The sequence below is a fragment of the Prunus dulcis genome, chromosome 1 (assembly GCF_902201215.1).
Source record: "Prunus dulcis chromosome 1, ALMONDv2, whole genome shotgun sequence".
Classification (NCBI taxonomy): domain Eukaryota; kingdom Viridiplantae; phylum Streptophyta; class Magnoliopsida; order Rosales; family Rosaceae; genus Prunus; species Prunus dulcis.
The window spans coordinates 21,063,430-21,132,582 of NC_047650.1; the positions used below are offsets into that span (position 1 = coordinate 21,063,430).

The 69,153-nt window shown below is 38.2% G+C and overlaps 8 protein-coding genes and 3 non-coding genes across 12 annotated transcripts; 7 read left to right on the plus strand and 4 right to left on the minus strand.

Annotated features, from left to right (window-relative positions):
* Nucleotides 1-8,043: 8,043 nt before the first annotated feature.
* Nucleotides 8,044-9,381, minus strand: LOC117616538. Its single transcript, XM_034345880.1, has one exon. The coding sequence runs from the start codon at nt 8,902-8,904 to the stop codon at nt 8,080-8,082; it is 825 nt and encodes a 274-aa protein (XP_034201771.1). The 5' UTR covers nt 8,905-9,381; the 3' UTR covers nt 8,044-8,079.
* A 13,322-nt stretch (nt 9,382-22,703) lies between these two features.
* LOC117623951 (60S ribosomal protein L17-2) lies at nt 22,704-25,461 on the plus strand. The gene is made up of 7 exons (XM_034355015.1): nt 22,704-22,804; nt 22,924-22,960; nt 23,118-23,158; nt 24,496-24,726; nt 24,809-24,911; nt 24,992-25,059; nt 25,169-25,461. The coding sequence occupies exons 1-7, from the start codon at nt 22,802-22,804 to the stop codon at nt 25,235-25,237; spliced, it is 552 nt and encodes a 183-aa protein (XP_034210906.1). The 5' UTR covers nt 22,704-22,801; the 3' UTR covers nt 25,238-25,461.
* On the plus strand, nt 23,760-23,898 carry LOC117616914. The gene has a single exon (XR_004584256.1). It is a non-coding gene; the product is annotated as a small nucleolar RNA snoR74 (small nucleolar RNA).
* LOC117616912 lies at nt 23,937-24,074 on the plus strand. The gene has a single exon (XR_004584254.1). It is a non-coding gene; the product is annotated as a small nucleolar RNA snoR74 (small nucleolar RNA).
* LOC117616913 lies at nt 24,116-24,253 on the plus strand. Its single transcript, XR_004584255.1, has one exon. It is a non-coding gene; the product is annotated as a small nucleolar RNA snoR74 (small nucleolar RNA).
* Nucleotides 25,462-30,621: 5,160 nt separating the features above from the next.
* On the plus strand, nt 30,622-31,820 carry LOC117623966 (probable signal peptidase complex subunit 1). Its single transcript, XM_034355039.1, has 3 exons — nt 30,622-30,733; nt 31,090-31,128; nt 31,357-31,820. The coding sequence occupies exon 3, from the start codon at nt 31,357-31,359 to the stop codon at nt 31,636-31,638; it is 282 nt and encodes a 93-aa protein (XP_034210930.1). The 5' UTR covers nt 30,622-30,733; nt 31,090-31,128; the 3' UTR covers nt 31,639-31,820.
* Nucleotides 31,821-31,899: 79 nt separating this feature from the next.
* On the minus strand, nt 31,900-35,559 carry LOC117623956 (small ribosomal subunit biogenesis GTPase RsgA 1, mitochondrial). The gene is made up of 5 exons (XM_034355027.1): nt 34,419-35,559; nt 33,783-34,004; nt 33,479-33,673; nt 33,161-33,354; nt 31,900-32,399 (listed from the first exon to the last, which is right to left on the minus strand). Exons 1-5 carry the CDS (start codon nt 35,079-35,081, stop codon nt 32,210-32,212), a joined length of 1,464 nt encoding a protein of 487 aa, XP_034210918.1. The 5' UTR covers nt 35,082-35,559; the 3' UTR covers nt 31,900-32,209.
* A 9,750-nt stretch (nt 35,560-45,309) lies between these two features.
* Nucleotides 45,310-48,555, plus strand: LOC117633585 (F-box/kelch-repeat protein At1g67480). The gene is made up of 4 exons (XM_034367245.1): nt 45,310-45,595; nt 46,552-46,624; nt 46,734-47,573; nt 47,686-48,555. Exons 3-4 carry the CDS (start codon nt 47,044-47,046, stop codon nt 48,311-48,313), a joined length of 1,158 nt encoding a protein of 385 aa, XP_034223136.1. The 5' UTR covers nt 45,310-45,595; nt 46,552-46,624; nt 46,734-47,043; the 3' UTR covers nt 48,314-48,555.
* A 1,200-nt stretch (nt 48,556-49,755) lies between these two features.
* Nucleotides 49,756-53,061, plus strand: LOC117633577 (nuclear pore complex protein NUP54). Its single transcript, XM_034367235.1, has 9 exons — nt 49,756-50,358; nt 50,457-50,510; nt 50,781-50,840; nt 50,948-51,058; nt 51,712-51,777; nt 51,857-51,943; nt 52,231-52,332; nt 52,423-52,572; nt 52,757-53,061. The coding sequence occupies exons 1-9, from the start codon at nt 49,939-49,941 to the stop codon at nt 52,877-52,879; spliced, it is 1,173 nt and encodes a 390-aa protein (XP_034223126.1). The 5' UTR covers nt 49,756-49,938; the 3' UTR covers nt 52,880-53,061.
* A 317-nt stretch (nt 53,062-53,378) lies between these two features.
* Nucleotides 53,379-61,166, minus strand: LOC117633557 (mannosyl-oligosaccharide glucosidase GCS1-like). Its single transcript, XM_034367203.1, has 22 exons — nt 60,763-61,166; nt 60,608-60,681; nt 60,027-60,278; nt 59,498-59,672; nt 59,025-59,111; nt 58,840-58,908; nt 58,600-58,696; nt 58,173-58,255; nt 57,494-57,601; nt 56,869-56,990; nt 56,576-56,683; nt 56,412-56,485; nt 56,017-56,142; nt 55,722-55,789; nt 55,369-55,518; nt 55,242-55,292; nt 54,961-55,017; nt 54,440-54,589; nt 54,262-54,353; nt 54,033-54,142; nt 53,851-53,914; nt 53,379-53,750 (listed from the first exon to the last, which is right to left on the minus strand). The coding sequence occupies exons 1-22, from the start codon at nt 61,039-61,041 to the stop codon at nt 53,609-53,611; spliced, it is 2,538 nt and encodes an 845-aa protein (XP_034223094.1). The 5' UTR covers nt 61,042-61,166; the 3' UTR covers nt 53,379-53,608.
* Nucleotides 61,167-62,526: 1,360 nt separating this feature from the next.
* LOC117633563 (mannosyl-oligosaccharide glucosidase GCS1-like) lies at nt 62,527-66,803 on the minus strand. Of its 2 annotated transcripts, none has more exons than XM_034367223.1 (9): nt 66,409-66,803; nt 66,251-66,324; nt 65,814-66,065; nt 65,472-65,646; nt 65,224-65,310; nt 65,040-65,108; nt 64,830-64,926; nt 64,323-64,405; nt 62,527-63,187 (listed from the first exon to the last, which is right to left on the minus strand). In XM_034367223.1, exons 1-9 carry the CDS (start codon nt 66,718-66,720, stop codon nt 62,741-62,743), a joined length of 1,596 nt encoding a protein of 531 aa, XP_034223114.1. In that variant the 5' UTR covers nt 66,721-66,803; the 3' UTR covers nt 62,527-62,740. The 2 variants fall into 2 exon arrangements, with proteins under 2 accessions (XP_034223114.1, XP_034223105.1); XM_034367214.1 differs by having other exon boundaries at nt 65,802-66,065.
* Between the last annotated feature and the right edge of the window lie 2,350 nt (nt 66,804-69,153).

The following is a 69,153-nucleotide window of genomic DNA, read 5'->3' on the forward strand; positions in this document are numbered from 1 at the left end:
CATTTATATATATCATTTTGAACCATTGGATTAATATCCAACGGTGGGTGACCACAATCTCTTGGACTCCTGTGTCCAAGAGATCGGGACTGTTATTATAGATGTGGGCTTCATATATATGCTACATCAACAAACTAATGGAGTTTTAAAAAAATAATTTAAAATTCATAAAATTTAAAAATGAAAAAAATTAAGAGTCTAAGTTCATAAATGGTCCTTAAGATTAAAATCCTTATATAAATGGTTTTTTCATTTATAAATAATTTTAAATTACAAAATAATAAAAAATTCGTAGGGATCATTTGTGATAGGTGTGTGAACCACATGGATATTTTGTGATATATATATATATGACACGTTAGCAAACTAACGGAGTTTTGGACAGAACCTAACGGCAGAGACCATTTGTGATAGCACATACTAACATTTTAGACCACGAGTGACACAAAAAACCATTGAGGATGCAATCTGATAGTTTCGTAAATCTTAGGAACGTTTTGTGATAATAAGCCTTTAAGGTATTTGGATGGATCTATGGGTTGTGCGTTTTTTCTTTTTTTGCCCCTTGGATGTGGCAGCTCATCCCCTTAACTTGTCCCGGTGATGTCGTCTCAGGCGTTGACTGTGGCAGCTCGGCTGAGTTTTGTTTAGGGTTTGTTTTCTATCTTGGCCTTGGTTTGGGCTTGTGTGGGCTTAAGCCTTTTGGGCCTTAAGCTTGTTACTGTTTCTTTTGCATTTTATTTGGGTCTCTTGCCTTTTTGCTTTGTTGCTAAGCTCAGTTGGTTGGGTCTCACTTTTATTTTTTATTGTTGTGCCCTTTTGTGGGTTTCTAATGAAATTTACTTCCAACCAAAAAAAAAAAAAAAAACACTCATAGTTATCATGGGGTTATGAGTTTCCCTCCTTATGTCCCAGACTTCAATTGAGTTCCTTCTTGTGGACAATGCAAATAAACGGCCATTGTTGAATGCAATGTCACTATAGCTGCCATCATAATCCCCGCTGTTTAGGCCATTCCATCTCATTCATACTTGTCTCCATGCTTGCAAAATGATAATCTTGTGTAGTCAAACAACTTTCCGTAAAGTACCACAACCACAAAGTTGTCGCTGCGACACGGCTCGCAAGAAACAACATCTTTAACTACTTGGGTTTTGTAATATGGAAGTTGAATTCTGGATCCATAAATCGGATTGAGAAGATGCATCATGTCATCATCCTCCTTATTCCAAATCACTAGGCACCCATGCCACGATCCCACACAACTTGTTCCGTAGTGAAAGCCTTCGAACGGAGAGCCTCTAAACGCAGCATTCTTGAGCTTGTAAACCTTGTTCCCTGCAAGGCTAAAAAAGCGCAGAGTATCATCCCGTTGTATTTTCCATCTATAGGGATCGCTAGCCATGGAGCATGAGGAAAAGTTGTTGTGTTATTTTTGGTAGCAACAGAAATGTAAGATTTTGCGGCCTTGTTCTAAGATGAACAAACAGCTCTAAAGCTAAGAATGTTAACGAAATTAATTGAAGCAAGCTTTTCGAACATCAGCTCTAACAACTCAGGTTGGAGATCAGACCACTGATTTGTGCAACAACGGAGCAAGTTCAAATAAAACAAAGGTCACAAAGTAAGACATCACAAGAAACACCTACAAAGATTATTTTGCTTCAGATTGGCAACATGGATAATCCTTCATCTAGGAAGCCCCAAAATCACAACTGAACTAATGTGAAACGTAACATATCTTGAACCATACACAAGCGCTCTCCTTTATGCTCCATCACCTCAATTAACGCTTTCTGCTGTGTGTCATGCTCTTCCTCCGGCTCCTCCTATCATCAGAATCAGATTCGGAAGCTGACTCTGTCTAAGAAGATTCAGATGATGAACTGTTCCTTCTCCACCGCCTTCCCATCTTTTGCTTCTTTTTCTTCCTTCTGTGCCTCCTTTCCTCCTCTGAATCAGAAGTTGAACTTGTTGATGCGAAAAAGTGGTTCGGCATGTGGTTCGCCAACTTAGTGATATTGTGCCTTCGGTAGGTATCTGCCCTCGGAAGCGTAAGTACCTGCAAAAAGGACACGTTCGGTAAGACCTTGGGGTACCGGTGTGGTACCGGCCGAAGGCTCTCCGATGCTTTAGTAAGTACGATTTTAGTAATATTAGTTGACAGATCAAGCGGTAGCGTACCGTTGGTTTCTCTCTCTTCCTTTTGAGGATAGGGGTCTTCTTATATAGGCCTTGGGAGGCGTGCACTATGCTCATATTTTCGATGTGGGACTGTAGGAGTGGATTGTGAGCATGACACGTGTCCGGTAGAGCAATGAGTAAAAAGGAAACGATCGATAGGGACCATGCCGAAAGCCATCCATGATCAATAACGATCCTATCCACGTGTTCGGAGGACATAGGTCGTTTATTCCGGGTATAAACAGAACTGTAATCTGAACTACTCTCCTCTGAAGAATAATCAGATCCTGTAATTGATGATGCCCCACTATCAGTGTCAAAAACTGGAGCGATTGAGTTGCTGTCTCGGCTATTATTGTTGTTTCGAACATGTATTTATTTGCGCTCTCTACATGTATTTATTTGCGTTGTTGAGATATACTCCTAGTTTGGATTAGGATAGTGCCTTTTATGGGCTATTTACTTACCATGAATGGAGGAAGTAATGAATAGGTATGGGAAGAATCATTCCCATTAAGCTGTTTACTAATCATATGAAATCGTCACAGGAATAGAAGTTATTGTTTACTAATTCTCATGAATCAGAGCCTAAACTAATTTGATTACTAAGATGCCGTGCACATATAAGATACTGTATAAGGAGTGATAAAAAAAAAACTAGTATATAATAATATAAGGAATATAATAGAAAAACAAAAAACAAATATGACACAATGATAAGAAGCATAACAAGACAAGTAGAGGCTAACAACCAAGGTGATAAGGGAAAATTTTTGCTTTTTTCCAACTGTGATTAATAAACAGCCATTGTTTGTTTTTTTTTTTAAATAAAAAATAAAAAAAGGTTCAAAGTTTGGTTTATTCATTTTATGGGATGGAAGAACATAACAAGTGTCAATAGTTTTTGTTTATGTCCATGTTCCTCCAAATTGTGGTGCTAAACTAACCAATTTCAAATAATATTTGAACGAAATCAAATAATAATAACCTAAGCATAATCTTGATAATATTAAAGTGGTGTGAGTTTTATTTTTTTAGGGTTCGGGGTGTTTTGTCATGATGTTAAAGTGGAAAGGATATTTTTGGAAGGTAGTAACGGAAAAAAGAAATGGGAATTAGATCAACTACCCATCCCTGATATGATTCCTGGTTTTGAGGGGATGTGATTATGGAGTTTGAGGTGGGACCCACGTATTTTTTCATTCCTAATTGCAAATAAATGCGGGAGAAGTTAGGAATGCAAGTTATTACCTTTCTTCCCATACCCATTACTAATACGCAAAAATGCCCTTAGTAGTGTCCCCATATAATTTTTGATTCCATATGCGAGTCATTTAGTAGATTCCCCCACTCAAAATCGGGTTCTTGCATTTGACCCATCAACTAAAAGGCTTAGGGCCAGTTTGGCATTGCTATACTGTGAAAATAATTACTTTGAAATTTACTGTGAGAGAAATCAACTGTAAAGGAAAGTAATTTAGCGTTTGGTAAACTAAATAGTAAAACTGCTGTTAGTACAAAAATCAATTTATGTATGTTTGGTAAAATTTTGTGTATAAGTGTAATGATTTTGTGTAATAACTAAAAAGGACATAATGTTAACAAATTATTTTTTTTCCTTCTAAATTAGTGAAAATAACACTTTCACTTTGACTTGTACAATCTTTTGTTAACTATGTTTCAATTAGAAAGTAATGAAGTCATTTATTTAGATAGCAATATCTCTCTAACATGCATACATTACAGTATCTCCAAATGTCATGACCAAATGCAAAACTGAACATATGTCCATCAGTAATTTTGTTTACCACTATAGTTTATATCTCAATGCCCAACAGTCAATTGCAAATTAATTTTCAATTCCCATCGAGTTCTTTAAGGAGACATTATAGAATAATATGGTATCACTACGTCAGTTAATAATAATTTCACTCAAATATTGTCATGTATATCCTTTTAAAAAATAAAATTTAAATGTTTTTCCAGCTAGACATTGGGTGTAATGACCCAAAACTAAAATTCATATTTAATTAGTAATTTATTATGAGGAAAGACAATTTTGCCATTGGAATATTTTATTAACGAAAAGTTGACTTTTTGACCGAAAAGGAATTTGACAATTCCACTTACGCCGTTGCATAGAGCACGACGAAACGAGTCCGTAGACACGGAGTGGGCTTGAATCGGAGCTTTAACGAAGAAAATACGGTTAAAATACCACGAGGGGCAAAACGGTAATTTGAAAAACCAGATTTTTAAAACCCTTTCTCTCTCTCTTCTCCCTCAATTTTCTTCTCTCTCTCTCCTCTCCCGCTGTTCTCCTGCCCGCCGCCTTCCAAGAGTGGCCGTCGCCGCCACAGAGCACGACCGGCCACGAGACCGGTCTTGTTCGAACCGCCACCGCCTCCTCTTCCTTCTCGGATCATTCTCAGCCCGTGGAACTGCCGGCGCTGGCCAAAAACTGCATAAAATCGATCGGTTTTGTCAAAACTTCAACCCGCTCGTTCTCCTTCAATTCTTCTCCAAATTTGTCGAGTAAGGTATGGATTTCTACATATTTTCCATGCTCTAGCTGATGGTTGGGTAGGTTTGCATCAATTTTGACCGTAGATAGCTCAGTTTTCAAATTGGAATTCGGCCGATTTTCAGCTCCGTGTTCGTCCACTTCCGGTCAGTTATTGGGGTAGATCCAAGAACAAAAGTGGTTCCAAATATGGTGTTATACCTAGGATAGGAGTTTGGAGCCGTGGTTTTGAGATTTTCCGGCGATGCATAATCGCTTTGGACACCCAGCGCTGCCGGCTGGTGTGGCAGTGCGTGGGCCAGGGTAATGCAGTGGCACTGTGTCTTGATGCGATCCTTAGGTTGTCACGAGCGCGTAGGAATTCGCGGATCTCAATTTGGATACCGTTTGAGCCTCGAACGGATTTTCCATATTGTGCGATTTCCGGGTTCAATACTGTTGAGCCGTTGGATCGTACTCAATTTCAGATATGTTATTCTATATAATTCTAGAATCGTGTAGGATTCAACGGATTGTGAATCGGAGTCCCGGATACTCCAATATCGCGAACCCTAGGGCTAGGGTTTAGAAATTACGCGATTACACGATCGTGGTCAATCCGACCGTCCAATTTAGACCAGACTTGTAGGACATGGTTATTTAAATGTGAGGAACCTATAGGAACTCCCAGATTGACAATTGGAGGTCGTGGACCCCACGAGATTCCGTATTGACCAATATGGAAGTTTATCACTTAGTGAAGTCTCAGGTCTCTTAAGACAGTTCTAACCATCTGAAATGCTAAGTGGGAATAAGAATGACTTTAAAGTTAGGGCACGCATTTCTAAGAGCCGGGGGTCAGGGTTTTAATTAAATACTTATACCGAGCAGTTTTATTAATTAAATATTCATGGTGGTTTAATCAGGCACCAGGGGCCAAGCAGACCCGCAAGAGGGACCTTCAGGAGGTCCAGTTAGCTCGGACCAGAAGTGAGTAGACTTTTCTTTTATAAATGATTTTCTACAAATGAATTTCATTATTTGATCTTGAATAAGTTTTATTGATTGTGGTTTTCCTAGCATGTTTTGTTGAAGTTAAATATCATTATTTATATGTTGCCGAGTTAAAATGCTAAAAAGATATGGAAAGTAGAGATTGAGATTTATATCAGATAAAATGGCAGCAGAGTTCTAGATTTAATCAACAATTCAGTTTTTCATCAGACCTTTCAGAAATTTGATATTTTCTTAAGCCACCTTAGGTACCCAGTTACAGAAACAGGTTGCCTTCGGTATATGTTGCCTTCGGATATGACGATGTCCATGGACATCCAGTTTGCCTTCAGTTTGTCAGTGCACTTGACATCTGTCTCACGAGTTTCGGGGACGCCCGGACCGTGAGAGCCAGGAATGCGGATCAGGCTGACTACGGTCCCCTGAATCCTGCCAGTTTGCGGCTTGGGTTGACTTTGTGTCACCGAGACCTGCCAGGGGAATTGACGGATTATCAGGAATTGACGGAATTAAAGAGGTACACCTAGGTGGTAGTTTTAAATTGATTTCAATGCTTTTAAGAGAATTTTAATGACCTTGAGTATGATTGCATATACGTATATGAATATGTGAATGCATTGATTTGAGTACGAATATAATGAAGAGGAAAATCCAGTTTTTGCATAACTGTTTTTACAGTGGGGTTAGTATGTTCATATGCTATTTTCTAGACCTTTATTTTTGTCCACTCACATTTTTGAATGTTTTGAGTCCCCAGGCAGTAGACGTGCACAGGAATCCACCACCGGACCGTTTCCCATCTTCCGCGCCTTTACTTGATGTAGGATTTTTGTTTTGTAAAAAGATTCACTCCTTTGTATATTCTTAGTAGCTGTTATGATATTTTGCCCTAGATTGAGAACTGAACGGTTGGAATGTATATTTACGTATACTGGCAGTTGGTTGTATAAATATACATGCTCGTTTTAATAGGTGAAATTTTGGGATTGAACAAATTACAGGGGAGATTCTGCCGAATTTTCGGTAGAAGTCGAGGCTTTAAGTTTGTACCTAGAAAGGCAAATAGGTCATTTGTGCCCGACATTCGCCAAGTGTCGGACACGCACAGGGTCCGACTCGAATTCCAAAGCAGAATTTGGATCGGGTCCTGTCTGTCATTGGGTCTTAATTTTACCCTTTAGAAAAAAAAATATTAAGAAGAATAAAAAAAGAAAACGACGATGTAGCCAAGGTTTACAGTGAGTCTACCCATTGTTGCCGCCCTCTCTCTCTCTCTCTCTCTCTCTCTCTCTCTCTCTCTCTCTGCATATCAAGAATTTCTTGGGGCTTCTTAGTTAAGTTTTCTTTACAGATCTTTCTGAATATGTGTTTCTTGGATCTTCTCAAAATTGGATAAAGAGAAATTGGATATGGAGGTTTTGAGGGAAATGATGTACAGAATGAAACCTTCATTATAGCAGACAAAGACATCACCCTGATACAAACTAAAAAAACATAATATCACCCAGAAACAACCCAAAAAATAAAGTGTGAATCCTAGAGAAAAATTATGCGGCTCGTCCTTAAATCTGGGTCTCGCTAAAATTATAGAAGAAAAGTAAATTTGTGTTCTTTGAAAATTATAGAAAAGTGTTAAAGAAGATAAGAAGAAGAAAATGAGGGAGGAGAGATCAAAAAACGCATGGGAAAAAGTGAAAAGGAAAATGGAAGTACTATCTACAAATTAAAGAGGATAATTTGGGGATTTTAGGAAAATTTATTAAAATACCACCGATTCCTCACCCGCTTTATGCATAAGCGGAAATATAATCACCCCTTTACTTGCTTCTCCAAATAGCTGTCAGCGACAGCAATTATGCTTGAAAGCCAATTTATTTTTTATTTACCAAACAGTGAGTTGGAAGAAAACTTTCAAAATAAGTGATTTCTGCTCCAAATAAGCAATACCAAATTGGCACTTAATAATTTTAGAAAATGAGTCTTATGTCAAGAAACAATTTCAATATTTGGGAATAATAATGTTGATTAAAGGTGTTAGGTTTTTGTCTTGGCCAAAAAAAAAAAAGGTGTTACTGTTAGGTTTTTGAACTTACTTTTTCATTACCAATTTTTGCTTGTGTTGAACCCAAATTTGGATTTATTTCGTTTCCCTTTTTGCTTGCGTTGAGCTTCAGTTTTTATATATATGCATAAAAACTCCAACCACACACTGAGATTGTTGAGACTTGTATTCAATTTCCATTGCAATATATATATGCTCTTGGACCATAAGCGCAACGGATAAAACTGAAGATTATTGACGGAAGTTCTCATAAGATTCATTCAATGCTTTTTGGCTTACATGTTCAACGGAAACAAAAATATGATTGATACCAACATCACCAAGGACTAGGCACAATCCAAACGGCTGATGAATAACTAAAGTTATGCGCTCCAGTTATACAGTATTGCTTAACAACTTTAGTTTCAAAGTTGAATACTCCTCGAACATGAATATCAATAATATCACCACCATGTGAATACTCGTGATACTCATCTGCGAAATAAATTGAGTTTTCTTTCAATCTTGGCAATTTCTGGGTGGATAATGACATTGCTGGTTGATTTTTGGCCAAAAATAAAGCACAATCACGCAAACATTCCACCTTCTCCCACGTTTTGGCAGCAATGTTTAACTTGTAGACATCAAATTTCTCTGTTCCTCTGATATTGTCCCCCAACCATTCCCGCTCCACAAGCAAAAGCTCACCCATTGACTTCACCAACCATTTTTTATCCCCCATCATGGTTCCGTGAATACCATTCCGAGCCATGGAAGGTCGAAAATGCATGATCTTCGTGGGATTATTATTATTATAGGTGTCTCCGAAGTCCCAAACTTGAATTGAGTAGTCTATGGACAGTGCAAATAAATGACCATTGTTGCGGAGTAGGATATCAAAATAATGATCATGTGAACCCTCTAATTCAGTCCATGGAGTAGTGTTTTCTCCTCCTCTGCCGTGCTGATAGAATGCTAGCCTTGTCGGTACGTTCAAGGTCTCATGAATTACCACAACGACAAAGTTGTTGCGAGAGGGGTCCGAGGAAAGCACAACTTTACGGATTGGAGACCAGAACGGCAAGGGAGGAAGCGTCCTGCTTTTTCTAGAAATTGGATTGAAAAGACGAATTTTGCCCAATGTCCAAGCCCCCTTCCCCATCACCAGCCACCCATGTGATGAACCCAAAAAGGAATCGACTCTAAGAAAGCCTTGAGACGCTTCCGTTTTGTAAACCTTGTTCTCTGCAAGGCTGAAGAAGCATATGCCATTCCGATTCCAACCCTATCGCGTGGAGGGGTACATGAGCCCTGGATATTGAGGCAACGGGGCGGAGGTATACATCTTGCAGCGCCATTCCAAGAAGAACAGACGGCTTTGAAGCGACTGATGTCCATGAAATTAGAAGCTAGCTTTTTCACGATCAACCCCAACAGCTCAGTTGGGAGCTCATCAGCCCACTTATTTGGTGTTGTGCTTGAATATTTTAGCCTCATTTTGGTGGAATAAGCATAAGCCATAGCGGTTGCTGCTGATGATGATAATGCTATTGGGATATGATTCCCAAGTATTTACATGTATTTATAGGTGGCGCTTATGATATAAATCCTATTTGAATTAGGATATAGAGTATAAAGAGATCTTTTCCCCTCCTAATGAGGAATGCTAATTAACCACAGGTGGCTGTAGCTAGCTAGAGTCTCTCACTTTGTATTACTCCACGTGTCCTTTGTGGGATCGAAAGAAAATTGAAATACACCAACCTCATTTTACCGTTTTAACCCTCTCCTTGACTTGACGGACCATGAGCATTAAATGCAATATTTATAATAGATCCTGCGGGGATGGAATAATGCCCCGGTGGTTGCAAAACTAAGCTTGCCGTTTCCTACTTCTAATTATTCATTACGTTTTTTCTCGAGTAAAATATTGATCCAGTACATTTTATAATTAGGGTAAACTACAATAAACCCTCCAACTTATAGGGTTATTTATGAGTTCATACCAGATTTTGGAGATATTTACGAGTACATACTCAACGTTGCGGAAAATCTACAATTTGCCCCTTCCGTTACCGAAATTGTCAGAAAATCCGTAATCTGCCTATGTGGCATTTATGAGACCCATTTTTTAATTGACGTGGACTTACAAGTGGACAACTAAATAATAAAAAATTAGATACATGTTATGTAACACCCCGACCCCAAATTTCCCCATATTTAACCTGTATTTAATTATTTAATTATTTAAGGGTATTTTAGTCATATTTTTAGCCGGAGAGAGTTTGGGACCGTGACTCGTATTTTTGGATAGGTCGTGCTGAGACGAGTTCATAGACACGTAGTGGGCTCGAATCGGAGTTGTAACGAGAGAGATATGGTCAAAAGAAACCCAGTGGCACAACCGTAAATATTTCGAAATGGGATTTTTATAAAAATCTGGTTTTCTCTCTCTCTCTCTCTCTCTCTCTCTCTCTCTCTCTCTCTCTCTCTCCCGCGACTTCTCTCTCTCTCCCGTCGGCTCTCTCTCTCTCTCTCCTCGTATCTCCGGCCACCGTCCGCGGCTGCGGTCGAGACCGGTGCCAAAAGGACCGGCTCGGCCTCGGCGTCACGACCCAGCCCTCCCCCGAGATCGGCCGCCTCTCCAGCCGCCGAAAAATGGTGATTTTCGCCCGAAACTTCGCCGGCTCCGATCTCCCTCCTCCGGCCGCCATTTCTGGCGATCAAGGTATGGAAATTCATCCCCTTTACATGTTCTAGCTGATGGTTGGGTAGGAATTGATCGATTCGTAGCGTAGGCAATCCGATTTTCGAATTGAAAATTGGCCGAACTTCGGCCGCCTTAATCGGCCGTTTCTGGCCACTTTTTGGGGGTTGCCCAAGAACAAAAGTGACTCCAAATGGGGTATTTTACCTAGGGTAGGAGTTTGGAGTCTCGGTTCCAAGATTTTTCGACGGACCGTTATCGCTTTGGACACCCGGTCTGCCCGCGCGTGTGGCGGCGCGTGGGCCAGGGTGGTGGCGTGTCTCTGGGCAGTTTTGAGGTCCTCGTGCCGTCACGAGCGCGTAGGATTTCGCGGATCTCAATTCGGACGTCGTTTGACTATCGAGCGGATATCGCCTATCGGGCGTTATCCGGGTTCGATAGGATGGGACCGTCGGATGGTCCCAAATTTAATATATGTTAATCTGGGTAATTCTAGGATCGTGTAGGAATTCACGGATCGTGAATCGGAGCCCCGGATGTTCCGATTCAATAATTTAAAGTTTATATTTTATATTAACCGTTAGATCGGACGATCGTGAGCGATTCAACCGTCCGATCTGAACCAAACTTGCAGGACAAGTGTCCTATACCTTATAGAACCCATAGGAACTTTCGGATCGGAGTTTGGAGGTCGTGGTCCCCGTGGGCCCGTTTGACCAGGGTTAGGGTAGTTTGACCCTTGGTTGACCGTGAGTCTCCCGGAGTAATCTCACCTTCCCAGGGGGATTATCTGGTGCTAGACTATTCTTGGGGTTTACGCAATATTAGAATAATTGTATATTTATAGAATTAGAATTATACGGTTGTATAAGAATACAACAGAGTCTAGAATGTCAGTGGGAGTGCTATATGCACTACCTCAAGTACCTCCTCGGATTTTGGATTCACTACGTGTACCATTAAGTGAAAGCTAGGTCCCACGTGGCGTAGGTTATCCGGCGTGTGGACAGACCCCATACGTGGCGTTGGTTGTACCGGCGTATGGGGAGATATTGTAGTATTGTGTTGAGGTCGCACGTGGCGTAGGTTATCCGGCGTGTCGACAGGCCCCATACGTGGCGTTGGTTGTACCGGCGTATGGGGAGATTTGTGATATGATGTTGAGGTCCCGCGTGGCGTAGGTTATCCGGCGTTGGGACAGACCCCATACGTGGCGTTGGTTGTACCGGCGTATGGGGAGATTTGTGATATGATGTTGAGGTCCCGCGTGGCGTAGGTTATCCGGCGTTGGGACAGACCCCATACGTGGCGTTGGTTGTACCAGCGTATGGGGAGATATTGTGATATTATGTTGAGGTCGCACGTGGCGTAGGTTATCCGGCGTGTTGACAGGCCCCATACGTGGCGTTGGTTGTACCGGCGTATGGGGAGATTATGTGAATTATAGAGAGATGAAATGAGGTATCGCCTAAGTATAGAACTGGGATGTATGGAAGAACTACGTGTGGCTTGATCCCTCGGTGAGGGTACGTAGGCAGCCTAAGGTTGTTAGGTGCAGCCGCAGACTATTATTAGTCATAAAGGGGTATTTGATTTGTTGGGTAGTTGTTTAAGATTTATTGGAAGGCCGAATGCCATTTGTGTGTATTGCATGAAATTATATTGTGCATGCTGCCAGTTGGGAATATAAATTGTGTTTTTATGCAGGTATAAATTTTGGGGAAATGTCCAATTTATAGGGGAGACTCTACCGAAATTTCGGCAGAAAGTCTCGGTCTTTAGTAAGTGGGCCCGGCATCGGGGTGATGTCAGGAATTCAAAAGGGTTCGTCCCGGATTTTGGAAAAATTTGGGGCGGGTCCTTTCATGTTAAAAATAATTTTTAAATAATATTAAAATCATTAAAAATGAAAAAAAAAATATCAACTCTCTTCTCCTACCCAGCCAACCCTCTCTTCCTCCCGGCTCAACCCCACCTCTCAACCACCCCTCTCCCATTGCCCACCAAAACCCATTAGGAAAAAAAACCATCAGACCCACCCTCGCTCCCTCCCTACCCAATGGTCTGAAATCTCTCAGCCCACCCCAGCCTAACACCACCCCTAAGCCTCTGAGCCCCAACATCCGACATCCAAAATGAATTAAACCCAGAAAAGAAAACATCTAGAAATCAAAGTATCCAAAGCTAAACATCAGATCAAGTGTAGAGAGACAGAGAAAAAAAAGAACTTTAAGAGAAAAAGAGAGAGACAAACATGAAAAAAAATCAAAAAAACCACTTCTGCTCCAGATTGGAGATGTGGAAGACGCAGAAACAAAAGCCAAAAGAAACCAAAAATAAAGCTTCAAATTAATGCCTCAAATCCCCAGCTTCTTTTATTCTTTTTAATCTTCTTGGTACTTGTACACACAGAAAATAAAGCAAAGCAACATTGTTAAAGAACTTTCTCTAATTTGTGCTATTATAAAAATAAATAAATAAATAAAAAACCACTTCTGCTCCAAATTGCTGTTGCTGTGGTACAGAGACTTGAACTGGGAAATGGAGATTCTTCTCTCTCTTGCAATCATCTCTGCTTGGCACCCATCTGGGTTTTCCTCAAAACTCTGAGAATTCACATTGGCATCCATCAGTTGGAGCACAGATCTTACCATGTTCTTTAATAGAGCCACTATTTGAATTCAAACCCTACGGTTGCAAAACACTAAAAAGGCCCAATTTCAAGCTTCGCTCGATCAAAGGAGGATCTTTTTGTGGCTGAGGAGATCGATGACCTTGTGGTGGATTCAGAGTCGGTGCGGGTTTGGGGGTTGTCTGCGAGATGTCTTTGGGAGATTTTGAAGAGGAAGAGGGACACGAAGAAATGGAACACGATCTAGGGTTGAAGAAATCTTTGGGGGGAGGGGGGGAAGAAATCGGGGAGAGAGAGAGAGAATCTGGGTAGAGTTTTTAATTTTTTTAATTTTTAATTTAATATTTTTAATTTTTTAATTCAAAAAGTAAATTTTTTATTATTTTTTGTCCACATGGAATCTCACGTCAATTAAAAAATAGGTCCCACAAATTCCACATAGGCAGATAATAGATTTTCTGACGATCTCGCTAACGGAGGGGGCAAATTGTAGGTTTTCCGCGACGTTGAGTATGTACTCGTAAATGTCCCCAAAATCGGGTATGAATTCGTAAATGACTCTATAATTTATGGGGTTTACTGTAGTTTACCCTTATAATTATGATCGCGTTCTAAAAATACCACTTATTTTATCATTTTGGTTTAACAACGTGTTTGGTAAAGTATATTAAAGCTCCTTATTTTAAAATTAATAGCGTTCTCTCACAACAGCTTTTAAAAGTACTTGCTAAATTTCATTAAAAAAAATTGATTTTTACTTCTTTTTTCCTAAAGTTAGGAAGGGGAGAGGGAACTCACACACACAGATACCATGATGACTAAAACCCAATAAGGCGGCCTTGGCATGGTACAAGTGGCGCCACTGCACAAGGTCTCTGATTTTTTAGGCCCTTGAATTTTTTTTACTTTATATTATATATTCATATTATAAAAACTGTATTTATACTCCATCGTGCAGTATATTGAAACTAAAGTGTATTTAGTGGAGCTAATTTCTACTGTATATCCCTTAATACAAGACCTAGGTTCGAGTATTCGTAGTTTTATTCTTTTTTCCATTATAATTGTAACAATCCGATCCTTAATTAATTCTTAATTACTATTTTATTCAGAAAGGACTAGAATACCCCTTGAATATTTTACTATGTTTAAAGTTGACTTTTTGATCAGGGAGGAATTTGGGAATTTCAGTTGTACCGTTGCGTAGAGCACATCTAGATGAGTCCGTAGACACATAGTGGGCTCAAATCCGAGTTGTAATGAGAGAGATACGGTCAAGTTACAGTGAAGGGAAAAATGGTAATTTGTCAGATCATATTTTTAAAAACCCCTCTCTCCTCCGTGCGACACACTCTCTCTCCTCTCTCTTTCTCCTCTCCTCCGACGCCGTCACTCTCTCTTCGATTCTCTTAGCACCGGCCACGGTAAGGGCCGGCACCAGGCACAATCGAACCGGCTCGACGCCCCGGTCACGACCCACCAGTTTTCCGGACCGAAAAACACGAATCTCAACGGCGGTTTGGTTGGTTTGGGCCAGTTTCTTCCTGCTGTCGTGTTGCTCCGATCGTTAGCCAATTGCGGTGAATCAGGTATGGTTTCTCCTCCTTTTTCCATGATCTAGCTGCCTGTTGGATAGGATTGGAACGATTCTTCGTTTAGAGTATCAATTTTGAAACCTATGTTTTGGCCGGATTTCGGGGTGAAATTCCGGCCACTTTCCGTCCGAATTGGACGTTGCCGTAGTTGAATAAGTTGCTCCACTCGTCGAGTAGTAGCTATAGCCGGAAGGGTGGCCCTCGATTATAAAGTTGTCCGGTCACCGGTATTGCTTAGGGCACCCACGCGCTGCCAGCTCGTGTGGCGGCGCATGGGCACTGTAGCAGAGATATATTGTGTTCCAATGTGATCTCCAAGTTGTCACGAGCGCGTAGATGTGCTCGGATTTCAATTCGGATGTCGTGTGGCTATCGAATGAGTTACGCCTATTGTGCGTTATCTGGGTTCATTATGCTCGGCCGGTTGGATCGAGTCCAAATTAAGATATGTTGACCCAGGTAATTTTAGGATCATATAGGATTTGACGGATCGTAAAGTGGAATCTCGGATACTCTAGAAACGCCAACCCTAGAGCTGGGTTTATAGTAAACGAGTTCGGATCGACAGGAGTTATCCAAATCTTGTCACGGGATGAATAGATAGGTTGCGGCCCGGATGTAAGCGGTATCTCCGAGGCCTGCAAAGATAGTTAGTTAGTTATAGGTTGCGGCCCGGATGGAAGCAGTATCTCCGAGGCATGCGAGGATTGCGGCCCGGCCTGCGAGGAGGGTATTAACAGTATTAATGGAGTTCAATGTATGGCGTATTAGATTCAGTATATGACTTATACGAGTATAGGAAAGAACTATGTGTGGCTTGATCCCTCAGTAAGGGTACGTAAGCAGCCTAGTATTACAAGGTGCAGCCACGAAGTTAGGTAGTAAAAGGTAGTCTAGTTAAGTGTTATGAAATCTAACACTGTTCCGAAGATGTTCTAAGAATGTGATTTGAATGTTGTTAAAAGAGTGTTTTATTCAATTTATTGAGGCCTGAGGCCAGAATGAGATGATGCTTGATTATTTGTTATAATTTGTTACATGCTGGTAGTTGGGTTGTATTTGTATATGCTTGTTTAAGAGGTGGAAGTTTTGTGTAAATGTTCATTTTATAGGGGAGACTCTGCCGAATTTTCGGTAGAAGTCGAGCTTGGAATTCTTTGGATTTGGTTTAGAAGGGTTTTTTGGTCATTTGTGCCCGGCACCCGCCAGGTGTCGGACACGCACAGGGTTTGGCTCGGATTCCAAAGTGGAATTTGGGCCGGGGCATTTCAATAATAACAAAATTTAAATCATTTTACATTCGTAGTATATATCACACCCATATGCTTTCTCCTAAAAACAAAAAACAAAAAGTACTTTCTTCCACTCAAAACAAAACCAATTTTTTTTTCATACCATCTTCTTTCTCTTGAACTCTTATATTTTTTTATATACCAAACACACTAATGTTTAACTTTATCAAATGAAAACATTAAAAAAATTATGAAATTGATTTGTGATTGTTATGACATTCTAATTAATAATGAATTTTAGTTATAAAAAAAATTGTTTTATGACATTAAGTCATGGCAAAAAAAAAAAATTTAATATTTTCATGTTAGATTATGTGAGGGCTCTAATTTAAGTTTCACACATGGCCCTCAAAATCTCAAGAGACCAACTTTGACTTTCACACTAAAACCCTGTTAGCAAAAGAATTAGATGCAACACAAGGGCTTCCCAGGAGGTTACCCATCCTAGTACTACTATCGCCCCCAAACTTTCTTAGCAAGTTGGATTTATTAAAACTAAGTACTATCCTAATATTGAGTTTTTTGTAAAATAAAAAAGTACTATCCTAATATGGTTTCTAATGAGACGTCTAAGCGGTTCCATTTCATTCTATGCTTGTCTCCATAATTGCAAAAGGCAGTAGTTGAATAGCTTTTCATAAAGTACCATGACCACAAAGTACTTGTTGTGAGGATTGCGCTCTACATGTATTTAATTGCATTGTTGTGATAAACTCCTATTGGATTAGAGTCTTTTAGAAGGTTCCTTATATAATTTAGGATTCTAGGTTTTTTCCCTCCAAATCGGATTCTTGCATTGACCCATCCACTAAAAGACTTAATAATTTTAGAAAATAAGTCTTAGGTCAATAGAAATTTCAATATTCGGGAACAAGTCCATCCACAAAGGACCTTAAACTAGTAGAAGAAAACAATTATATATATAAACAAACAAGGTCACATATAAACCATCAGTGAAATATATAACAACTCCAACCACAACAACACGGAGATTGAGGCTTGTATTCAATTTCATAGCCTTAAATCCTCAATAATTCAATCTCCAGTTCAATATATATATAACAACTCCAACCAAAAAATATATTAAACACTAATTTGCTCATAAACTTATTTGTCCTTATTTGTTCATTACCAATTATTGCTTGCGTTGATCTCAAATTTGGATTTATTTTGTTCCACATTTTTACCTTCATTTTTATATAGAACAAGTCCAATCACAGAGTGCTCTAAACTAAGGTAGTTAAGAGTTCAATAAAATATTGCGCTCTCTACATGTATTTATTTGTGTTGTTGAAATAAACTCATAGTTTGGATTAGGATAGAACCTTTTAGTGGTTTCACTATTTAATTTTGGATTCCATTCCCACTCAAAATGAGGTTCTTTGCATTTGACCCATCAACTAAAAGGCTTAATAATTTTAGAAAATGAGTCTTAGGTCAAGAAACAATTTCAACTTCGGAAATAATGTTTTTTTTTTTTTTTTGGGTACAAGCAACGGGATTAGAGCCAGCCACAGCCAAATTTGCAAAAAAACAAAAAACAAAAGAAACAAGAGGAAAGTAGGGGCAAGGAGGGAGGGAGGAGCATAAGAGAAGAGAAGAAAAGAGAAGGAAGGGGGGGATGGGAAGCCACCGACCCCAAAGGGGCGGCAGCTCCCAAGGTTTCTTTGCTTTTTGTTTACCAATACAACCAAGCCTTTTAAAAGGTATTAGGTTTTTTTTTAACTTATTTGTTCATTACCAATTTTTGCTTGCATTGAACTCAAATTTAGATTTATTTCGTTTCCCTTTTTACCTTCACCTTTATATAGAACAAGTAGTCTAAACTAGTAGAAGAAAACAATCGTATAAGGAAACAAGATCACATATAAAAGAACAATGAAATACATGTATGTATGTATGTATAAAAACTCCAACCACATATTGAGATTGAGGCTTGTATTCAATTTTATTTATAGCCTCTCTTTTTTGGGTCAAAGGTAGGAAGGTGAAGGGGATTTACTCACACACATTGGTGCTTAGGGTCTTTACCTGAGACCACTGATCTTAAGCCAAACATATTTTTCCACTATGACATTAGCTCAATTTTATAGCCTTTAACCCAAAATAATTCAACATGTATATATATGATATTGGAACAGAAGTGTTGTTAAGTGATGGACCTACAACAATTTATTGACATTAAGATGCCAATTAACTCATAGGAATACCACAAGACACGCAACTCATACAATGTATAACTCTAGAACTTCTAGAGACTTACTAGTAATTGCAAATTATATCCTATCATAAGCCTACCTATTACATGTTGAACAGAAACAAAAATAGTTGACGCCAACATCACTGGGGACTAGGCACAATCCAAACGGGTTTTGAATAACTAGTGTCCACATGCTCTCGAGATATATAATATGGCTTAACAACTTTAGTTTCTAAGTTGAATTTGAATACTCCTCCAACACGAATCTCACTCCAACCCCTATGCAGCTTCCGCTTATATAGATCACCCTCCTGATACGTTTCTGCATAGTAAATCGAGTTTTCTTCCAATTTTGGCAATTCCCGGGTGGATAATGACATTGCCGATTGATTTCTGACCAAAAATAAAGCACAACATAGCAAGCACTCCACCTTCTCCCACTTTTGGGCAGCAATGTTTAACTTGCAGACATAAAAGTCCACTGTTCCTTTGGTATCAGACCCCAACCACAACCATTGCCGCTCCACAAACAAAATCTCACCCATTGACTCCACCAACCATTTTTTATGGTGCGTCATTGGGCCGTCAAGAACATTTGGATTCATGGAAGGTTGAAAATCCATGATCTTCGTGGGATAATTATTATATGTGTCCCCGAAGTCCCAAACTTGAATTGAGTGGTTGGTGGACAGTGCAAATAATTGGCCATTGTTGTGGAATACAATATCAGAATAGTGATCATGTGAACCCTCTAAGTCAGTCCATGCAGCAGCGTTGCCTCCTCTGCCGTGCTGATAGAATGCTATCCCTGGCGGTCCCAAGGAGATATCATAAATTACCACAACGACAAAGTTGTTGTTGCAAGAAGGGTCCGAGGAAAGCACAACTTTAGCAGTTGAACCCTTTCCCGGCCTCAATGGAAGCCTCAAGCGTTGTCTAGAAATTGGATTGAAAAGATGAACGATTTCTTAGGATAATATCAATACGAAGGGATTTGGGGCACCAACTCCATTTGTCGAGGATGAGGAGGATGAGGAGCATGAGCCATGGATATTGAGGCAACTGGGTGTAATACGGGGCAGAGGTATACAATCTCGTAGCGTGGTTCCAAGAAGAACAGACGGCTTCAAAGCGAATGATGTCGACGACATTCGAAGCGAGCTTTTTCACGATCAACCCTAACAGCTCAGGTGGGAGTTCATCAGCCCATTTTGTTGTTGTTGGTGTTGTGCTTGAATAAGTTAGCCTCCTTCGTTCGGTGGAACAAGCCATAGCCATTGATGATGAGGATATTATTGGGATATGATTAGCTAGATTCCCAATTATTTACATGTATTTATAAGCTGGGCTGAGATTAGGGATATGTTTTCTTTATGCTTATTGTGCTTTCAGAAATTTCCAAGACCCTAATATATATATATATAGTAGATCCTGCGGTGGGATGAAAGAGGGTAATTTTGTACCATTGTTATGTCATCGGCACCAAAATATAAAAGGAGAAAGAAAATAATAGAAATAAGAGCCTTCCTAAACAAATTGAGAGAACATAATTCACAGAATTTTCCTAATTAAGGTTGTGGAATTCATAAAAACTCTATTACTTGCCAACTTTTTTTTTTCTCTTTTTTTTTCTTCTTCCCCAGTTTCCTATATTTTAGATTTCTTTCCTTTTGCCGACTTCCCTCCCACTCCAAAAATTTGTAGCCCGTCTAAAATCGGACATATTAATAGGGCTTTGTGCCAGATTGGGCATGTGTCCTTGTTGCCTGCTGGTCATTCGGGTTATGCTTGTTGGGTTTCCAAAAACTTTTAAGACTCAAATATTTTCATATATAGCTTATGAGATTTATTTAAAAAAAGAGGTAGAAAAAGGAGAGTTCCAAAAAGTATTGCGCTCCACATGTATCTATTTGTATTGTTGTGATGAACTACTAGAGTGCTGCTACGAACACCAAATTTATGCACAAAATTTGTATCCTAAATGATGGGGTATTAATAAAATAGTGACATGTATTTTGCGTATTTTGTTTAATAAAAAAAATTATAAAAAGCAATGTTAAATTAACAAAAAGAAAGTCACCACCGCACAACGTATCCCATCACCGCCACCAGCCTTACTATTGTTCCGCAGCCTGCCGAACCACCTTGGCTAGTGCGTCTGGCTTTCCACATTAATTAGAAGCCCAAGGCTATGAGAGGTATCTCTTAGAGATGTAATTTAAATAACATAACTCAAACTATTTCTTGCTGCAAGTTATTTGGTTGAATTTTGAGACTAATTTGTGCAAAAAAAAAAAAAAAAAAACTTTTGAGTTTTGCCAAATACTATTTCTACGAAAATGCCATATCAGTACAACTCTAAGCACAAAGTGCTCAACCTATTTATAAACACAAACAAAAACAGTTGACTGAGACTAACGTAACCAAGTAAGCACAATCTTTTCTCTTATTGGGCCGAAAGCACTAGGCACAATCCAAACGGGTGGTGAACAACTAGCGTTCTTAGGCACTTGAGTTGTATAATATGGTTCAACAAGTTTAGTTTCTAGGTTGTATACTTCTACACGAATATCAAAATTATAATCACAATCCTTCTGCAGCTTCCACTCATAAATCGATTTTCAACTTCAATAAATTTCACAAGTTGGCATCCAGCAAGTATTCATTTAAACAGAAAGTAGTATAATCAGTATCACTTTGAATGTTTCACATTGATAGAAAGCCGGTAACATTATTATTGGGTAGCACATTAGCAAAATGCTGTTCTTTTTTTCTTTTTTCTTTTTTCTTTTTTCTTTTTTTTTCTGTTGAAAGCAGCAAAATGTCTGATATAGTTCTATGCATATCAAAACTATCTGTCAAGGAAAAAAGTGCATGAAACATCTAAATTTCATTTTCTTTTTACCTTATACTCTATCTGATGTACAAAAAACAGAGCCCCATGAGATTGAACTAAGATACTGAACTAGTATAGCAAAATCAACAATCATCTTTTACCACTTTGTAACTGAGAAGTACTGTTGTGAATTACTGGACCCTCATCCTGAATTGGGTTGACATCTTGTTCTAGCAGCACTTCGTCCCTAAATAAATAAATTGGGGTTAACATTAAAAAAACTAACAATAATTAGCAAGAACCCCCAAATTAAGAATTACTCAATAGAACCCAAATCGAAACTCATCACACAAAAACCCAAAATCAAAATTCCATTAATCAAATTGTGTTTTTTTCGTACTTCATACACATGATATTCCAAAATTTTAAAAAACCATTAAAAATCTAGATGAGTGATCTTCAAACCCATTAAAACCATATCAGAACTCATCCAAATTTTTTTGTACTTCAAACACATGATAGCATACCTCTGTCACATAGATGGCGGGTCTTCTTCTTCAACTAACGATGGTGGGTCTTCTTCTTCAACTGACGATGGTGGGTCTTCTTCTTCAACTGACGATGGTGAGTCTTCTTCTTCAAGTCGTTTGGTCTGCGTGAAAGGTCTCCAAGCGTTGGAAGAAGAAGAAAGATGTTTGGTTTCCCAGCGTACGTCGTTCCCAAGCGTAAGTGAAGTTTGTGGTGGGTGAGGAGTGGAAAAACGGGTTAAAAGATGTAATTCAATCTCAGCCGCACAAGTTCATTAAAACAGATCCAACGGTTGAGGGCCCCATCCCTCAAATAACACTATTTGAAAGATCCCTCAACTGAAGGGGACTATATATTATATATATCAAGATTAAATTTTATGCATGTGCTTTAGTATTTAATGTTGCAAGAGTATGTTGTGAATTTGTATAATAACATTTATATGTGAACAACAAACCTAATATATTGTGTTCATGATTTCGCGCATCTTATAATTCAAATAAGGGTCATGCCAGGGAGATCATGTTAAGAGACCAATTTGTATACTGTATCTCTAATAAAGGTGGGACCTATTGTATTGGTGGGCTCCACCTATATTAGATAGATGGTACACAAGTTGGTCTCTAAAGATGATCTCCCTTCCATTTTCCTTTGAATAAAATCGTGATATTATTGACATGCCACTTATGATATTCACACGATAGTATGTGGGTCCATAATTTTCTTGGAGCGTTAGTATTGATTCATTGAGAACTTTCCACACGACGATGAAGAGTTTGGTTTTGACTTTTGGTAGAAACTCAATTAGGCAGTTGGACTGTTTTACTGTTATCCTTCTATAATGAGGGCCTCATCTAAGGACATCAGAGATAAGATCCTCACTATAAAATGACTCATAGGATCAGTTCGGGGTTTGGAATATTGAGCTAGTTTATGTTATTTTTTTCATTTCATATTTTATGTGGTTCGATTTAGTTTTCAATTTAGCCCTTTACCATTTTGAATTGAGGACAGGCCGTACCGGTATCCAGAGAATTGTTAATAAGAGCCCACTTAAACGAAAACGACGTCGTTTATGATATGGGCCCAGTGCAAACTAAACTTTTACAGCCCAGCCCAAGTGAGAGGGTCCATGAGCATTAGGTCTGGGATTTACCTAGGGTTTCATTTTGCTTTTGTTTATAAAAGCACTAGTCCCAGACGACTCGCCTCCTCTGCTAAATAGCAAACGCAAACCCCTTCTGTGAGGCAGAAGCAGCATCAGCCGCCATGGTACCTATTCTCCTCCACCACTTGAATCTTCTTTCTCTGTCTTCCTCGCATGCGAAAGCTTGTTTAGCTTCTGAATCTCTACCGCTTCAAATGCATTTAACCTTCATCTTTTGTTTCAGGTGAAGTACTCCAGGGAGCCCGACAATATCACCAAGTGTATGTGCTCTTATCACTTTTCATGGTTCTAGATATCGTCGTTTATCTTCTATGCGAATCTGAGCTGAATGGCATTGATTTTGTTTTTCATTTGGGTTTCTCTGGGAAAGCCGTTTTGATCTTATAGTGGCTTGTATTTTTGTTTCGTTTGTTACAGCCTGCAAAGCAAGGGGTTCTGACCTCAGAGTTCATTTCAAGGTATTGTTATTATTTTTGGCTTGCCAGAGTGTCTGATGTTTCGGATTTTAGCTTGTTTGGGTTAAAGCCGGCTTGTTTGTGCTTTGCTGCTTTTACGTTAACTATGTGATGATTTACTGTGAAATGATGGATTAAAATTTGGTTTCATTGTCAAATCTGATAAATAAAAAAAGGCATGGTTTCATTGTGAAATCTGATAAATAAATAAAAAGCATGGTTTCATTGTGAATGGGTTGACGTCACTATAATGTAACATTTTGAATTACTAGTTTTGTGTTGTTTGTTCTAGAAATGAGTTTTTAATGTATTGCAATTTTTTTTTTGGTCCGGTTCAATTTTTTGGTCTGTTGGTTGGTTTCCTAGTTTCACAATTAGGATTCTGGTTGAGAACATTATGTAAACAAGGGAATTATTTTGCTCTTCTGCTGTGAGTTAAGTTTTAAGTTGAGTTATGGTGGTAATCTGTTGCATAATATGTTAGCATCAGATGGTGATTATAAAATGTTCTGAATCCATTTATTTTTCTTCTCACAAATTTTGTCCCAACTCTCGTAGTTCAATGCACACAGTTGCATGTATTTAGTTTTTTGAGTCCTGATGAAAAAAGGCAGGCCTTTGTTTCCCATATGTGAACTGGGCTCTCATAAACTTCAGGTAGATCACTTACATTGTTTTTGGGTGAACCTCTGTACGTGCATCAGTTGCATGTGACTTAAGGTTCAGTAAATGATGGAACATTTGCGCGTATGAAATATTATTAGTTTTTTGAAACCTGATTATAAAAGCAGGGCTTAGTTGCCTTATGTGAACTGAGCTCCCGTAAACTTCAGGGACATTAACTGCATTGTTTTTGGGTGAACCTTTGTACGTGCATCAGTTGCATGTGACTTAAGGTTCAGTAAATGATGGCACATTTGCACATACATGTAAATATTATTAATTTTTTGAAACCTGATGATAAAAGCAGGGCTTAGTTGCCATATGTGAACTAGGCTCCCGTATATTTCAGGAATATAAACTGCATTGTTTTTGGGTGAGCCTCTGTACTTGCATATGTTGCACGTGACTGAAGGTTCAGTAAATAATGGAACATTGGCAAGTGTCTATATATATAAAAAAAAAATTAAAAACCTGATGGATTGTGATCATTTATATTGTTATTGACTTTGCATCTTGCTTGGTAATACCTTGATTTGGTTTCCTTGTCAAAAGGTCTTGCGGTGTAGAATTATCTGTCAGTCACCTCCTGCCAATCTATTAAAATATGCATCGTCATAGTTGCACATTCTCTGTCAAGTACTCATTTAAGTCTGAACTTATGTTTTTATTTTTCACAGAACACGAGGGAAACTGCATTTGCTATCAGAAAGTTGCCCCTAGTCAAGGCAAAGAGGTATTTGGAGGATGTTCTGGCCCACAAGCAGGCCATTCCCTTCCGCCGTTTCTGTCGTGGTGTTGGGCGTACTGCTCAGGCAAAGAACAGGCATTCCAATGGACAGGGACGCTGGCCTGTCAAATCTGCCAAGTTCATATTAGATTTGCTTAAGAATGCTGAGAGCAATGCTGAAGTATGTTTCCATCTGGCTTTTGACTTTGTTGCTGTTGTCTTTATTTGTTCTGAAGACTAATAATTGCTGGACAATCTTTCAGGTGAAGGGTTTGGATGTTGATTCGCTAATCGTATCTCACATCCAAGTCAACCAAGCACAGAAGCAAAGGCGCAGAACCTACAGGGCTCACGGAAGAATCAACCGTATGTTCCAGAGTTTGGCCTTCTTTTATTATTGAAAGTTGTTCTTTTTGTATTGATTTATATTGCTAAACCTTTTGCAGCCTATATGTCATCCCCCTGCCATATTGAGCTGATTTTGGCCGAGAAGGAAGAGCCTGTCAAGAAAGAGGTAATTTGATGACGACACATCTAGAGTATCATGTTGAAAACTTGGGAAGCTAGTGACTGATTAATTTGATTTGCCTTGCCTCTTCTCTGATACTCTGTCTTCATTGCAGCCTGAGAGCCAGTTGGCAACTAGCAAATCTAAGAAGTCTCAAGCTCTTCGAAGCGGTGCTTCCTCTTAAAGTGTCACAAGAAATCGAAGAGGCATTATCGATTCATCGTTTGCATTGATATGGTTTTTGGCTGCTTTTTATATAGTTTGAGATGTTGTGTAGACAATTTTTGGAACTCGTGTTTTAGTTTCAGATTATGTTATGTTTTGTTGGAGAATATGCTTGAAAGTCGATGTTTATCATAATTAGACCCCATCAATATCATGAGCCTTTTATATATTCTTTTGTGCCGATTGGCGTGGTGTGCGACTCCATTTCATTATGTCAAGCAAATTCCCAATCTGAAATCGGAAACCGCCCCTTTTTAATCCTTGATTTGATTTGTCGTAATTTTCCATTGTGAAGCTGTGCCCTAAAGCTAAAACCTTCTTTGTTAATATGGAATAAAGGCGCAACAGTGTTGGATTGTTTTTGAATGTCTAACGAATTTCCCATCTAGAATGTTAATCTTTTCATAACAAAGCTTTCAGTTTAATTAACAGGTAGATAACTTTGCCTATCCTCGTGTTGTGATTAACAAATCATAAAAGAAAAGAAAATGTTAAATCAATTCACAATACCATAAAAGAAAAAAAATATTAAATTAATTTAATTGATATAGTTGTTCACCTCATTTGTCATATAAGATGGTATGTGAATGTAAGATACAAATGTGATATGAGTAGCGTTATTCTATGTCATAATCCAACATTTTCAGTCTATCAATCGCCATTTAGAGATCATCTTTAGAAGAAGAAAAAAAAAAAATCAATGAAATTAAAGATCTGTTGTCGTATCAACTAAATGAACACTTGTGTTAATTGTTACTAAAATTGTTGAATTGGATGACTGAACAATCTCCAATTTAATATTTTTTAGTAATGGAAAATGAATATTTTCAATTATGACATAAGCATTGTGAAAATTATTAAGAAATAACTTAAAATACCATCATTTTCATAATTTTAACTAAATTATTTCATCACAAGGGGGAGTATGCCCAGCCAAACTTGTTAAGAGCGATTCCAACGGGCGGGCCGAGCTCGAGGCGAGGGGGGGAAAAAAAAATTTCGTTCCACTGCCTAGCCCAAGCCCGGGGGGCTTGTGGGACCCACCAACTCGGGCCAGCCCGAAGGCGAGACGAGTCCGAGCTGCAGCCCGCGGGCGCTGACGTCAGCGAGTGCGTTCAAATTTTTTTTACCGTTGGCGCGTGCATTGTAAAAAAAATTTGAACCAGCGCGCGCTGACGTCAGCTCTAACGGGAAGTTGCCACGTGTCGCACCCCCAGCCCTCCGATCAGCATATCCGAATCCAATCCTACGGCTGAGCCTTTTTGGGCAATAAAAATATGAAAAAAAATCGGAAATTTTTTTTAAAAATTCTAAAAAATTCAGATTTTTTTTTTCCTATAAATACCTATCGATACCCTTCACTTTCAACACCAATCCTCATACATTTCATTATACTTCTACTATTATTCACTTTTTACTCAACATTTTCCTCTTTTTCATCTTGTATTTTAATTTCATATTTTTATGGCTTCTTCTATCGAAACCGGAGGGGCTTGGAGCACCATGGAAGATGTTTCCTTGTGTGAGGCTTGGCTCCAAATTTGTCATTGTCCCGTGTCCGGCAATGAGATGAAATTTTTTCATATGTGGAAAAAAAAATTCATGCCGAATTTTGTGAAAAAATTCCGGGGTCTACTCGTACGGAGATGACATTATCCAGTAGGTGGAAAATTCTCAATAAAGAGTTGGGAAAATGGAGAGCTGCCCTAGCAAAAGCGATGGACAACTATAGAAGCGGGGAAAATCGTACTAACGAGGTAAGTATTTTATAATTTTTGTTTTATTAAGTTTAATCTCCTAATATATATATTTTGTTAATATTGCTTGCATTTTCAATATTTTGTTAATATTTCTTGCATTTTAAATATTTTGTTCATATTTCTTGCAATATCAATATGTTGTTAATATTTCTTGCATTTTAAATATTTTGTTCATATTTCTTGCATTATCAATATTTTGTTAATATTTCTTGCATTTTAAATATTTTGTTCATATTTCTTGCATTTTAAATATTTTGTTCATATTTCTTGCATTATCAATATTTTGTTAATATTTCTTGCATTTTAAATATTTTGTTCATATTTCTTGCATTTTCAATATTTTGTTAATATTTCTTGCATTTTCAATATGTTGTTAATATTTCTTGCATTTCCACTTGTTTCTTAATTTTCTTGCACTTCTAATTTATTTGTAAGGTTAATTGCATTTCCATTATTTTTTTTTTTTGTTACTTGCATATCCAATATATTTTAAATATTTATTGCATTTCCATTTTTTTTGTTAAATAGATGATTCAAGCACAAATGTGGTTCGGTGCAACCGGGGGTGGCAAAAAAAGTTTCAACCATCATGAATGTTGGGAGGTGGTGAAATATTGCAAACGCTTCATAATTATTCCGACGGGTCCCGCCGTTGTGTTAAACGAGACGCCACTCCGTGATTCAATGACATCGGATTCACCTCTCGATTCTCCTATGAGTCAAGACTCACCCATCGAAAAGGAGCCGAGGCCCATTGGCCGAAAGGCCGCGAAGGCAAAGAAAGCGGGTAATTCAAGCAATAATAATTCAAAATTTTTGGAGGAAATTGCAAGGCAAAACGGCATAAGAATAGAAATGGAGCAAAAACGCCAAGATAACGAGTTGGCCCTTCAAGCTGAGTATGCACGAGAAAGGGAGTATTTGCGCAAAAAAGATATGGACAAGACGGATCGGGAAACCATGGCGATGGATACAAGTCATATGTCCCCTGAAACAAAACAATTTTGGAAGCTAGAACGAAGGGATGTTATGAGAAGAAGACTTTTTCGGGATGATGGGCCTAGCAACACGGATTGGTTAAATGATGGAAACCATTAAATTAGTTAGCATACCTTTTATGTATTTGTATTTTTCATGTTTTCTATTAAAGTTGTTGTAATTCATGTATTTTATTTTAGTAGTAGTAATTCATAATGACTTGTATTACATTTCGTTATTTAATAAACAAAGCATTCAATAAATTACCTTTTTATTCAACATATTCCATACTTCAAACAAAACATAATAAAAATAAAAAAAAGTACAAACAAGGCACAATAATAATAACCAACCACAACCAAACCATAATAAATAAAAATACAACACAACCTAACCATAACTAAATAAAACATAACCAAAGCATCTATGCTCCATCATTCATCTTCATTGCCTTTCACCGCCCATAGATGCTCCATCAAGTGAACTTGACGCATTTCATGAATATACGAAGATTGCATCTCTGTATATCGATCTATCATTCGGGTCATCAAATGACCATCCCTCACCAACGGTTCCGGCTCAAACGGTTCTCCACTTGGCCCCATGGGCCTTTCATAAATCCGTGTCAAGGCCGTGTTCATTGGATCCGGTTCGTAGACCTCTAAAGCATCATAATCGTACTCATCCTCCACAATCATATTATGGAGGATGATGCAAGTCATCATAATGCTTCTGAGGATCTCCTCATCAAACATACGGGCCGCACCTCGAATAATCAACCACCGAGCTTGAAGGATGCCAAAACACCTTTCGACATCTTTCCTGTATCCCTCTTGATAGGTAGCAAATAATTTTTGCTTCTGGGATCGGGGATTCGGAATGGATTTGACAAAAGTGGTCCACCTCGGGTAGATGCCGTCAGCTAGATAATACCCCGTCTGGTACACTGTATTGTTGACTTGATAGGTGATATTGGGGCCCTGGCCTCTCAATACATCGTTGAAGACCGGGGATTGACCCAGCACGTTGAGGTCATTTTGGGATCCTACAACTCCAAAGAAGGCATGCCAAACCCATGTGTCGAAGCCAGCAACGGCTTCAAGGATGATACTTTTTTGGCCTTTTCTATTTCCGTAATCACCTTGCCAGGCAGTTGGGCAATTCTTCCATTGCCAGTGCATGCAGTCGATGCTACCAATCATTCCTGGAAATCCTCGAGCTTCGGCTTTTTGTAGAAGCCGTTGGAGGTCCCTAGGAGTAGGTCTACGCAGGTAGTCCCTAGTGTACAGAGTTTCAACTGCTTGACAAAATCTTACCAAAGCCTCCAACGTAGTGGACTTCCCCATCCGGGCAATCTCATCCACCTGATCAGCAGATGCTCCATACGCCAACATTCGTATAACAGCTGTAAGCTTTTGCTCCGGAAGAAGCCCCAAAACCCCAGTAGCATCACACTTTTGAACAAAGTATGCATCATAATTGCAAATATCATGCATGACTTTATTGAACAAATGAGGTTGCATTCTAAATCGCCTTCGAAAATCAACATCAGAGTACAAAGAAGTTGGGATAAAATAATCTTCCAAAAGATTCTTACCCCGAGAATGCCTATGTCTTTCCACATTCCGGCGGCGGCCGACTTGTGAACCACGGCGGCGACCTTGGTTCTCTTCATCTTGCAAAGCCACTGCTATGAGAACTTGTTCATCGACTTGTCTCTGCAACTCATTGATTTCATCTGCTCTACGGTTTCTCTCATTTGTTTCTCGCTCTTGCCTCTCCAAGCATCTCCTAAAATCTTCCATTGAGAATGAATGAAGTATGAATTCTAAACTCTGAGAAATGAAAATATAGAAAGATGTGGTGTGAGAGGTATGAGCTGAGCCTCTGGTTTTATAGAAAATTTTGGCAAGATAGACATGCCACGTGGCTTGATTTGATTGGATGAAAATCTTATCTGAAATTTGAAATTCATCCGAAATTTGAACCCTAATTTGTATGAATTTTGAATTTTGAAATTCATCCGAAATTTGAACCCAAATTTATATGAATTTTGAATTTTGAAATTCATTCGAAATTTGAACCCAAAAATTTATATGAAATTTGAATTTTGAAATTCATCCGAAATTTGAATCCAAAAATCTTATCCGGAAATTTTATCCGATTATGAATAGTTTTGACACGTAGGAACCCGAAAATCTTATCTGAAAATATTATCCAAATTAATTATTTTCATTAAAAAAATAGGGGGAAAAATAAAAAAATAAATAGTAATTGCCCTTAGCCATGGCAATGGCTGGAAACACAAAATACTATTTGCAAAGGCAACTACTATTCACGTGAATAGTGGCTGCCCTAGCTCTCCCCTTGCCATGATTAAGGGCAAATAGGTGGAATTGCTCTAAGTGGGTTAGTATTCGATGGTAGTCCAGGGGGTTTATTCTTGGGTTGAAACCGCAGGCTTAGCGGGAGAATTTAATTGGGCTGGCAACCCAGAACTGAATAGGACCCAAAATTTATCAAAGCACCACACGAATCCACGTATGCGCTGAGCTTATCGACCGTTAGATGCAAAATCAACGATTATGATTTCATTCACGGACCGAAGGTGCGTTTAAATTTTTTTTATTCGTCTAATTTTTCCCGTATAGATGCACAAATTCTCACTTTCGCTCAGTTTATCACTCCCGTGCTTTCGTTAGTTGGCCTGTTCGCAGGTACGCTACTCTCTCCTTCTCTTTCTCTCGTGGAATTTCAATCGTTTAGTTGCAGGGAAACTTGAGTGTAACCCAGGTCTAGGGTTTTGGATCCAAACTTGTTCGAATTTCGGCTGCTCCATAATTTTTCCTTTTGCAATTTTGCCATCACTTTACTTGAATTTGGTTCTGTTTTGTTCATCGGCACCCGAAGGATTTCGTATTGCTTAGCAGTCAAATTATTTCCATGATTTATTAGATCTCATTGGTTTTCTTATACGAGTCTCGACTCGACTGAATGGCATTGAATTTTTTGTATTTTTCTCTTTGTTTTTGCTTTCTTATAATGGTTTTCCTCTTTTCTTCTCGTTTTACAGCTTGCAAAGCAAGGGGTTCTCCTCAGAGTTCATTTCAAGGTATTGTTTCTATGGTTTGTTTTAAACGTTGCGAATTTGCTTCATTTTGTTTTAATTAATTTGTTTGGTCTTTAGCTGCTTTTGCGTCATCTGCATGCCATATAGTTGTGGAAAGAGGGATGTAGATTAAATTACATTATGAATGAATCCTGATGAAAAAGCAGGCCCTTGTTTGTTTACCTGAGGAAGATTACTTTGTTTCATTAAGTTTTGTTTGTAAATTTTCAGATGGATTGGCAAGGCCAAAAGCTAGCTGAGCAGTTGATGCAAATACTGCTGTTGGTGTTCGCGGTGGTGGGTTTCCTCACTGGTTACATAACTGGGTCGTTCCAGATGATGGTTCTCACATATGCTGGTGGTGTGGTTCTCACCACATTGGTCACTGTCCCCAACTGGCCTTTCTTCAATCGCAACCCGCTCAAGTGGTTGGACCCGAGCGAAGCCGAGAAGCATCCCAAGCCGCAGCCACAGCAGCCTGTGAGTTCAAAGAAGAAAGCCTCCAAGAAGTAAGAAGTAGGTCACTTTTGACCGATCACAGCAATGGAGTAGCATTTGTAAGTTTCACTGTGTCATTTGTGACACCCAAATACCGTGCTAAAATTTGAATGAGACATTTACATTGTAAGACTTATGTTTTCAGCACTTTATACAATGAATGACTAGAACTAGAAGAGATGTTCTTGGTATCTGCAGCTTTGTGTTTTATGCGTTTCTGATTCAGAAATAGGAAGCCGTTTGCTTTGCTTTTGACAGTTAATAGATGCAAAATAATTTACAAAAGTAACCTGATAACTGTTATATAACTCTTCAAAACATGTGGGGTAGAGTAAAAAGGTTGAAAGCCAAGGAACTAGAATTAAGAAATTACTGAATCAAAGATTTAAGCATGATTAAGTGTGAAGATGTCTGGCATTGGTTTGGCTACAACTAGCAAACTCTGCTTGCATGTTTCACTACAATAGACTCCAGCCATCCGATTACTTTCATGCTGTTATCTGTACAGCCGTGGTCCGTCAGTCTACCTTCTGTAATGAGATCGAGGTTCAAACTCAACTATTTACAGTGTATAGGAAGCAACTTCCTACTGGTTTTCATCCCTCATTGCCTTTAAAAAGGGATCGTTTTCCTCATCTAGTAAGTTGTCGTCATCATCCAGCTCATCTAATTCATCAAGTAGTGATTGGTTCATACTCTTGCGAGATACTCTCCTATGCTTCTTGAGCTCCAACCGTGGTTCTGCTTGCTGAACACCCTTATCTCCCATCTTGTACCTGCAAAGATTATGACACATTTAGGTTCAATAACATAACAAACAAAATATGTAAGGTACTAAAACTATGTACCAGAGATTATGTGAGATACAACTGAACTACATTTGTGTTAGTAATGAGACTAAAACGGAATGTGTAAGTTATGCAAACTATATGATAGAGATACAACTGAACAACATTTTGGGTCCTCATCGAAAGTGAAAACTAAAAGGAATCCAGGGCGAAGTAGCACAATGATGAATGCCATTTGCTGAAATAACACCATTCAGCTGTTGAAACCTGTCCAACAAGCTGTCCATTCAACAAGTATTCATCATTGTGCTCTTTCAGACATAATCATTGAACTACCAAAATGATTATGTCTGAAAGAGCACAAGCTGTCCATTCAACAAGTGGTTATGGCAGAGATTATGTGTGAAATAGCACAATGATGAATACCAGAGCGAAGTTAAGCAGCCAGAAAATGATGATAACAATTATTCTTTCTTTGCTTATCAGTATGAATAATAAATAAAATTTTACAATTTTTTAACATGTAAAGAAAGGATTTCCAAGTGATTTAAGCCATAAAGATGGTGAAACGATAGCCGCCATCACCCAACCACTATGTTTCTGTGCAGCATATCATTTCTCACTTTACACCATAACAACCATGGTATCCGCATTCAAGTAGCAGTTTTCATAAACCGCAGAAATGAACAATTTAGTTCAATAAGCATGCATACAGGGCTAATGACGTGCTATATAGAACTCAAACATACCTTACGTCACCCTCCTTTTTTGTTCCAAAAGTCCTCAACTGAAATTCCTCTCTGATTCTGATCTCATCAAGAAGTTGGAAATAGTATGGATATCTTTCCCAATCAGCTTTAACGATGCACCCTGGTTCACCAAGATGCAGGCAATCATTGAACGAGCATTTTGCAGGCTCACTGTCACTGAGCATCTGGCGGATCTGATCAGGATAAACGAGACAGTACCGATAGAAACCAATAAAAGTTAACATGTGCTATGAATGTGATGCAAAAGGAACTTAAGTACATGAATCAAGTGCAGTTTATAACACAAAGTACACAAACCTCTGGGAATGCTTGTGCCAGAGATTGCTTTGTTACTTTCATTAAACTAGGCTGGTTGAACCCAGGAGTATCAGCAAGATAACCCCCTGCAGACAGTGGAAGCAACGAGACATTCCGAGTAGTATGTTTCCCCCTGCCACTTCTTGTTGAAACCTGTCCAACAAGCTGATCCTCAAACCACTTGCTGCCTAAAATCTGTAATAAGGACATGGAAGAAGAATGGGAAAATGAGTACCATAGTGGTTGCACAAACACAGCATTGGAAAGAAAACGAGAAAAGAAAGAAGAGAGAGATAAAACCTACTGGATCAAACAAATTTTCCCCTTCTGCAGCATCCGAAGCATTGTGGTTGTTCCTCAAAGCATTAATCAGACTAGACTTTCCAACTCCACTTGGACCTACAATCACACTTGTTTGATCTCTCAATATAAAGGCAAGGGAATCAAGTCCATATTTAGATTCAACGCTGCAAAAATTTGGCTTGTAGCCCCACTTGTGTAGCCTAGAATTCCATGCAACCATTGCCTGCGTATTTCATCAAAGACTAGCACGCTTAAGAATCAATACTACCAGAAAGATGGATAAAGATTATATAGCAACTTATAAAAGCAAACCACATTTATCATGCCAAAATCATCCCAATTCGCATTCCAATTCGGTCAAGTGCTAAATTTGGAGATTACACAGAGAAATATGATAGAACCAGAGCTTGCACAAAATGTCATCTATAGCACCAGCACTACATTAGGCACTTTTGTTTTCCTTTTCTTAGAGGCCGCTTACTAAACAGCTTTAACCAAACATTGTGTACTATGAATCTTGCCTCAGAGGCTCAGAGGCTCAGCCAATTAAACACTAGAGATGATTAAATTAGAGCAAATTAAGAAGCCAAACTAATCACCACCATTAACAGAAGTTAGAGAAGAATCGGATTCGAACCTCTTCGTCAACCAGCTCGCACTTGTTCAAAGCGAGTGTGAGTGGAATTCCAGTGGACTCGGCCTCGATCAAGAACCTAGTGAGCGCGAACGGCTCGAGCTTGGGCTGGTCCATGGAGAAGAGCACGAGTAGATGGTCCACATTGGCGACGGGCGGGTCAAGAATCTCGGAGCTCCGCTGGTACACATTCTCGATCATGCCCCGGCGGTCCACCCAATCAATGGACCCCACCAGCACCTTGTCCCCAACTAACACTCTCCTCTTGATCTTCTTCAGCACCGCCTTCACAACACACAGCAACTCCACTTTGCTCTCGTCGAAGCTTCTAGGAGGTTCCACTATGACGCGCATGAAGTTGGCTTGGGCGGCGGCGACGGTGCCGACGCTTTTGGATTCAGAGAGAGGCGGCTTGTCCTGAGGAGAGAGAACCGGGGCGAGGGACGAGTAGTCCTTGACGGTCTGTTTGGCTCTGAGAAGCTTCTTGCTCGGGGGCTGGGATTTCCTGGAGACATTAGGGTTGTGCTGCTGTTTGGCTGCGGCGACGGAGAAGCATCGGAGGGTTGAGATTTGGCGGATGAGCTTGGCGACGGTTGGGAGAGTTGTGGCGGTGGTGGTAGGGATGATGGTGCCGTGGCGGAGGATGGAAATGGAGGCAATCGGCATGGAGGAGGTGGTGTTTGGTTACGGAGATTAATTTGGTTCGGTGAGGGATGGGTTTGGCCTTTGGCGTTGGTAATCTAATTGAAATTTGGTTCAGTTAGAAGAGGGGGAGAGGGGTTATGGAGTTTGGGACTCATTTCTGTTAACAGATGGGAGTGGAAGGAACTGCACAGTCATTTGCCAATCCACAATATTTCCCTCCTTACCCATAAAAAGGAACTCCACCTTCCTTGTCCTTCGCGAATTATCCAGCTCGCAGTATGCTGCTAGCTAACTGACTGCGAAATACAGCTGAAAACGACGTCGTCTTGTGATGCTAATGCGATGGATGGATCAACGTGAACTTCATGGCTTCGCCCGACTCTGGTGCAAACTTGACAACCAGTGATGAAGACCGAAGTCCAATATCAAAAAGGAAAGAAGAGAAATGAGCCCGATAACTGAAGCTTAGGCCCCTTTTCTTGGGCCTTGTAACCTTTAGCCTATTAGATTATAGTTTCAATTTGGTGGTCGAGGATGTGAATTTGTATATGTGGCTTCTTTTTTTCTTTCTTAATACTACCATCTAACACCACCGCCACAATCACCACCCTTTTGTGCATCCTAAAATTTCGATCAAATTTTATTTTAATATTTTAAAGTTAAAGTGGCTCATTTACCATTGATTGTGATTTCGTATTCCACTTTACCTCCCACTGTTATCTGAATTAATAAGCCTATTAGTTTTGATGACGTGGAATGGCTATTTTAGTTTTTTTACTGCAAGTGATGATGTGTTATATGAAAGGCCTACTTTTTTTTTTTTGGGTTAAATTGAATTAAATTTAAAATAATGTAATTACTTGTTTAATTAAAATATATATATAATTAATAAAATAAAAATATTTCTTCTTTATGCTTTAAAAATAAAATAAATTATAAATAAACGCTACCTAGATCCAACTCTCCCCAGCAACACCATCTCAAGCAGCTTCCCCAGCCCCTCTCCACTCCTTTATACTTCTTCCTTCCAATTTCCAAAACATAAAAAACACCATCTCAAGCAGCTTCCCCAGCCCCTCTCCACTCCTTTATACTTCTTCCTTCCAATTTCCGAAACATAAAAAAGAAAATAAAGGATCAATCCCTATCCCCAAAGAATGGCATCATCCTTCCTCCTTTCTCCTCTCTCTGCACCCAACCACCACACCATCATCCATAACCACCCAAACCCACCACCAATCATACCCACCAACAGCCCCCACTAGCCATGCCATCACCACCCTTTTTCTTCAGCAATGTCTGCTCTCTCTTCCACACGTTGACCATTCCGTCTAGCGTCCACCGTTCACATGTACACCAACCCCTCGACGCTAGCGACGACAGAGTTGTCGTAGTGGACGTGGATGGACAAAACGACGTCGGAGTGCTTGATCCATATGGTTTTCTGTCTTTTGTTTTGAATTATTGTTTGAAAAGCTAGTGATTTAGGGTCTGTCCATTTGATTTGGAGTAAAAATGTTTCAATTTAGGTTTAGAATGAGGGAATTTTGGGTTTGAATGTAAGGATTGTATCATGGGCGGCACTATGCACAGGGCAGATTGGGTGTCTGTCCAGCCCTATTTTTTTCAAAGAAACAAATACCTACATGTGTTATAAGCCCAGACCAAAATTTAAAAAATTAAAATTAAAAGCAAACCCTACACACATGCTGCCCATCCAAGTGGTCTCATATCTTTGCTCTCCTTCACTTTTGGCTATGAGACTTCTTTTTTTGGTAAATACCATGAGGTGTCCCCACACCCGAAGGGTGGGATTAATTCCCGTTCGGAGTTCGGCTTGTCCCTGGCTACAAAGTGCTTTCAATGGGTTTCGAACCTCTGCCATTGAGGCACTACGTAGTTCGCCAGCTGAAGGTGGTAGCTTGCCAACCGCACCACACCTTGTGGTTGCTATAAGCCTTCTTGTTTCTCTCTCTTTGCTACCCTACAACATCAACTTGTTTCGCCCTTCTTCTTTTTTGGGTCAAATTCTTCCTCTATTGACTACATCTTCTATTATCTTGGGTGGGCAACTTGGCAACAACATCTTTTCTTCTCCTTTTATTAACCAACATTATTCTCATTCTCTCATTTTCTATATATCTTTAATTCTAATTCTAATTTAAAATTGAGTATTCTAGGGTTTAATTAGGGATGAATTATAATTTTGGGATTTTGTTGAAATTAATTAGGACTTTTGATTAGGGATGAATTAGTCTAGCGCTTTGATTTGGAATTTTGTTAAAATTGAGTATTCTATGGTTTAATTGGGGATGAATTGTAATTTTTGGTTTGGTATTATTGAGATGCTATTATGAAATTTGTTTGATTTTTTGTTGATATGTTTGATTAAAAAAATTTCTACATATTATTCATAGGCTATCTTTTATTATGTCGGATCACAATCGGAATCCCAAGAGAACAAAGAATTTGTTGTCCTTTTTTAAGAAAAAGAATGATGGATCATAATCTAGTACATTGTCTTCTAGCATTTATTTATCTACTCCAATATGTGATAAGCAAAATCTTCCCGAGTCTCCCATTGTTGAGACTTCAGTTGAAAGAGTTGAATCTCAAAGAGTCAATGATGATCATGATTTTAATATCAATTATCTTGAGCGTGATCCAGGATTACGTAATCTAATGTGCAATTATCCGGTGAATGAACAAGATAATGTGCGAAGTGCATATATTCTTTTAGGACCATATCAACCCGAGTCAGAAGATTATCCAAGCCACTTAGAAAGGCGAGACTTTCATCGATTTAATAAAAAGTGGTTTGGCCAATTCACTTGGCTTGAGTATTCAGTTGCTAAGAATAATGTATTTTATTTTTCTTGCTTTCTTTTTGACATGAATCAGTCACACCCAACCTTTATTGTTGATGGGTATAAAAAATGGAAGAGAATTGGTGGGAATCAATGTGCATTTCAGCATCATGTAGGCAAGCTAAATTCACTACATCATCTTGCTATGCAAAAATGGATTAATTTTAAAAAAAGCTCATCTCTTCATATTGAAAAAGATAAGCAATCAAAGCAACAAGTGATGAACAATTGGTTGCGACTTACGACCACACTAGAGGGTATTAAGTATCTAGCAAATCAAGCAATGGCTTTTCGAGGCCACAATGAATCCGTGGACTCATCTAGTAGAGTCCTCGGCAAGAAAATTCTAGAAGTTGAGAAAGTTGTCATAGATAAGCCTTATTTCAATCCATGCCTTCACCCATGTTTACTAATGTTGAGGCCCAAAAAAGTCCTGTAAGCCCAAAGATATTTAAAGCCCAATATAACATATAATGTTAGTCATGCGTTAATCCAAGCTGTATTTTAGAAATTAATTTATTAAATAAATATAGAAATAGTGTGCATGTCATGCCAAGTCAATAGTACATTTTTCCTATGCCAATCACCTACCAAGCTCACATGAACCCAAGTCATGTGGTTTACGGGCTTGCACGAGGGATTGTGGTGTGTAAGGTTACGGAGGTCCACAAGGCCCACGGAAGCTCTTGGATAATAGAGACTTTGGGCTAGCTACTTGGGATCACCAAAGTCCAAGCCCATTGCTTGGAGTTCTCCAATGTGGGTGAACAAATGAGATATTCTTCAAGTACTTTCTTTTACCCATAGGAAATAGTCATTTTTCAATGCATAGCTTTACCTACTGGAAAAAAAAAAAGAAAAAAGTCCCAATGCTCCTTATTACCCGCTGGAAACAAGCCAATTCCAACACATCCTTTTACCCAGTGGAAATAGTCATTTTTCAATGCTTAGCTTTACCTGCTGGAAATAAGAATGTCCTAATGCTCCATTTTATCCGTTGGAAATAGACTAGCTCTAACACTTCCTTTTACCTATTGGAAACCAAAGAGAGCCTTCACCTTCTATAATTTAGGAGGCATTGCCTAGGCAAAACCAACCCCTTTTGGTGGCTACAAGGCTCTTAGCAACTATGAGAACTCACCTCTCTTCAGCTGCTGCAAGCATTCCAGCAGCCATCACAGACATTCTTGAGCCGTCAACCTCCATCCTTTGGCTGCTGCAAGCATTCTAGCGGCCATTCCAGCCATCCTCAGCTATCACAACTATTTTTTCTACTTTCTTAGCCTTGAAATCCTCCATCTTCCCTATAAAGCCTCATCAAGCATAACTCCAAGCTTTTCTTTCCTCCTCATACCCTTCCAAACTATAAACACCATAGCCTTCAAGCCTCAAGCTTTTCCTTACATCCTCCCACCTCTAGAACTCATAAATCTCTCTGGAATCATAGTCACAAACACCATAGCCTTCAAAGTCTTAAGCTTTTCTTAAACACCATAACCTCATTCATTTGACTGCTATAAGCATCCCAACAACCATCACAGCCAAACTATCAAACCACCATAGCCATAGCTTCAAATAATAAATTCTCAACACCCAAACTCAAGTATATCAAACACCACGCCAAGCACAACCATTCTCATTTTCTAAACTTGTGGGTCACTCCAAGCTCTCATGCCAAGCTCATATAATCTCATATCAACACCAGCAAGTCATCTTCAACCATCTAGACCACGACCAAGCAATCGTCAAGCTGTTGAAAATCTACTCAAGCCACCCATCCTTTATCTCTCTCTCTCTCTCTCTCTCTCTCTCTCTCTCTCTTTCTCTCTCTTTTGGGAAGTAAACGCCGACATCGCAAACTCTTCGTCTAGCTGTCGAAAATACCCAAAATCTCAAGCCTTAATCCTTTCTTTATACTCATTTTCTCTTAGCTCCCACGCCACAAGCCTCTCATGCCAAGCCTAGTAGTATCTTAATTCACCAAAGCAAATTCTCATGCCAAGCCTGTGCAACATCAATGCACCATCTCCAACTCTTCGTCTAGCTACTGGAAACATCAGGACAAAATAAGCAACCGTTGGAAGAAGAACAAAGTACTCATCTGAGACTTGCTTCTCCATCGGGATGCTTTGGGCCTAGTTCTCGCTAACTCAGAAAAAGAGGCAAGAAGGCTTGATTCACCACTCTATGGCGGTCCAAGAATCAACAAGCCCGGACGAGCCTTCCGACGGAAAAAGACCCCAACAACTAACATAGAGAAATAATAAAATACACAAGTCTTGCGTTAAAATCTGTGATTTGATACCTTTAAAAATTAGGATTTTTATCAACTAACTAAAGGTAGTCTATCCAAATCCAGTTCTTTATTTCTTCTAAGGTCCCTGATTTCATACTTTTTTCTTTTGGGGCTTTAATGAAGCAGTACTTTTGATTTCATACTTCAAATAAGTAAATATGTCATTAAGGTAAAAATATCAACAATTTGTTATAAAAAATATAATTTTCATTTTCCATAAAGCTAAATACGAAAACATTTATATTATAAATAACTTATAAACAAATTGGAAAGTTTTAAGGTACAATGAAATTTAAGAAAATAAAATAATAGGTAAGTAAAATCAAAATAAATAATAAATAAGAATGCGAGTTTGGTACAGTGAAGCACATCAAAGACGTTGTCCTAAAGCTGTGTAGCCTCCCTACGTGCAGGTACTGATGGTCTACAAGACTCCAAGATATGACCCTTTATACACAAACTCAAGATCTACTATAAGGACATTCATAGACAGATATAGGTATCCAAGTCATAGAACCATTGCCAAAATAATAATATAAAGTAGAGAATATATATAAAAGTAGAAAAGGAGAGAATTAGTTTGTGGTGGTGATTGTGGTGATTGTGGTATGTGATATTCTGATGGTGTATTGTGGTTGTTTCAAATGTGAAGGAGGAATGACCTTTTATAGGCATCCAATAACATGTAACCTTCACCAACCAGAAAAGTTCACCTACTAAAAAATTAAGGCATTCAATATAGAAATAAAACTTGAATATTAAATATTTATAACCCCTACAATAAATAAAATAAAACAACCAAAATAAATTTTTTTTAAAGGGTTAAAATTTTAAAACCTTTTTAAAATTCCAACACAATTGTCCCAAAGCTTTGAACATGATAACTCGTGACTCAAGTTTATATAAGTCAACTACAAATTTGATTTTACTAAACAATCGAGGACGAAAAGTGAATATTTGACCAAAGTTTTTAAATGGATCACATCTAATAAGAATATGTGATTTGTGACTAGCAAAATGAATATTAAGATTGTCATATCTTTCAGCGTGTGTGGTGTGATATTCTTTTTTACTCTGAAGTTTTTCCCATGTGATTTTCTCTGAGAAGATTTTAATAAGGCCACACATAACATGCCCATTATTCCCACTATCTAATAGAATGAAATCTATCTATGCCAAAAAAAAAAAAAAAAAAAAAAGAAAGAAAAGATTATCCCAATGGTGATTATCGTGTACCATATAATATGCTCTCGAGGCATCCGATACTATATCTATTTTATGCAACCTATGAGGTGGAGAGTCAATGGTATTATTTTATCCTGGATAGGAATGACAACACAATCTGATTTCAGACAGTATGAGAGAGAGAGAGAGAGAGAGAGAGAGAGAGAGAGAGAGAGAGAGAGAGAGAGAGAGAGTATGATTTCAAGATAAACATGAAATTCCATGGTTATCATTGAACCATTAAGCAAGACTAATTCAAATCGTCTGCTTAAATAACACCACATTTATGTATATAAGATGCATGCATGCAGGTTTCGTATCTCTTAAGCAGTCTGAAAGGTCAGATTAGCAAAAGTTCGGCTTTAAATTGTGGAACCCGAGTGATGCCTCCCCTCTTTGTCAACAGGCTAGGACTGGCTAAGAGCGATTAGGCGGGCTTTTAGAAATTCTTAGACTTTTTTTCTTTTTCAAAAGTGGAAATATAATCATTTATCATGCCACAAATCTTTGACAAATGATGTGAAATGTATCTAAAATGTTATCGGTTGATTTGATGACACTAGGTGTCGGTTGCTACTTCGAATAACATAACAAAACCTTTCTTTGATTTATTCCCAAACTGGATTTTCAACCCGAGGAGAGAGTAGATGTTTGGTACAGAGACATTTTCGATTACTTGTCTCAATTTAAACATAAGTTGCCACTTTTAAATATAAAGCAAATAATGTGGTTGTCCTCTTAAAAAAAAAAGCTAATTAAGTAAACCCATTGTACTGATTGTTTAGACCCCCCAAAAAACTACAAACTCCTAAAGCCGTTGCAAGCAAGGATAATACCCACTAGGTCAAATATCATCAAAATAATACTATTTTACTATTTTTAACAATTAAACATATCAAAACTTAACAGAACGTGATTAATTAAACATATCAAAACATTGCTATGGCCATTACACAAGTTTTTCTCCAAATATCCATAGCATAGCGTAGCAGCATTTATAGCCACCAAAAATAACGTATTGACATGTTGAGATTCTCCACTAAGCAAAAGCACAAACCGACAAAAGCGTGCCACTCTTTCTTAACGAGCAGCTGTGGCAAGCAAACACCAGCCTTTGAGACGCAATAGCTAGCCTGCATATTGATATTATATTTGTACTAGATTAGATTTTGTAGTTTTGGGCGGCAGGATTGCTATTATGGTAGATAAATGCTATGATATATTGAAGACTTGTGGTATTAGGTGACCCACGCTTCTTTTCTATCTCAATTGATTCTTTGAACTTGGAAGGTTCCCATGACTGGGTTTCTTTGTATCAATTTGTCAATTTGTCATGGCTTTAAGTTATAAACACTCTTTGGTATAGGTAGCTCCATTTACCTGCATAAGGACCACAATTTAATTTCGATTGCACTTATCGAATACATCATAGTTTGGTAATGATGGATCATAAACAAAAAAAAGACATAGAACGTTAGACATATTTGATGTATTATTCAAACGAGTCAAAAATTGAAATTAAAATTTTTCACTGGTAACAGTAAGAAAGCAAAAATACTTCTTCTTTAAGGTTTAACGCGGGATAAACTTATGAAGGTTAGCTTGACCAATATTTTATAAACAAACAATTAGGAAAATATTTAATTGCCCATAAAATGCACACACTTTGTAGATGGGTGGTTGAGGAGAGGATTTTGATTTATTTCCACAAAGTTCGACCTGTGATGTTCAACAAGTTTTGCCGAGTCTGCAAGTCCGGTAGTGAAATAGCTCAAGTGGAATGGCAATGTGAATCCATGATTACATAATAAATTACAGTTTATGCGTGATTTTGTCGACACAAAACAAAACATTATATTATAAAAATAAAATTTGATAATGCGAGACAGTGAGAGAATGTGACGCTAATGCCAAGCAATGGCTCATGATGCATCAATCGATTCCGTACGTCCGCTTCAACGTGGGCCCCCTAATCCAACCAATAGCCTATTCGCCGTCAACTTCGACCCAGACTTCACAGTCTAAAGACTTGACCCACTCAAATATCCCACGACAGCAATAGACAGCGACCTTACGTCAATGCCCAGCAAAATGCCGCAAATCCAAACAGAAATTACGTCAGTGCCCAACAACAGATGGTTTCATACACACAACAAATATGCTGCAGAGGTTGGAACGTTGAGATTATTAATCGTCTGTATCATAAAATGAGGCGGTTTCATACGCAATGCAAATATGCTATAGAGGTTCGAATGCTGAGATTATTAATATGCAAGTTAATGTTATTTTTTATTGAACTAATTCATTGGCACATATGTAATTAAGTAAACGCGAAATTATGAGATAAAATTGAATGAGTTAATATTAGATCTCAATTTGCATTTCATCCCCTATTTTTGAAATTGAATGACAAAGGATGATGGGATTTTAGTTAAGTATTATTAACCTACTAGGTGGCAGATTTTGAGAGTGTGTGATAGATTTATGTTGAAATTGACTGTTTTAATAGAGAAGACCACACATATGTTTGTGTGGCTCTTGAGAGCTGAGAGTTGATGCCCTCAAACACTGAGAATCTGGTCTTGTCCATTTCAAGCTAGATGCTCAAAACCAAGTACCTCTAGTTCTAGTTCTTATCAGATTCATGTGTTTGGAATATGACTAGCATTGCAACAGCTGCCATGTATTTCAGATTCCCTAGAGTTTTCAACCCATCAATTCTGGAGAAACTCATGTCGTTTTTAAAAGAAAAATATCATATATTTTTTGGGGTTTGGATACATATGATTTTTAACTGAAATGATTGTCAAACGGACTCTAATAATATTATTTCACATACGCATGTGCTTGTAATTGAAGGTGAAGGAATGATATCCAAAATTTGATTTCTAAAAGAACAGGACCAGTTTCACCAAACAGAGAACGGTATATTAAGACGGTAACCTTTTAAATTACCAATAGTGCTGTTCTTGACTCACCGGCCAGTGAAAATATCCGTCAACTTGCTTAAATTCAACACGTTGAAGTACATGAACTTGATGAATTATCAACATTTTCCCCACTTTTTATATGACACAGGGTTCACATGTGATGAGATATGACACTTTTTGAATGATATGATATGATATAATGTGGTCATATTATGTGTTGGAAAGATATTATATTTGAATTTGACAAAATTAGCTCAATAATGGATTTGAGTTGATTTAATTTGGAACACTTTTTAATTTTAATTTTAATTTTAGGAAAATTCTGTTATATTATTTATTTATTTATTGGCCAGTGAATCCAAAACCAGTTGATCCTCCTAAACTTTGCACACATCCAAAATGTCATCAATTGGTGAGGTTGAATTTCCCAATGCCCCATCTATCCTCTTGATCTTAACTGTCCAATCTTCCCATTATGTCCCAACTGTACTATCCTCTGCAAAAAAAATTCACCTAAAAGAAAACAAAACAAAAAATATACAGAAAAATTAATTTATGTTAAATCTTACTCGCTTCTTTATTTGTAAGAAAATATTCATTCATTCTGCGAATTATAATTTGATATATATGCAAATTTAATTTATTAAGAATATAAAAGAAAAAATTTATACACACGTATTACACTACTATTAGCATAAATATAAAAACTCTTACTTACCTAATAAAAAGGAAAGTATTACTATTATCCGTTTATAAACTCGTTCATCACTTATCTGACATTCGGAGCAATAGAAGAAGCCCGAGTGCTCCGCAGCCTGAGATCGTGCACACAGAAATCACAGTCCGAGCATATACATATTAGAAATATCCCACTTATCTATTCCCGACAATAAAATTTAAAAAATAATAATAATAATAACACGAGAAATAAAAAACATATTATTTTTCCCTTTATTTCGGGAACACAACCAAGGTCGTCTCTTTCCCTTACCAGTTGTGAGGGAAATCTCATTCTGACGTGGTCGGGGCTTCTTGTCAGTTTTATCCTTCCCTTCCTACTTTTTCCTCCTCCCTTGCATTTCGGGTCCTATAAATCCTCATCTTCCTTTCCCACAACTACCTCACCCTCCCTAATTCCCATTACCCTATTTTTATCCACCTATAAAATTCTCACTCCAAATTCTAACACACCTTTGTGAATAATCTCCTCTTTTTCAGGTAATCTCCATTGTCATCTCTGTTAATCTCAGATTTGGTATGCTTTGCTTTTCTAATTTATAGGCTTTTCTTTCACATGAGATCCTCAACATTTCCTGATCAGGTTCAGCTTCCATTTTCTTTTTTCTTCTGTTTGTCTTGTAATGAACAAGCTCATGAATTTATGCTTTTATTTATGCATGGATTATGCTTGTTTCACTATTAGCAGCTTAGCTTAGCTAACCCAAATGAACATAGATTTGATTCTGATTGGTTCAACATGTTTGGTGATTTGTTTATTCAGATTTCATTCAGAATTTGTTGTTATAAGAGCTGTTTTAGCTGCCATGAGCTGAAATTCTTGCATATGTGCTCACATTTCAAGTTCTCAATTGATGGTTTCTACTTTGACTGGATTAAAATTTTCCATTATGTCACCCCTTGATAATTTAATTGTTATTAGATCTAGTTATCTGAGCTCCATTTTTGTTGTTTCTGGGGAAGGATATTAGATCTGGTGTAGCTACTACCCTTTTTTTCCTATTAAAAAGAGAAAATTTAAGTTAAGAAAAGAAATCAAAGTAGCTAAACAAAGTGGGTGGGTTTCTCCCTTGGCCCTTTCCCAAATAGTTGTGCTGCCGGACCGGTGGTTGATCTTTTCATCACTTGTATGATCGTATCAGCCTGTCATGTTTTTCTCTTTGTTTCTGTGGTGAATGGGTCATTTATAATATATCCTCTCAGAAGTTTAACCCTTTAAAGGTATTTTCTTCTTATTTTTATTCTATAATGGTGTGCACAAATATGTAGGACACTTCCGCCTGAAAGTGATGTTCAAATGGAATTTGAGTATGGTGTGTTTTATTGAATTTCGGTTGCTGCTATCTGGATCAACGCCTTATTTTTTTTTGAAGTGCTAAAATTATGTTATGGTAATCTTTGAATTGAATTTTCGTCTGCATTTATGATTTGTTCAGGTGATTATCAACCGGTCCTGGATACATGGAAGTAACTGGGGGTTAAAACCTGCCAAGTTTATGGCCTTGACTGGTATGATTTCTTCAACCTATCTTACTCCACGACTACAGATGAAACGTTTATTACTTCTTGTTCCTATTCTTGAAAGGAGGCGGCACTAATTTTGCACTGCAATATGCAGATACTTGGGCAATGCGTGGGGGAAGATATAAATTAGGGAGCAACTACTCTGGGAGCAGAACTTTTGTTATGGAATTTGAATACGACTGGACAAAACACAGGAAATTGCCAGCATATACTGCTCATGTGATGCGTTCTGCAACATCCTTTATGCCTTGGTCTTGTAAAATCCCTATAGGTGACGGATATCACGAATTCCTTTAAACAAATGTCTGCTATCATAAAGTATACGCATTTTTGGGTGATACCTAACTTGTCATACCAAGATAACCTGCATCTCTTTTGACATGCATAGTTTCTCAATCTAAAGAATGCCGGGTTTTGTGAGTGAAAATAAGAGATTCAGAGAACCAAACATGTGTTTATCCAATTTGGTCATGCAAGATACACCAATTCGTTCAAAAAGCTATCGTAGTTTGACTCCTCTAGCCGTAGATGATTTTGACAGCCCCATTCTACCGGGACTGCCAGATGACATAGCAAAACATTGCCTTGCTCTTGTTCCTCGTTCCAACTTCCCTGTTATGAGTGGTGTGTGTAAGAAATGGAGGCATTTTATTCAAAGCAAAGAACTTATCACTGTGCGACAACTAGCTGGGGTTCTTGAGGAGTGGCTCTATGTGTTAACAACAGATTCTCAAGGAAATCCAAGCCACTGGGAGGTTTTAGATTGCCTCGGACGCAAGCACCATATTCTTCCTTCAATGCCTGGTCCAATGAGATCTGGGTTTGGGGTGGTAGTTCTCAGTGGAAAGCTTCTTGTCATTGGTGGATATTCTGTGACCAGCGGGACCAGTGTTGCATCAGAAGATGTTTACCAATATGATTCTTGCCTCAACAGGTATTTTTCTCTGTGATTTGCTCATTCAGCTTAAGCTCATAATAATCCAATCTTTTCTTAATCACCTTTCTGCCATTTTTGTTTTTGTTGACATATATGATTGTAATTGTAGGTGGGGAAAATTAGCAAGCCTGAATGTGGCTCGACATGACTTTGCTTGTGCAGAAGTGGGTGGAATGATCTACGCAGTTGGAGGATTTGGTATAGATGGGAGCAGTCTCTCTAGTGCCGAGGTGTACAATCCTGACACTGATACTTGGACCCTGATTGAGAGTCTTCGCCGCCCACGATATGGTTGCTTTGCCTGTGGATTTGAAGGAAAGCTGTATGTTATGGGCGGAAGGTCAAGCTTCACTATTGGAAATTCAAAGTTTGTTGATATCTATGACCCAGAGAAGCACACTTGGTGTGAGATGAAGAATGGTTGTGTCATGGTCACTGCTCACGCTGTGCTGGAAAAGAAGCTTTTCTGTTTGGAGTGGAAGAACCAGCGGAAGCTTTCAATTTACAATCCAGAGGACAATTCATGGGAGATGGTACAGATCCCATTGACTGGAAGCACAAGTATAAAGTTCCGGTTTGGGATACTAGGTGAGAAACTTCTGCTATTTTCACTTGAGGAGGAACCTGGTTACCGTACTTTGTTGTATGATCCAACTGCAACCCCAGGATCAGAGTGGCAGACTTCTGAGGTAAAGCCGTCTGGTCCATGCTTCTGCTGTGTTACGATCAAGGTGTGAAATGTGTGCCCGAAAGTTAGAGAACCTTTGTAAGAGACTAGAAAAAAAAGTTGGTGAACTTCTTGCATTGATTGGATTTGGATTTTAAATAATTACTGATAATTGTGCTTGTTCTGTTTGCCTGGATTAGGACTAGCAATAACAATTAGTGTTCGTTCAGAACTTCTTGCATTGCCTAAAAGTCAGTCAAGTCTGGTTTGGGACTGCTCTCTTTTATCAATTAACTTCCTTGCATTTGTTTATGTTCGTCTGGGATTTATCTTCTTTGCACGTATACAGTGCCTGCCTGCTTCCAGTTTGCTAAAATATGTGGTTGCATAAAAATTCTTATTCATCATAAATCAATAAGTTATTTTATTTTTTTTCGATTAAAGGCCAAAGGTAATGACTTTATTCATCAATAGAATGTAAAGAATGAAAATCATCCTGAAGGTAAGAGTGAAGCCAGCTAGATAAAGCAAATTTGGCTAATTGGTGAGACAAAATTACATGTACGAGGTTGGTGTTGTAAGGATACGAATACGTAACGACAGAGTAACTCTTTCAATTCCTCTATCAACTCTTCTTCCATGCTCGTGTCAAACTCAGTTCAGTTTATGAATGCATTACGAATTATTAGCAGGCGTGATTCCATTTGAATTTGTCCTAAAATTGTTTGGAATCTTTGCGACATCAAAACTCGATGCTTCAAACCATTGATATAACTTGTAAGTTGGCTCTTTGGCCTACGTTAAAAATTGTCCCCTGTTTACCAACTAACTTTTAATTTACTAATCTTCTTCCCAACAGTGAAAGCTTACAAGTTACTGTTCAAAGTCTCTCCCCATTTTATTTTCTTTATTTTAAATAAAATAAAATAAAAAAACTCCGAGAAGCCATTTGAAATATTTGTAATAAGAGAAATTTTTAGTAATACCCATGAACTTTCAATTTTCGTTTTGGTTCTCTCTTAATCTTTTAATATGTATCAATTTGACCTGTATTTTTCAAATTATGAGTTATTTTCTGATAATAGGGTCTAATCTAATAAAAAAGGGCTTGACTTGCAGATTAGAGATCTCATATTCAAATTCTCATGGCATCATAGTTGTGTGTGTGAGAAATCTCTATCCCTTGTAGTTTAAACTATAACTTGTACTTTAAAAAAAAAAAGATAAGAAAATTAACTAAAAATTTGATGATTAAGAATAAATTAACACTTTGACAATTAAAAAAAAAAAGAATTAATTAAAGGATTAGGGCCAAATTGAAAATAAAAAAGACAAATCAGAAGATGGTGATAAGCTCATGTAGCATTGCTAAATTTCTGCTAGTAATAATTGTCCTAACTCACTTAAACTGGTGCCTCAAAATTATTTTAACAGAAACAAAAACCATCAAAATTATGAATTTATTATTTTCACATTCACGCGAAAAAATAAATGTTCTTTCTTGTAATGGGAAGGAGGGGAAAAAAAAGGGGCCGCACACTGTTTATTGCGTGCTCGCGCTCTCAACATACCCAAACAAAAACGCTAGCAAAACGTCGAACAGCTGAGCTGCATCTAACAATTCACAAATCCACAGTCCACACTCTCTAGTCTCTCTCTGCGTTCAACCACGAGAGTAGAATTTCAGCAGCGACAATGTTCGGAGCTCAAGCTTCCTCTTCTCCTTTCGGCCTGTCATCGTCAACCTCAGTCTTCGGAACGCCATCGTCAACCCCGGCCTTCGGGACGCCGTCGTCAACCCCGGCCTTCGGCACGCCGTCTTCAACCCCAAGCTTCTTCACTCCTTCGACCCCAGCCTTTGGAACTCCGTCGTCGTCTTCATTTTCCACTGTTGGCTTCGGCGGCTCCTTCTTCGCCACTCCATTCTCTTCTCAAACTCAACAGCAACAACAGCAGACGCCGTCGTTTCAACAACCTCAGTCTGCTGGTGGCTTTGGGTTTCAGAGTCCGTTCACTACGCCACAACAGCCGACTCCCTTCCCTAATTCTCAATTGACTACTCAGATGGCTCCTGTTGCTCCTCTCCCCTTCTCTCTCGCCGATCGCGATATTCAAGTAAGGTTTTCCTTTTACCTTTTGTTTTTTCACTTCAAATCCCTAACCCTAGTTCTCTCGATATGTTTTGATTTGACATTTTTTATTTTCTGCGCCAGGCAATTGTTGACGCTTACAAGGATGAGCCTGGAAACCCTAAATATGCTTTTAAGGTTTGTTTTTCTTGTCTTTCTTTATTCAGTTTTTTCGATTTTCGAATGCAGTGGTTTCCCGCCCCTGATCTACATGCTTGTCTGTTTCATTTGTGGGAAAACTGATAAAATAATGAAAGTAAGGTTGTGAAATTATGCTTGTTTTAGAAGGAACTGAATGGTGAAGTTCATGTTTGAGTAAAACCCCAGCTTCTTATCTTCCCATTGGTTTTAAGCAACCTAGATTCGGAGATTCATGTGAGGAATGATTGACTGTCTTGATTTTTGCAGCATTTGCTGTTTAGCGTAACTGATCCGCAGTTCAGGGTGAAGCCTGCTGGTGTATCAGATGTGAGTTTATTGTTTCCATTTTTATTTCCTAATTGTTAGTGCTATTATCTGTTTTTTTGTTGATCTTTTTATTTCGGCTAAGTTTAGAGAATAGTTTGCATTGTCAGATAATGTGGGCAGAGGCTATGGGGAAGCTTGAAGGTCTGGAAAGTACTGACAGGGAACGCCTGTGGCCTCAGCTTGTTCAGGGTTTTAAAGATCTTTCGCAACGCTTGAAGGTTATTGTTGTTAGTTTGAAGCATAGAGATATTCTTAGAAGTATTTTTGCGTGTTGATTTTGTTGTTGATACTTGGAAAGAGAGCTTTTTAGTAATGTTTTGAGTTTTTTAGTAACAAATTCACTGGTTGGTGTTCGTGAATGCCAGTTTTTGTGAAGATGTTACAGTGCTAGGGTTCTGTTATGGCATTTACTGACTGAAATTTCGGATAAAAGTTTAAAAATTTGTTGGTTACCAACCAGAGTTGCTGTCACAAAAAGTTTTCTGTCAAATTACGTGCCTATAGTCGGATCACTTCCATGATGCAAGTATTGAGTTAATATGGTTTGAGTAGAATTTCCTTTCCGAAAAATATATGGTTGGAGTAGAACAAAAACGTTTAGGAATCAATGCGGTTGCAATAATTATGTGTTGATAGCTCATAAGATGGGGAAAAGGCAAATGAAATCTTTAGGTCTTGCATGGCGACACAAACATATATATTTGGAGAACTTAATGATTAAAAGCTATTTGTTTTACTTTGATTGATCAATATTTATTTGCATGAAGAAATTATGATAATAAAATAAAAGTGATCTGTTTTGAGGATTTTGCACCTGTACTCCTTGTCATCATTTACTGAAGTCTGATGTTGTCAAAATGAGCTGATGCAGCTCCAAGATGAAGTCCTTCTTTCAGATGCTGAGAGATTGCAAATGACCCAAAGCAATGTCAAGATGGTATCTTTTTAGCTCATACGTTCATCTACTTTTATCCTATGAATTTGAAAATAGTTTTCACGTCCTCTGTCATTTGCAGCTTCAAAGGCATTTTCAAGCTGACACTCTTCCTTGGATCGAAAGAATGAGACAAAAAGAACAAGGTCTTCAAAGGCGCCTTTTGAGGGTGGGTACAGTTTCTGCTAAATATTTAAGAATGAGTCTGTAAATTAAGGGTGCCACTCATTGTACTTCTTTGTTGTCCCTCTGTTTTTTTTAAGTTGGCTTAGACTAAAATAGCTTCATTGCAATTTGGCCTTGTAACAAACATCTAGTTGTTGTCAGTTGTATGGGTTGGACCCGAAATAGGTGTCTGTTTCGCGGGTTTAAATCATTATTGTGTGGGTAGTTTATGCATTTTGTATCTCAGCAAGTGTTTTGACTTTTTTGAATGTCCTTGTGCTATTCCAAAAGGTGATGAGACTACTGGAGGCACTTGAGGGCAAGGGTTTTCGGCTGCCTTTAATGAAAGGTGAAGCAGAATTGGCTGAGAAGTTAGCTGCAATTAATAGACAGGTTCTTTTTCTCTTGCCCTTTATCCCTTCTATGCATCCTACTCCCCATTTGTCAGTAGGTGAAGATACTAACAAGCAGTTGGATTTCCAGTTGAAAGGATCGGGAGCTGAGTTATCTAGGAGGGTACAAAACCTGGTAACGATATCCCGTGTCCAAGAAAATGCTATTGGTGCTGGTGGTTTAGTCTGTCTTCCGGGATCAACCAAAATACATGAACAGAGTCTTGCTGATATGCAAGAGGTGAGAGTGGACTAGTTTCGAAAACTTCTATTTTATGTCACCTTCTGCGAGTAACCGTCTGTGTAGTTTCCTATTGTTGTAGTTCTGCAATGCTGCCCTTTAGGAATTATTGAAGTACATGTCTTTATTTGACAACTTATGATATGCGAGATTGGTTAACTGAATGTTCAATTTTGTGGGACAGGTCTTACAACAGCAGACAGAAGCCATTGCAAGACTTGGCAATGTTTTGAAGCGCGATATTAGGGACATGGAGATTATTATGGCTGAGGAGACAGAAACAACAGAGAATATGATTATGAGCTAAGGCCGCAAAATGACAGCTGTTTTGTCAACTGTAATTTTTGCGTTTAATTTAGTAACCAGCGGCAGGGTAGTTTTGAGCGGAATTCTGGAAATCAGTTTGGATGAACAGAGAGATGGAACTCATTCATCTACTTGCATCTTTTGCAATGAATATTCACTCTTGTGGATCTACTTGCATTGCCACCAAAGAACTTAATGACCAAAAAAAAAAAAAAAAAATCCAGAAAATTGTGTGCACTATTTACGGGATTGCCCCTGCTTTGGGCCTATATGGTCTTTCGTTGGTCCTATATAAGTCTGCATTAGATCTATAAATGGGCCTGAATTGGTACCTTGAATGACCATGAGTCTGGTTATGGGCCTGGCATGACTAATGGTCCAGTAATGCGCCAACAATTGGGCTCCTTATTGGCCTATATGGGACTGGCATGACCATTGGTCTGAACATGGGCCCAGGGACAATGGCTTCATTTGAAGTCCATTGGTCTTTATATGCCGAATCATTCAAGAGTCCTCTTCGCTTTATTGCACCACCCGGATAATTGACAAAAGAAAAAGGGGATTGTTTTACATTTGCATTCTCTTATAAGAGCATTTTCCTACAATAGAATCTAGAAAATTTCAAATAATACAACGCTTGCAGGTCTGTCTCATTGATAAACTATAACTAGGGCATTTTCCTAAATTTCATTTTCTTTCCCCTACGGATTTTGTCTACGATGTCCTTTAGCTAGCTAGAGTAAGCTTCTGCCATGATTAATAACACAAGAGATGTCCAGCCATTGAATACGCGAGCACCTTTTCCCTTGCCATTCCTCTGATCATATTGTTCCCGGAAGAACCCATTTTTGTGATAATTCTGAACCACATTTCTGGCACGGGAAATGCGTTTAAATCCATCAAATATAATAGACTAAGGATGAGCAAATGCAAATCAATAGGCATCAAATGGGTAGACAATGTCCACAATACCTAATCAAATTGCCTCTCAAGTCTTCGTAGATGGTTCTCGCTTTTTCCCTATATGGCCCATCCACTGGAACAATTCAAACAAAAAGAAAATTCAAGCAATAAGATGGTAATAAAAGAAGGGATAAAGCTTGCAGGACGATTCTTTTTCTATTATCAGTCGGGGGAGGGGTTAGGGTACGCACCTCTAGAATAATGATGGAGTGATGAAAGAATCATGTAATTCATGTTCATCCATATTGGACCCCTCCAATAGGGAGCATCATGTTCTGTATTGTATTTCATGTACAAGGAACTGTCGTATAAAAGATGAAATATTTAGTGCTTTAGACTTCACACGGTCTTTAAAAGTCAGAGAAAATGAATTCTACCAAGAACACCAGTAAATTTAACATTATCTTTTTGCATGATCACCTTGTTTTGGCAAGAGAGCGGAGTCCAAACTTTGTCCATAAGATACTACGGTTCAATATAAGGTCTAGCTGTTTTTCCAAAATCCTTGATTCCTGTGCCATTTATAAACATGAGAAATCTATACTCAAAGGATATAATTGGCAAAATGTTATTTTTGCAACCAGATGACACTACTTACTGCTGGAATAATCCTTGCAATGAAGGGGAAAAGACTAACAGGGCCGATATGAGGAACCAGTCTCAATTTGGGGCTTTCTAATACCTCCCTCACGAGCTCTCGAGTTGCATAATTGTGTCCTACCGTCGTTTCTTTCCAAACTAAACGAACCTAGTATGATCAAATCAACGCCCAATATTAACATGCAAATATTGTAAATATTGAAAAGCAAAAAGGCTAACCACCTGGAAACATTTATGCAATGGACATTAGACCCAGCAGGCTACCAAACCATCTACTGGACGACATAATTTATCTAAACCTATTATGACATGATAGCACATGCTAGGATGCTATAAGAAATTAGTAGTCCCAAAACAAATCATCTTTAATCACTTACGGGGAGTTTTGACTCTTGTTCTTATATCAAGATGTTAACTAGAATCATGAGGAACCCATGTACTATGTGCAATTAATGCTTGTGAAAACATCACAGAAGAGAAGAAAAAAGGGATTATATTGATTACCAGCAAGCAGCTTACCTTTTCCGTATGATTTCCAAAATCAAGATAAGTTCCATATGCATCATCATAGTGCATCTGTTGAAACATTAAAAACAAATATAAGACATAAAAAAAAAAAAAAGAACTAAAATAGTAATTAACCGAGCACATTTACTTATTGAACATGATAATAAATGCCTTCAATCCCCCCCCTCCCCTAACCAAAAAACAAAATGATGGCAGGGAAATGCATATTGCAGTCAAATGTGTCAGGGTGAATATACAACAACAAACTTTAAATATGATAACGAAAAACTAACCTGATTCAGAATTTCAAAATCCGAGAGTAACTTAACTGTATTACCGTATTCCTGCATCATTTTTTAAATATTAAATAACTGGAATATTCCAGTAGTGTTTCCAAATGTACTTGTTTCACTCACATACCTTTCCAGATTTATTTTCCTTCTCAAACAGCTCTGCAATGGAATGCATGCAATCTGCTGCAAGTAGCATCCAGCATCTAAGATCTACATGGCGTTCATCCTCACTCGGGTGAGAAGCACGTGGATAATCATCCAATCCAGAAGTCAGCGTCTGGAGATGCCATAATAAAATCTATGTTTACTAAAAGCGTCTTTAAAAAGGAAGGTTTTCCTAATTTGATCCGAAATTGAGCAACTATGGCATATCATTCCCAAAATAATACCACATTCTTGCTAAGATTTAAAACAAAAGGAGAAACAAATCTTGTTGAATATCAAGTCCTTAACAGAGTAAGAATTTCTATAAAACAGAACCTTCGGGTTTAGTTCCCTAGTTGTTGTGTGGTCTCTCCCATGCCAGTAGTAGCTGCCAACTTCCTTCCCTGTGTTCATAGAATCATACTCCAAATAAATAAAAAGTTCCAATTGTCAAAAGGGAAAATTGACTCTAGTAATGAGTTATAACAGACATACAAGCACATACTCAGTAATGAGTTACCACATATGTGCCCTTTGAGTAGAATAACAGACCATAAACTCATATCTCACAACCCTGCCTATAAAGAAAAATCCATGGCAGAGACTAAAGAGTGACAAAACCCTTATATACCTGACTGGGTAGTGTTGAACCATTGAAACCATGCTTCTAGGCGAACAAAAGCTCGTTCTAGGAATGAAGAGATCGCATCGCTTTCAGCAGCAGTAAACTTGTTTTTCTTTAAGCCATGAACTAGGTCTGTCAGAAGCAAACATTCAGCCAGCCAACTTAATTTTCAAGTAGACAACATACATTCTAAGGGTATGGGTATGGGAAGAAATTAGGTCGTCAAAATTCTAATTCTAACAATGATGTCTCATGTCATATCATTTTCTTGAAAAGTCTCTAAAGTCAAGTATACGGGGACACAGATAACAAAATGATATTTTCTTGGCATAAAAGAGTCACCAAAAACTATATTTCCATGGACAGAAAGTTTAACAGAAGGAAAAAAAAAACTCACTTACCATTTAACGCTAAAAGTAGAGCTGGTGGATTTCCATTTGTTGGAATCTGAACAACATAATCACTGGGGACTTTACTGCAGGTATACCAGAAAAAGCTTACATACTACTTCCATTTACAAAATCTAAGACCTGAACTTATACACATATTTGAACAAGAATATCACCTTAGAGCTTCAGCACCTAAAATTTGCTCACGCGGAATCCATCCATCAACATTCATCAGATCTAACCAGTGTCCTATGATGTCCAAGCAAATATGGATATCCCAACGCCTGCTCAACATTGAAGATACATATATGAATGAGTTGCCATTTTCCAATAGTAGATAGATGGGACACTAACATTAGGTATTTAACTTCATATATTAATATATTTTTTCCAGAAATTGCAGAGGCAGCAGCTGGAATTAGGTCAAAATGGGAGTAACATGCAGACTGAAAAACATGAGGCAACTCACCAGACCAAAAGCTGATGAAAGCCTTCATCCCACAAAAATCCCCTTGGAAAGAAGGGCCGACTTGGAACAGCTGTATAAAGCTCGGCAGGCCAATATAAAATAGAATCATCATGATTTCCCGGCTGCAAGAGGAAATGGCCAACTGTATGATTTTGTCAGATGTCGACATTGATGTGATTAATAAGTATAAAAAATAACTATTCTTTCAAATAAGCACAAAATTTAACTGATGCAGCCAAAGATTCTCACAAATTTGGTCACTGTAAATTAACTGCTCTGTTAAAGCCCAGTCAGATAATACTTATTGTGATCGAACCCCATTGATATCACATCCTATCTTACGAACATCCTGGTTTGTGATTCTTGCACTTTCTCTCATTTGGAAGCAAAAGAGATGGATTTCACTAAGTTAAGCAGGAATCATTAGCATCTGCTTTTGGGTGATCAAGCAACTAGCCATATGACATGCTCTAAGAGATCTTATTTTCCCTAAATTATGAAAACAAAGGAGGAAAATGGAAATTGAAGTCAATTCGTTTGTAAAAAAAAATAAAAAATTGAAAACAGAGGGGAAAAAAAAAGTATTGAAAGGACAGGTAGCCCATCGAAGTAACCAACAACTTACATTCATATTCCCAGATATGGCTATTTTTGACTGTCCGAAGAAGTAGCCAATGCCACCCAACAAGTTTCCTATAGCAGCTTTACCAGCAACAATAGATTCAGAATCAAGCTGAAAGCATAATAACATGAGTTCAGAAGTCATTTGTTGCCAATAATATTTAATCAGTTTAAGTGAAACTCTGATGCACATAACTATCTCAGTTTGGCAAAAAAAATTAAATTCAGTGTTTGTAACCGCATATATAGAACATCAGCTTCAACTGTGATGCTGACATGCAAGACATGGGATTGTCAAAACTAAAATTCAAATCCAGAAATCATTAGAAGTATCATGAAGCTAGAGGATGTGGGAAGGCATCAATGCAATAAAGGTTTTTTTCCTGTGTGGCCAAAATACAGTGAAGACTTCGAAATGTCCCAAACATCACACAGAGAGATTCAACAGAGTATTCAAAATGGTGGACTAGCTCATCAGATTAAAGTACCTAGCTGAATTGGCATATTTTTTTCACCATGTCATCCAAAATCAGAAGAATATCATAGAACAGTACTCATGTAATTTCATGTAACTGTGTGACTTCATATAAATATTTCTCTTTAAACAAGACATTCAAATAGCAAGCCCAATGCATTAGTTTGTAACAAAATGCATTATCCTCGGAAGCTGATTTCCAAAATACCTTGTCAACCAGATTAAAGCTCTTCCCAAATTTTGCGTCAAATTCCCTTTGCTTCTCCTTCAGTTGACTGGTCAGTGAGGTACCTTGATTATAAAGTAACTAACTAAAAGTTAAAGGCACAGACACGGAGATTAAAGAATAGAAGAAAATAAGATTCTAATTTCTGGTCCTTGACAAAACCCAAATTGAAGGAAAGAATAGCTTTAAGCCTTAGCAGAATAACCTTTGGTTCAATAATGATTAAGCCCTAATGATCCCTTAATGGAAGCCTGACTATAGAACTTCATTTCTGGAGCTAGCTTTAATTTCTTTTGAAAGAACGTTCTCTCACATTTTCTGAGTATCTCTTATATACTATTTTTGTACTCAGTGGAACCCCTCTGTGCTTCTATCATTGTTACTTATTAAAATTAAATGGAAAAGGAACCTGTATGGCTGCCAACACGTTCTTCTAGTCTTGCACTTTCCAACCCAGTTCCAGATATGAATGCAACATCTGTCCTGAAAGGAGTCCTAGCAGAAATCTGCATAAGAATGGGAAACCACAGAAGAAGGCAGATGAGAAAGATAAAATGAAGAGTGAAACATAATGACACAATAATTAGTTAAACTACTATGATATTTCCCAAATAATTCTCCAGTACTCTTTACCACCATGAGCATATACCTGAAAAACTAGAATATTTGGAGAATCATCAAACGTGTCAGGTAGCTGCAGTCGACCAAACTTCCTAACCTAGAAACATGGAAGAGAAATCCCAGGCAGTCAAGGCAAGATTTGTGATAGATATTAAAAATCTGAATATTTTGTCTAGATATATAATAAAATGATGTCAAGGAAATCTGACATACTTGTAGTCCAAGATTTTCCTGGACAAGATCAGATAAGTTGTGAATATGAGGCGTCTTAAAACCGGCATAATGAACTTCCAAATCATCCTGGAAAGAAACACAGAGAAGTATGTCAGCGATCAGTACTGGAGGCCTTCAACAATATACATAAACTGAAAACTGATTAAGAATGTGGATTGAACGGAACTGACACTGAATTTTCATACAGACATGAGGTAAAATTTTAGCATAAATACTTGGATGTAAGCGAGCATATGATTTCATCCACAAATGTGATGAACTGTTCAGTAATTCATTAGTTTTAGCTAATATTTAAAATGAATACCACAAAGACCATGATAATCTACGGCACCAACGGTTCTTAAGTTAAAGAGGTAGACCAAAAATACTTGAGGTTCATGTTGAGGTCTCCTCATCATATGACATTTTCATTCAAAATAAAGAAATATTTTTTATCTTCACCATAACATTACCTGTGATTTTAGATGTAGCTGCCAACTTCCAATGTCCATACGTGAACCAGAGGCGAGGAGAGAGTTCTCATGAATCTCCAAGGTATCTCCGCCTATATTTAGAGCATTTCCATCTTCATCGGCCAAATAGAAAAAGAGATGTGCACTTGTCGAAAGTTCCTCATTCCCCTTAGATCTGTGAAAGAAGCATGATGAAAAGAGTCAATAACAGATTCATGAATACTGTTTGGCTAAATAAGATAGCCTAATTCTGTCAGTTCCATGATCAATGTACAAGAATAAAGTATGCCTGGGAAATTTGATGCTATAGTTAGAAACAAAATTTCCATTGGCCTTTCCCCCATCTGGGAAGGGTCCCAACGCTTAACAAAGAAATGAAGAGAAAATCTAAAGGTTGCTCTTCATTATATCAGTGTACTTGTATGTGTAGTCCTCACACCTTCCATTCAATGCTCAACCCCCTCACACTTTGCATATACCCTATGCATTTGATAAAGCAAAAGTTACAGAATTAAGTGAGGCTATTTACTTGTGGTTCTGCACATCAATTCGAACTGCCCAATCTCCTCCATAGCCACTGTCTTCCCCCTTGGATTTCAAGAAACTTGTGGCCAAGTTCATGTCCTGGTCAACAATGACTTGATGTCCAAAACTGCGCCCATCATGTTGTTCCCAACCATATTTGCTCAATTCATCAGAATCTTGGCAAACATGCCGCATGACATATCTCCCTTCCTTTATACTAATCCACATTAACCCGGCTATCAAAGATCGAGGAGTCCTGCCAGGTGCAACAGCTATAATTACCACCACAACATCATTTGCAATCCTTTTAGTATAAATGCATAAGGGAACAAAATGAAGCATATGTGAATATAATGAAATGATATAAAGTGAAAGATCAAGCATATCGGGAAACGGATGTTGATTAACAATGTGAGCAAGTGCCCAGTTTTAGTGACTTGAATAACAAAATTTACTGTTCAACATAAATTATGCTCAAAATACCTGAAAATACACAACGGATTGCAAAAATCACAATTAACGGACATAAATTTACACAAGAACATCAACAAAAAAACAATATGTTAGGCAATGGCAAGTACACACCTGGCGCGGATTCCGAGATAAACGTTAGGCCGATATGTTCCCCAATACAAGCTCTCCTTGTGCTCACCTTGAAACTGCCACAACCCGGAAAAAAGCATGATCACCTCAGAAAATTCACGCAACAATCAACAAGTAAAAATCGAATCACACTATACCTGAGGAAGGTCCATGAGCTTTGGAGCAGGGAAGGGCGTAACAACCCTAGGCGTCTGAGCTTTTTCGATGGGGTTGATGAGGTTATAGATCAAAAACAAGATGGCGAAGAAGGCGATCACGCTAAGCCCTAGCAGGACTCTGAGATCGACGTTGAAAATTCCAATTGAAGTATGATTTCTACCTCTACCTCTGGGTGGCCTCAAATTGGGCTTTGCATCGTCATCGTCTCTAGAGGAGCTGGCTCTGCTTCGAGCACTTCTTCTTCCAGCTCCAGCCATTGTAGACCTCAGTGTTATCGGCTCGAGTCTTCTTGACTGAGAGAGTCTCAGTCTGCTTATTCTCTCCTCTCTTCTCTATACCAAACAAAGACCAGAAGATGGAAATGAATGGGCCCGAGTGCTCGGCCCACTAAATTGGAGCCAATACTCGATACTTGTGGGACTTTAAAAACTTCGCTCCAATTTCTCTGTACCTGTCTATACGCCACGTGTCCGGTTCTGTCATTTTCCATTTTGTTTTTGTTTTTTCTTCGTACCATTTCCCAATATTATTTAAGCAACTATTTGCACAAGTCCTCCCAAAAAGATTAATAAATTCATAGGTGAAAAATCCACAATATTAATAAATAATAATAATTGCATATGTGTAAGACTATGAAATTGGGGTGTGCAATATCCAATCTAATTCGTCCAAATCGACCGATCAAATTCAATTCAATTTTAAAATAGCTTAGATGATTGGCGGATTGAATTAGATATGTGGGAATGTGAATGTAAAGGTGAAAATTGCGAAGATGACACATTGAAAAGTTGAAAAATCCAACAAAAGTTTCTAAAGGAGTTGGACTACTCCCCTCATGGCCAAATTGGTTATGGAGGTGGAACCCAACTTCTAATTTTCAAAACAATCTGATTAGATCAAATAATGGATTTGCTTGTGAAAATTCAATCCAATTAGTTAGTTTCATGCTTATTTTGCTCGTGCATGTAATTATAATTGAGAAAATTATGAACATTTTAAGTCATTTGATGGAGTTATGTTTAATAGGGTTAATCGTTTCATTAGTCCTTGAACTTAGACCCGATTTGCATTTGAGTACCTCAATTTTCAAAATGATTCTCGTGGTCCTTTAACTTCACTTTCGTTATGACAAATGGTCCTACCATCAATTTTGTTAACTTTTTCTGTTAAATGCACGGCAAAATGGTATTTTTATGTTAAAACAAAAAAGAAAAGTATAAAAAATCATATATTTAAAATAACAATAAAAGAAAATCAAATAAAAAACCAAAAAAAAAAAAGATAAATCAAGTTTGGGGGAGTAGAAATCATGATAGAAGGGGAGAGTGAGAGTTTAATTTTAAGTTTTAAGTTTTTTTAATTTTTTATTCATATTTTAATCAAGTTTGATACAAAAATATCACTTTGTCTAAGTTCGGGACTAATAAAATAATTAACCCATGTTTAATATATTATATAATCAAAACAAAATTTTCTAGCATTTCATTTATATTTTACATTTACGTATAATAAAATGTTTAATTAAATTAAATCTCATGATAAATGTTTCATTTTGTCATTATTATATTTTTTTCATTATGAAAACTAGTCATCCAATCTAATATCAATCCGATTGGATTGGATTGGAAAAATCATAATCCAATCTATATTGAATTGGATTTGGATTGACTAAATTATATTAGTTTTGAACCAATGCAAAACCTTACAACGAAACATAAAAAAATATCAAAAATAGTGGAAGATGAATGCAGATGCCCATGCGTGCATGTATAAAAGATAACTTGTGTGTACATATGATCACTTTTAAATATAGTTGTGACGAAAGGATCAACAATTGACAACCATTCATGGATTGGAATTTGTACAAATTCCATAGCCATATGAAAGTTTCTTAATACTAGACAATTTCGAAGCAGCAAAAGAAATTCAAATAAGCAAAGGCTTCTTCAATACGAATCAGATTCTGACTGATGCCCGATCGACAACCACAGCTGCATTTCCTTTCTTGCGTGCCTCGCCATGCTTAGGTGCTTTGGTCATCTTCTTATCTATTGGAACCAAAGGTAGGTAGCCCGATATGTTATAACCTTTCAGTGTCAAGTCCTTTACCACATGGTTGTATTTCTGGGACCAGTAAGAAGCTGCTGAAGAAGCCTTCTCAGCCACACTCTGGACTTTAGGGTACTGGTCGACCCACAACTTGGCAGATTGGTTGAAGAGAAACTGCTTATATTCTGTAACTGCATGATGAATAACCGTGTGGGTGTCCCCATTTTGAGCATCCTTTATAAATCTTCGGGCATTTCCCCATGCTTTCTGGATAAAACCGAGAGCTTGGCTCACAACCTGCTTATCAAAACCAGGAGGAGCATGCTTATCAAACTCGTCTGCGGCTTGATCTATCTGGGAAAATAAATAAATAAAAGCATCCATTAGTTCTGCAAAAACTTGTGAATGCCCTAAGAAAATCTTACCTATATAGATCTATCAAGAGATTTCGAGCCTTGTTGAGATTTATCTTAATTATGTTTTCTGCCGAATAATTATTAGGAGTCAGTCGTTTCCTTCCTGGTCTTTAGGAATCCCTCTAGTGGATACAGTTTGTTAGACGTGATTTAGTTGTTCCTGTTTATTTGCTAATTAGTTATTTGTACGCTCCTTCAGAGCATCCACAGTGGGGGGTGTATGTTAAATATACACCCATTGTCACCAGAATCGTCTCCAATAGGGAGATGTAAAGGGATGTAAATATACATCACCACTATGGAGATGTAAAATAAAATGTATATTTACATCTATTTTTACATCCCTTGCAGGCGGGACCCACCCGAGAAAAGAGAAAAAAAATGAAAAAAAAGTCATCATAAAAGGCTGGGACCCACGGCTACAGTAATTGCTGGAAAAAAAATTCACTTGTTGTTTGCTCATTTGTGGTTTTCATGCTCCCCCAATGTTTTTGGATGAAATCATATCTTCTCCGAATTTAAATATTTTTAGGTCTATTTGTTTGAAAAATTAAAATTAACCTAATACAAAAAATTTAATTTTATAAAGTAAACATAAAATACAAATTTAACACAAAAACGAATTAAGACAAACAAAACAATTATACATCTTAGATTTACATCTTTTCCCATTGGAGCAAAAAACATATTTACATCCCCCGAAAGTGTAAAGGGGATGTAAAAATGGCTTTACACCCCCGAATTTACAACCCTATTGTGGATGCTCTTGTAAGAAGAGCAAGTTTCAGTCAATGAATAACAAGTTCAGTTCAGCAATTCTATTGTCTTCTTGTATTTTCAAAGCTATCTATTAGTTCTCACAGGATGCACAAGGGTGCAGAACCAGTAAGCATCATAGAAGTGTAGGACAAATAAACTTGACTTTTCACCATGTTATCCTAAATCACCACAATATCTCCACAATATCTATGTGACTAAATATAGATATTCAATTTCAACAACACATTCAAAGACCAGGCTAAATGCAATGGGGTTTGTAATATATGGTGCATTATACTAAGAAGATGAAATACCTTGTCAGGCTGATCAAAGCTCTTCTCAAATTTTGTGTCAAATTCTCTTTGCTTCTCCATCAGTTGACTGGTCAGTGAGGTACCTTCATATTACAGAGAAACTAACAAAAAGTAAAGAGGACAGCAACGACGTCTCAATTGGGAGCCACTTCCGTGAAATCGGGAAATGGACACACACAGAGATAAAAGAAGAGCAGGAAGCAGAATTGTAATTTCTGGTTCTTGACAAAACCCAAAATTGAAGGCAAAGTTATCAGTAAGGTTTAGCAGAATAACCTTGGGTTTCAACAATGGAAGTTCATGATTGTGAAACATTGCTTACTGATTCAGTCCTAAGGATCCCTTTGGAAGTCTGACTATAAAGCTTGAACTTTTGGAGCAATCTTTATTTTGTTTTAAATAATTTTCTCTTTCACATTTATGAGTTTCTTGTATACTTTTGTGTACTCGGTGGAATCTTGTGTGCTTCTATCATTTTTACTTATTAAGATTTAATGGAAGAGGAACCTGTGAGGCTGCTGACACGTTCTTCTACTCTTGAACTTTCCAAATCAGTTCCGGATATGAATGCAATATCTGTCTTGAAAGGAATCTTAGCAGAAATCTGCATAAGAACGGGAAACCACAGGAGAAGGTAGATGAGACTAACGATCCTATGATACACAACTAAGATGTTTTCCCAGATAACTAGTACTCTTTTCCACCATGACAACGAACCTGAAAAACTAGAATATTTGGAGATTTATCAGAAATGTCAGGTAGCTGCAGTGGACCAAACTTCCTTACCTAGAAACATGGCAACGAAACCCCAAGTGGTCAAGGCAAGAATTATGACTGCTATTAAAAGCTGAAAATTCTTCCTAGCTATATAACAAAATAATGGCATGAAAATCCCACATACTTGTGGTTCAAGATAGTCCTGGACAATATCAGATAAATTGTGAGTATGAGGCATCTTAAAACCAAAATAATGAACTTCCACATCATCCTGTAAAGGAAACACAGAGAAGTATGCAACATATCAGTATGAAGGCCTTCAAAAATATACATCAACTGAAAAATGACTAAGAACATGCATCACGTGGAACTGACCGTCAATTGGACACAAAGATAAATATAAGGTAAATAACAATGCCTTCATAACATTACCAGTGATTTTAGATGTAGCTGCCAACTTCCAATATCCGTACGTAAACCAGATGCAAGGGGAGAGCTCTCACGAATTCCCAAATTATCACCACCTAAAGTTAGAGCATTTCCATCTTCATCAGCCAAATAGAAAAACAGATGCGCACTTCTCCAAAATTCCTCATTCCCCTTAGATCTGTAAATGAAGCATGATGAGAAGAGTAGTGAGTGCCTAAAGAAGGCAGCCTAATTCTGCCAACTATGCACAAGTAATTGCCATCTATTGTTATTGGAAACAAAAATGCCAGTACCCTATGCATTTATAAACCAAATGTTATAGAAATAAGTAACTTGTGGCTATACTTATGGCTTCGCACATCGATTCGAACCACCCAATCTCCTCCATAGCCACTGTCTTCCCCCTTAGATTTGAAGAAACTTGTGGCCAAGTTCATGTCATGGTCAACAATGACTTGATGTCCAAAATTGTAGTCATCATGATGTGCCCAACTATATATGCTCAGCTCATCAGAGTCTTTGCGAACATGGCGCAAGAAACTTTTCCCGTCATTTCCACCAATCCACATTAACCCGGCAATCAAAGACCGAGGGGTCCTGCAAGGTGCAACGGCTATAATTAGTAATTACCACCACATCATCATTTGCAATCCAAAAAACCTAAATAAACAAAAGATCAAGCATAAATTACAACAATCCAAACGAAGGAACACAAATTATACCCCCAAAAAAAAAAAAAAAAGAAGATTTGGGGTGGCAATGGCAAAGAATCAATCAAACACCTGGAACGGATTCCGAGATAAACACGAGGGCGATATGTTCCCCAATACAAGCTCTCCTTGTTCTCACCTTCAGACTGCCACAGCCCCGAAAATACACTCAGATTCAGACCTAAAAATACACACAGCAATCAGCAAAGAGAAATCGAATGGCGCCATACCTGAAGGGTGTCCATGAGCTCTGAAGCAGGGGAGGGCCTAACGAGTCCCCTAGCTCTGTTAGCTTCTCGAACAGGATTTACAAGGTTGAAGATAAAAAGCAAGGCGACGAAGAACGCAAACGCGCCAAGCCCTAGCAGGAGCTTGAGGTCGACGTTGAAACTTCCAATTGAAATGTGGCTTCTACTTCTATCTCTAAGCGGCCTCGAATTGGGCTCTGTTCGCCGGAGAGTAACGGCGTCACGGTCATTGTCGTCCTCTGCATCTCTGTGGGATTTGGCTCTGCTTCGAACACTTGTTTCAGTTGCAGACATTACTTTTGGACTTCACGCTCGACTGAGACTGAGACTGAGAGGCCGAGACAAGTGTATATACGTAGAATTTGGAACGAATACTGGGACTTTTTGTTTTCCGATACGCTGCGACTTTGAAAAGGTTTTCGCTCCAATTTCTCCATACTGCCTTTACGCCACGTGTGCTGTTATATCATTTTTTAGTCGAAATTTGCCAATTGTATTTTTGGTCTAAAAACAAAAAAATATTGCATAGTGTTGTAAAATGATGAAAGTGGAGCCCATATGTCGGAAGGATATTTCCCTGCACCTTCAGATACTTTCTTTTCTTAGCCAAAACCTTTGCCTATAAAATAGGCATACTCCTCATTTGTGATCAACTGAAAATGACTGAATGAAAACATCAGTTCCTATAATTTCTCTATCTAAATTCTATCTTCAATTCCTTTAGTTTTATAACACGTTATTAGCACGAATTCGCTTTCAAAAATACCAGCTGAATTCTCTAATGAGACTAGATCTTTTATTCCTTTTTTTCTTCTTCCTCACCACCTCAAGCCCCACTCAGATCATTGTCTAAGCACAAGCTAGAGAGAGAGAGAGAGAGAGAGAGAGAGAGAGAGAGAGCAAACAAAAGATAGAAGATTTTTTTTTTAAAAAAAAGGGAAAAGGAGAGGAGTTTTTAATCTCTCTGTAGAAACTGATTAACAAATACAATTCTCTCTGAAATTTCCTTTCTTCTTCTTCTTCTTCTTCTCTTCAGTATCATGAATGTTATCATGGTATCAAGAGCCTAGTTCGATATGATTTTCTTGCTTCCGCTCACAATCCTCTTCGATCTCTTATCGATTCTGCAACTTTTCTTGCTCCTGATAAATCCTAAAATTTTCAATTTCATCTTCCAACTCTTCGATTTCTTGTTCCTGATAAACCCAAAATTTTCAATTTCATCTTCCAATTCTTCGATTTCTGTCGTCTTATCTTCAAAATTCTTGTCGTTTATGCATCGATTCCTTCACAAATTCCTTTTTTTTAAACTTTTCTTCGTGGTGCTGTTCTTCGATTTCTAGATCTTGCATAGTTTTCTTTCTGTGATACCGTAAGCGTTCATGGCAACTTCTTCTCCGTTCAAGATTGAAGGTCTTCTCGGCATGCTCACTATCAAATTGAATGATGAAAACTATCTCAAATGGCGTTATTAGATTGAATCCGTTCTGGAAGGTTATGACCTGTTTGGTCACTTCGATGGAACGCTATTTCCTCCTCCTAAGTTTGCGCTTGTGGATGAGAAAGGTGTCACTTCTACTATTACAGCTACGTATCGTGAATGGTTGAGGGCTGATAAGACGCTGCTTAGCTTACTCATTGCGACCTTGTCTGATGAAGCGATTGAGTATGTGATTGGGAGTAAAACTACTCGAGAGGCTTGGTTGAGCCTTACAGATCGCTACGCCACCGTCTCTCGTGCTTGCCTTAATCATCTCAAAACAGAGCTTCAGACTGCTCAGAAAGGTACTGATACGATTGAGAAATTTTTGCTTCGGCTTAAACATGTTCGCGACCAGCTTGCCATTACTGGAGTCTCTATGTCTGATGATGATCTCATGATTGCGGCCTTGAATGGACTCCTTACTAAATACGATATGATAAAGACCGTGCTTGTGGCTCGTGACACTTCTATTTCGTTGAAAGATTTTCGTAGTCAACTACTTGCTACTGAGCAGAGTGTAGAGGCACGAGTTGTGTCTTTTCCGACTCCAATTCATGCTATGGTTCATCGTCATACCTCAACTACTTCTACTCATGGAGTTACTCAGGACATGGCTCTGTCTGGGGGTGCTGGTTTACTTCCTACTCCTCTTGCCTTTTTCGGCACACAACACGGTTCTCGACCTTCTTTTGGCTCTTCTTTTGGTGTGGTTGTGCATCCACGGGGCGCTCTGAGAATCGAGGTTTTCAAGGTGGTAGGTTTCCTTCTAATTTCACCCCAAGGCCTAGTGTGGTACCTGAGTGTCAAATTTGTAGTAAGCGTGGACACACTGCTCCAAACTGTTACTATAGGAATTCTTCTTCCAATTTCTCCACTACTGTGATCTCTTGTCAGATTTGTGGCAAGAAGGGTCACAGTGCCTTAGACTGCCATCAACATTCCAATTATGTGTCTTAAGGCTCTGCACCACCTCCTACCTTGGCAGCTATGACAACTCAGACCTCATTTTCTCCAGACACAGTATGGATTGCTGACAGTGGTGCTAGTCACCATATGGTCTCTCATATGCATATGCTGGAAACTGCTGCACCTTGTGTTAATGAGGGCAAAGTTACAGTAGGCAATGGTGCAGGTCTGGAAATTGATCATGTTGGGACTACTAGTATTCCATGTGCTACTACTGCTCTTCAATTGCCTACTGTTTTTCATGGTCTTTATCTAACTGCCAATCTTCTTTCAGTGCA

What these genes read in the sequence shown, in the direction of transcription:
- LOC117633585 (XM_034367245.1), top strand. Translation starts at nt 47,044, where the DNA reads ATGCCGGGTTTTGTGAGTGAAAATAAGAGATTCAGAGAACCAAACATG. An exon ending in TATGATTCTTGCCTCAACAG is followed by an intron (nt 47,574 to 47,685) that starts GTATTTTTCTCT and finishes TTGTAATTGTAG; the next exon opens with GTGGGGAAAATTAGCAAGCC.
- LOC117623956 (XM_034355027.1), bottom strand. Translation starts at nt 35,081, where the DNA reads ATGCCGATTGCCTCCATTTCCATCCTCCGCCACGGCACCATCATCCCT. An exon ending in TGGCACAAGCATTCCCAGAG is followed by an intron (nt 33,355 to 33,478) that starts GTTTGTGTACTT and finishes TATCCTGATCAG; the next exon opens with ATCCGCCAGATGCTCAGTGA. An exon ending in AAAAAGGAGGGTGACGTAAG is followed by an intron (nt 32,400 to 33,160) that starts GTATGTTTGAGT and finishes TAATCTTTGCAG; the next exon opens with GTACAAGATGGGAGATAAGG.
- LOC117633557 (XM_034367203.1), bottom strand. Translation starts at nt 61,041, where the DNA reads ATGGCTGGAGCTGGAAGAAGAAGTGCTCGAAGCAGAGCCAGCTCCTCT. An exon ending in TATCTCGGAATCCGCGCCAG is followed by an intron (nt 60,279 to 60,607) that starts GTGTGTACTTGC and finishes TGCACCTGGCAG; the next exon opens with GACTCCTCGATCTTTGATAG. An exon ending in TTGAGAGGCAATTTGATTAG is followed by an intron (nt 53,751 to 53,850) that starts GTATTGTGGACA and finishes TTCCCGTGCCAG; the next exon opens with AAATGTGGTTCAGAATTATC.
- LOC117623951 (XM_034355015.1), top strand. An exon ending in ACCTCAGAGTTCATTTCAAG is followed by an intron (nt 23,159 to 24,495) that starts GTATTGTTATTA and finishes TATTTTTCACAG; the next exon opens with AACACGAGGGAAACTGCATT. An exon ending in ATGCTGAGAGCAATGCTGAA is followed by an intron (nt 24,727 to 24,808) that starts GTATGTTTCCAT and finishes ACAATCTTTCAG; the next exon opens with GTGAAGGGTTTGGATGTTGA.
- LOC117616538 (XM_034345880.1), bottom strand. Translation starts at nt 8,904, where the DNA reads ATGGGGAAGGGGGCTTGGACATTGGGCAAAATTCGTCTTTTCAATCCA.
- LOC117623966 (XM_034355039.1), top strand. Translation starts at nt 31,357, where the DNA reads ATGGATTGGCAAGGCCAAAAGCTAGCTGAGCAGTTGATGCAAATACTG.
- LOC117633563 (XM_034367214.1), bottom strand. Translation starts at nt 66,720, where the DNA reads ATGTCTGCAACTGAAACAAGTGTTCGAAGCAGAGCCAAATCCCACAGA. An exon ending in AGCTCATGGACACCCTTCAG is followed by an intron (nt 66,325 to 66,408) that starts GTATGGCGCCAT and finishes GGGCTGTGGCAG; the next exon opens with TCTGAAGGTGAGAACAAGGA. An exon ending in TATCTCGGAATCCGTTCCAG is followed by an intron (nt 66,066 to 66,250) that starts GTGTTTGATTGA and finishes TGCACCTTGCAG; the next exon opens with GACCCCTCGGTCTTTGATTG.
- LOC117633577 (XM_034367235.1), top strand. Translation starts at nt 49,939, where the DNA reads ATGTTCGGAGCTCAAGCTTCCTCTTCTCCTTTCGGCCTGTCATCGTCA. An exon ending in AGCCTGCTGGTGTATCAGAT is followed by an intron (nt 50,841 to 50,947) that starts GTGAGTTTATTG and finishes TTGCATTGTCAG; the next exon opens with ATAATGTGGGCAGAGGCTAT. An exon ending in CCCAAAGCAATGTCAAGATG is followed by an intron (nt 51,778 to 51,856) that starts GTATCTTTTTAG and finishes TGTCATTTGCAG; the next exon opens with CTTCAAAGGCATTTTCAAGC.